General features: G+C 43.4%; 1 protein-coding gene across 1 annotated transcript; it reads left to right on the top strand.

Moving 5' to 3' along the window:
* The first annotated feature begins 4393 nt into the window (after positions 1-4393).
* LNX2 (ligand of numb-protein X 2) lies at positions 4394-31943 on the top strand. The gene is made up of 9 exons (XM_009867492.1): positions 4394-4794; positions 13963-14201; positions 15279-15478; positions 20340-20711; positions 22216-22362; positions 24559-24736; positions 26542-26773; positions 28560-28718; positions 31569-31943. The coding sequence occupies exons 1-9, from the start codon at positions 4394-4396 to the stop codon at positions 31702-31704; spliced, it is 2064 nt and encodes a 687-aa protein (XP_009865794.1). The 3' UTR covers positions 31705-31943.
* The last annotated feature ends 25635 nt before the right edge of the window (positions 31944-57578 follow it).

The raw sequence follows: 57578 nt of genomic DNA, 5'->3' as shown, positions 1-57578 counted from the left end.
ATATTATATATTATTATATATTATATATTGACCGATATATAGTCTTGCAAACACAAATCTGACTGACCAGGACAGGACTGCCTGAGTTTATGCTCATAAAACCTTCACCTTAGCTGTTATAACTTCTTTCCATACCTTGCCTTTGAATGAAACCTTGATTCTGTGGTTAGATGCATTTTGGTGAGATGTCCATTCGGTTGTAGAGAGTTCTTTGCCACAGAAACAAGATCTGCATCCCAGCTGTTTTGGGGTACAGGAACACCAGAATCCAGTAAAGGAACAGGGCTACCATTCATCAAAGGGTGTTCTTTTGACCTTTGCTTTTGGTTGACGAACTTGCATAGGGCAGTAAACAAAGTAGGAAAGTGTGGTGTATTAAAGATAATTTTTAGAGAGACTAGTTGGTAAGATGGATATTTTGCTTAGTTGTGTGCTTCTGGGTTCTGAATCTCCACGATTTTTGTAAGATAATTTAGAAATAGATTACTTAAATCTCTGAAAGCATTCATTGCAAAATATGTACTTTCATTAATGTCAAACTGAAACTAGTGTTAATTATTTGTGACTTACATAAAAGAGGACAACCACAGAAAAAAGGCTAAGTCATTGCTACAGTTCTGGTTTGCTTGTGGTTTGTTTGGGGTTTTGGGGAGTTTTTTTGTAGTGCCCATTCAGACAGAAGGAATAAACATCATGAAATCTGATGTAGTTATAAAGCCTGACATCTTATGCTTTTGTAAAAATGTGTCAGGCTTCTCCAAAGAATGTTAGTTGAATCAATAAGTCAGAATTAGAGGGGGCTTAAGGATAAGCTGTCTTTTTCAGTCTAAAAATTGTTCTCATGTGCACTCCACTTAAAAAAAGGAAAATAAAAATTTGCACAGTTGGATGTCCAGTCTTGCCCAGTTCCCAAGTGGATTGTGATTTAAAACTGAAAGCAGGGCACCACCTGCACCATTTGACTGTTGTAATGAAGTCCTAGGAGAATTATTTCCTAGGGAATTATATTACTTGAATATCGGGTCTGGCTGGCTCTTTTACCCTCTTTATATTTTTTATAATTCTGACTATTTTTCCTGTTTGCAGCTTTCCTGAGCTGATAGCATCCTGTGGAGCTGGTGATCTGCAGTGATAAGAGATACAACAAAGAATATAAGGGATGCATAAAGAGGGTTGAAGCAAGGTATTATAAATGGCACTGCTCCAGTATTGTGGATTTTGGGGTTGTAGTGCTTTACATCAGTGAAATTTAGACCCTGTCTGCCATTCAAATTGTTGCTAAGACCACAGATATTGCATCTGTAGACTTTGTAAATCAGTTGATATTTTGCACTAGGAATAGCTTGTAAAAAAATCTTGAAATAGCTAGTTAGGCAGCTGTGGTATATAATCAATACAAATCCTGGTGACTGATTTTCTCAGTCATGGATCAGGCTTGCCACATGTGCAGCACAGCGGTGAAGGAATCAGACAGTAGTGTGAAAGTGAAGAAATCTTGATTGGTTTTGGTTTGGTTTGGGTTTGAGTTTGTTGGGGGGATGCTGGTGGTAGTGGGGGGGAGTTGGGTTTTTTTGCTTTTTAATCTCAGTGTTGTAATCTGCTCTCTACTCCTGCAGCTCTGCCAGCAGAAGTGTAATGAAAAGGTTGGTCATGTCAGCTGCAGAAAAGGTGATGGGGTTCATTTATGGGTTATTTACTGGCACTTGTCCCTGCGCCAGAAGCAGGAACAGGTCTGTCTGCTCACCTCCTTCCCTGGTGGGTAGTAGAGAGTGGCTGCCTGTGGCTCACTGAGGACAAACTGTTGTGATTTCAGTAAACAGAGCTTGTGCCTGGATATGCTTTTTCCTAAGAAAGAAGGGTGGTTATGATAATTTAAAGTATGGCAGTGAAAGCCCGATCACTCAGTAACTTTTCTGACTTTAATTTTTGGTCAGAATTTATAGTGTGCAATTTTAAAAAGTTTTTAACACACAAAAGCATTTAATTGCAACCCTCGTAAAGAGGTGTGCAGATTTTTTTGGCCATAGCAAGTATACAATCAAAATATCTCAATGCATATATTTACTGTCTGGCGCTGCCTGGTGCCCTGTAGCAAACTGCCATGGGAGGCATATACACCCCGACGGATGGAAATGCCAGAAGCCTGCAAGAAGTGAATTCCAGATGCTCAGTGTCAGGGGTCCCTAGCAGAGCTCTGTAATTTCAGTGCGCAGAATAGTCCCTGTTTTTTCTTCCTGTAACCCTGCTGATGTAGGACTTGCGTCTTTCTCGGGACCTTGGAGAAGGAGGAAGAGTTCTGGTGAGTCAGTAGTAGAAGCGTGTCTGGCATTTGGGCAACACGCTTGTAAAATGGCTTTTTCTGCTGGTCCCATGTGTCCCTCTCCTCTGCCCGGCCTGTCCGTGTGGCAGATACCCTCAGGTACAGTACAACATGTGCCACGTGTGCCTCTCATGGTGCCCTAAGAGGCAAAACAATTTGGTAAAGTCACAAATCAGTGCAGTCTTTTTCTAGAAGGTTTATCTGGAGTATTTGGCGTTACATAAAAGACGGGCCATTAGATGGGTCTCATCCCTTCTGCGTTAATCCACGAGCATGAACACGGAGCGAGAGCTGCGGTTTGAGCACGCAGACCCCGTGCGCTGCTCTCCTTATCCGCTCTCCAATCTTTGAACTCTTACATAATATGTTTAAGACTGTTTTTTTGAGTAATCTCTTTTGGGGTCTCATTTTGTATTCGTAGTCTGTGGTAACAAAGAACCGCTGTGCTCCTCCCTCGTGAAATCCTTTCCAGAAGGTGCACATTATCTACTGCGAGGCAGGGCAATGATGAGCATCAATTTCCACGGCAGAATAGAAGCCTGGATTACAAATTACTATTTAATCCTTTTTGCGTCAAAGGATATAATAATCCTTGTGAAATGTGCTCTAAGTCTTGTACTTAGAGGTTAAGGGGCAAAAACCAAAACAGGGATTCTCAGCAAGTAAGACATGGTGAAATGCATGCGTTCCACATGAATTTCAGAATATATTTATGACTACGTTTCAACAGCTAAAAATAAAGATGATGGGCTGGTACCTACACTAGCAGTTTTCGTTTCTCTGTAGGCTTGTTACTACTTTGCTAGAATACAGTTAGTGTCTGTCATGAGTGTTGCTTGCTGAATTGCTAGATTTGATTTTTTTTTTTTCCCCCACCAATGAGAACATTTACCAAAACTAACACATGAAGGAGGTGCCTTAAGAATGTGATAACATTTGTTTTATTTTCTAAATCATCCTGTTATGGGTGCCAAGCAATGCGGTTTTGTAATGGAGAAGCGCAAATAAGGTTGGGAAGGGCAAGGATTTAGTGTTCGAATTACAGGCTGATGGCTGCACAGTCTCCTGACCAGGCAGCTATTTTAAGAGAGGCAAAGTTTAATAACTTACAAAGTTTAGAAAATAAATCCCATGGTGACAGACCTACAGCCCTTTGAATGATGCAATTATTGTCACATGGAGCATGCTGTGATTTTTTTTTTTAGATGAAAAGCAAAACAGGTTAGTTGTTGGGAGCCAATAGCTTCATGTGAGAAGTTTATTCCATCTTTTTCTTACTGTCCTCTGTACTAAATAAAATGTGGCGTATTGAATAGAATCAGTCTCTCTTTTTGTGCTGTGGGCTGGGCATCGGTTCCCCGTGGTGAGCAATTACATTGTACATCACTCGCTTTAAATGATATTTAGTTGTTATTATTGTTACCACTGTTGTTTCTTTCTGTTGTGCTGTGAAACTGTCCTCATCTCAACCTATGAGGTTTTACCTATTGTTCCTTTCCGATTCTTCCTGTCCCACCGCGGGGGGAGCGAGCGGCCGCGTGGTTCTTTGTTGCCAGCCAGGCAGCTGGCTCAAACCACAACAAACACATTGAATGACTTGGTCATAGAAAGCATTATTCCACAACGGCGTATTTATGTGCTGGATGTTAATTGCACGTTCCTAGTGTGACATTGCATAATGCGGTGTCCTTGCTGTCACAAGCTGGTCATCTTGCAGGTGAAAACTGTGCAGTGCTGCAGCTGTTATGAAGCCATAAAATTTTTGTGTCATACTTGCAGATTTTTCTTTTTTATCGTTGCTCTCTTCTGCGACGAATTTACAGAAAGCAGGGACATTCTTTTTATCCATCTAGCTGCTGTGTTTTGGTAAACCCAGAAGAAGTCAAAAGTTCTGACGAGAGCTTTTGCAATTCATGCCAAATGAGTAACTTTTATTTCTTTATTTGTTGCAGAAAATTATTCTTGACTGATGACCGTAGGTTACCCTGGAAGAAGTTGCTTCCCTTTGAGCTTTACATGAGCAACCCCATCCTATAAGGAGAAGGAGGATCCGCCAGCCTTCTTAGCTGTGCAATGGGGACTACGGGTGATGACATGGCTTTGGTAGAACAGAATGCCTCCTTGAACCCTCTGTGCTTCGAGTGTGGCCAGCAGCACTGGACAAGGGAGAACCACCTCTACAACTACCAGAACGAAGTGGACGATGACTTGGTCTGCCACATTTGCCTTCAGCCCTTGTTGCAGCCATTGGACACTCCCTGTGGACACACTTTCTGCTACAAGTGCCTAAGGAACTTTCTGCAGGAGAAGGATTTCTGCCCGCTGGATCGAAAAAGACTCCATTTTCAACTCTGCAAAAAATCCAGCATTCTCGTTCATAAACTATTAGACAAGCTATTTGTTTTGTGCCCCTTCTCTTCAGTGTGTCAGGAAGTCATGCAACGATGTGACCTGGCAGCACATCTCAAAAACAGGTGAGTGGTGCAGATGCCTGAGTTGCCTATTCCATGTTGGTCGGCCAGTTTGTGTAGCAGTAGAAATTAGGGGCTGGAGAGGGGAGAGGATTGGTGATGAGTTTTAAATTCACAGTAGAAGACCATAGGAAATGGTCACTCTAACTGTGCACGACTAGAGCACTGGATCCCCTTTTGGACTTTACAATAGTGAAGAATACTTGGGAGAGAGTCATGGGGAGAATGACATGATTCGTTAGATGTCTCAAAAATATGATTTAGCAGAAAAAGTTCAACAAAATGGGCGTTGTTTATGGTAGGGAAGAAGAGACCAAGGAAGGGGGAAAATGAGAAATATGCGAGCTCTGTCTGCAAAGAGAAGGGAAATAGTGCAGTAGACACAAAGGAGATTTTTAGGAATAAAAGCTTTATAATAGTCCGGCACTGGCATAGATCGCTTGGTTGGTGGTTGTATATTTCCCGCTTTCACAAGTGTTTATGAACATGCTTACCCAACCTCTGTCAGGAACAGTTAGGAAAGAACTGATTCTGCTGAGGTAGGCAGGTGGACAAGGAATCCCTCAAGACACCTGCAAGAACCATTTTTCTCTGCTTTAAAAAAAAAATAAAATCTGCTTACTGCAACGGTTGATGGTGTGTTGTGCAAGCATAATGTAGTTTCTAAGATTTGTTTGTTTATTTGTTTTGATTGCTTCGAGCTTCCAACACCCTCTTAGTTTGGTAGAAACTCATCACTTCACACCAGTGGGAAGTTTTGGTGAAGCTTTCGAGAGTTATCATGTATCAGAGAGATACGCCTCGATATTACCTGCACCTAAATGTTTAGGACTGTTTTTATTGTTCTGCTTTAGGCTGTCCTACCCTAAATACTTAAATACCCTAAATACTTAAATATTGAATGGAGGCCATGTTAGAGAGAAATAAGATTATTATAAGCATGGACCAGATGATCTTTGCAGTCCCTTCTAACCTGGTACTCTGTGATGGTATGATTATCAAATTCAGATAGAATGATACTTCATACTGGGCAAACTAGCACACTTTGTTCTTCCAGCAAATGAATTGTCTCTGTACTGTGTATGTGGAACCCTGCTACATGAAGATGCTTCATTCTTTTCTGTAAAGCAATAGCATTTTTCTAATGGAAAAAATGTTAAACTTGTTTTGAGGGGTGCATCTGACTTCTCTTCAAAGGTTGGACAATATTTTCAGTAAATAAACAGAAGGTTTTTTAATCATTAGCTATTTCATTATATGAGTCATAAACAAAAACTTGGGCATACCATTTATGTTAAAGCTAAAATGTAGTGGAATTAATGAGTCAGGGCTAAAAAAATATTAATCATATCTGTACCAACTAACTTTAGAGATTTAAGAAATTATTACAGGAATATAGCGAAGAATTACATAGAGAAGGATATTATGTATTCAAAGGAAATGCATCTGACTTCAAAGGATCCAGTTCAGGTGAATTCTATCTGCTACCAGAAAATATTCCTGTGTGCAGCTCGGTGCTATTTGAAAACCTACGTTCATTTTGCAGAGAGAGGTTTCAGAAAAGTATGTAACTGCCCCTGCAAAAAAAAGCATCAGACCTAGAAGAATTAAGCATTGTGCGTATCGATTGTACAGAGACAAAAGGCAGTAGGGAAATATAATTCAATAGGTACGAGTCCTAACTCTGCTGCTCTCAGTCACTGCATGAACTGAGATCTTTTCATTTCCATGACTTCATCATGGGCTTTGTTCTTGCTTGCTTTGGTTTCTGTCAGTTTGATACTTTTTTTTCCCCCTCTTTATATTTTAAACCAGCCTGCACAAACTCCAGCAGTTGCCCAGTTCATGAGGGTGTTTCACGCTTTGGTAGTCTTACCTGTGCTGGTTCTTTGGGCAAAGAGCCCTCCACATTGTTGTTGAAAACCTTGGGCCCGGAGGGAGAGGCAGTGGTGGCTGTGGCAGAATGCAGAGAAGTTTTCTTTCCTGTCTCCCTCCCCAAAAGGAGGGTGGTATTAGCTGTGTGCCTCCTCTGCCTGCCCTCAGTCTGGTCCAGAGACACTGATGGCCACCTGGATGGCAGAGTTTGTTTGAGAAGTGTGTGGATCTACCTCGTGAACTTGTTTTCAAGTCTCAGTCTTTGTCCATTTGGAGGCTTTTAGAGACCATCTTCGGGTGAAAGGTGTCTTATGAGGAGCAGCTGAGAGAACTGAGGTGGTTTCACCTGTAGAAAAGGAGGCTGAAGGGAAACCTTGTTGCTCTGTACAGCTACCTGACAGGAGGTTGTAGCAAGGTGGAGATTGGTCTGTTCAACAAGTGATAGGACAAGAGGAAATGGCCTCAAGTTAAGCCAAGGGAAATTTAAGTTGGATATTGGGAAGAATTTCTCTACTGAAAGGGTTATCAAGGGTTATCAACAGGTTGCCCAGGACAGTGGTGGAGTCCCCTTTCCTGGAGGTATTTAAGAGTTGTCAGTGTTAGGTTAAGGATGGGACTCAATGGTCTTAAGGATCTTTTCCAATCTGGGCAATTTTGTGATTTTGTGACGTTGCAGAGGAGATTGTTTGAGTCAGGCGCAGCGGTGTGGACGTGGGTCTTTGTTCATCTGGAGACTCTTGGAGTCCACCTTCAGGTGAAGGGTCAAGATGCAGAGCAGGTTGTTTAGGAGTCCAGCGTGGTGTGGATGTGCATGTAGACGGGTGCTCCACTGAGAAGGGGAAGAGGGCAGCCACCACCTGCCTTGGAAACAGCTTGTTCACGTGTGTGTTTCCAGCGTGCCTTCTTCCCCACATCCTGAAGGCTTCCAGGATTCAGAGCCTGGGAGGATACGCGCAGGACATGCAGGAACCCTACAGACTGGTGATCCTGGAGGTGCCAGGGCTTTGTTGGTTGTACCCACAGCGTGGGTGTACACATGTGCAGTGTCCATGTCAGGAAGGCAGGGGGAATAATGACAAACATTTCTCTCTTTTTTTCCTTTTTTTATTTCTCCATGTGGTTTTCATGTAGGCTTAGGCTCCTGCTTGTTCCTTCCAGGCCAGTAATTTCTGATCTATATGGTGACTTGGTGTTGGTGAGGAGATCTGAGTGTTTCTTCGATTTATAATCCTAATATTAAACTGATTTGACTTTAATGAAAGGCAAAATGCTAGCAAGGCTCCTGTGACAAATTTGATTCATCTTATGGTTTCCCACTGTCGTATCCATCACCTCTTTAGTCCATTTTCCATGGTTGACATCTCTTTGAATGATATTAGAGCTGTTTACAAAAAGGCCACGTAATTTGTTTGTACATGGAACACTATGTATGCTCTCTTTAGATATATATATATGAAATATTCATTTAGCTGATGCACAAGGTTATTATGAAATCCAAGTGAGCTGAGTCACTAGCTTTTCCTGTTTGTCGACTGCAAAAAAGCTTTCAGTTGCAGAAGGCTGCTCATTTTCAATTCCTTCTGTTGTCTTGGGATGCCGATACGCATTTTGAGTATGCGGTGATTTATAGTTTTCAATTAAGTTTATTTGCAAACATCTGAACACCAGTAAATTATCATTGCTGACATAAAAGGTGGCAGCAACTGCATAGTTTTATTTTATAAGGATTAGTGAGTCTGGTAAAACTCTACTACTGATCATTACATGTAGGAAAGAAATACAAAAATCAGTATTATAATTTTCAGCATAGATTAATATAAACCAGTCTCAAGAAGCCTTATATGAGCTAGTTTGTACTTCTAGGAAATGCCACATTGTTAGTTAGTTTTCACTGTCTTTAAAACACTCACACTCAGGTTTTCCAGTGTTGTTTTAATCGGCTCCATCTGAGCATAGAAGCTGGAAGAAAATGTCATCGTATCCACAAGACACCTCAGAGTTTAAGGTTTGTGCAAGCTGCTCCAGCAAGGAGATGAGAGGCACAAGGCACAGTTGTGATTACTTCGTGTCCACTAACTGCACTCTATGATATCTTGTTGCATAAAGAAAATATTCTTGGTTTATCTTTCGGTTTTATCACATTCACTTGGGAACTGTGGTTTTCAAAGTTAAATAGAATGCACATAATCTGATTTAAACAAAAGAATATATGAGCAATGTTGAATTTTACTGTTTTTCTCAGTCACTCGGTATAGAAAATTTGTTAACGTTTAGTAAAGTAGGTGTCAATTCCTCTTCTAAATATCAAAGCTAAATTTATCAGATGGAAATCTGTCAAAAAAGTACCAATCTTTTCTGTGTATGATTTTAATTCAGTGACTTCTTATCCAGACCAGGAAAAACTCCATTCTACAGAAACATACTCAGAAATTTGTGCAGCTTTTTAATAAGAGTGTTAGGTATTGTGTTTATGTATTGCTTCAGATTTGGGCTTCACTTTTCCCCTCATATATTCTCCTGTAGTAGTTGAAGTTATCATTTTAGATGGAAGTATTTTTCCAAATATTTTAATGCTGGGGCCAACATCCAAGCCAATTTTTTATCAAGTTAAGTTTGAATTTTATATAGGATTGTATTTTCTGGAATTGAACAAGTCATTGAACTATTCACTGTGTTTCAGTATATGGATTTAGAGTAACCAAAACTCTTGGAAAATCAGCTGTATAGATTCAGAATTTTGTCTTTCAAAGTCTTGGCAATCCAAGTTATTTTGGTGTTTGTGGTAGTGCTGCTGAGTCCTGTCCTTCCCACCTGGCCCCGTGTTAGCTGCAAGCACTGTCCCTCTCCTGCTTTTGGTAGCACCAGGAGAGGTGAAGAGGATATGTAGGATTTAACCCTCTTTTGGCAGATCGGTTCGTACACCTGAGAACGTGGATAGGCCACGGATTCAGAGCTTCTCCGTGCCTATCAGACTCTTTCCGTTGCTGGGAAGGTGAAGGGTCTTTATGGTTGGTTTTCTCTTCTGGAGCCACCTGGCTCCTTGTAGGTTGCTCAGATTGTTGAGTGTGGGACAGAAACGTGGAACATACCCACTCTTTTTTTCTTTTTCCTGAATCTTTCCTGATTCCCAAACCTAGATAACTCCTAATGCCTCCTTTTCTTTCTTTTTTTTTTTTTCTTTTTTCATCTTTATTTTGCTGGCAAAAGAATAAACAAGACCCAAACACTTAACTTTCCAAAGAAGCACCGTATTTTACTCTGAATTGCAGCTGTAAATCTTGCCAGAATTACTGCTTTAAGGTCGCTTTGCTGGCAAAGTTTTATGAGCAATAGCAAAGGCATTTGGGTTGCTTCCCTGCAGTCTTTGCTTAAATTCAGTTCCTGCTTGGAAAACGATTTAGTGCAACTGGTTTGAGGCTATTTGGCATGTTTGCTTTTATCGAATCCTCTAGACTGGGCAGAAGCTGATGGCGTAAGTTACAATGAAATCTTTCTTTTCAGTCGTCAGTGAGCAAATGTGTTTTTCGAGCCCCTACTGTTATTCCACAGAATATGCTGTAAACTACATCTTAATTTTGTATGAAAGCTCTTTTTATCTGCAGAGAAAAATTGCTGCTAGTGTTCCAAGAAGTCAGCTTTTAAATGAGAAACCCAGAAGACTTGGCTGTAAGAAACAAAACAAAACAGAAAACCAGAAAAACTCACTTTTCTTCTCTGTCTGGTATGGATTAAGAGAAGCTGAAGGTAAAAGCTGTGCTTTGTCACCATCCAGAATTCAGCAAAAGCTAGTGCTGAAGGGAGGAGAGGAGGGAGTTGATGATGATGAATATAACCAGAAGCTCATTTTACATCAACAGAACAACTTCCCCTTGAGTTTCCCAATGAAGAACATCACTCATTTGCTCTAGCTGGTTGTTTCAGTATCTCTACTCTTGAGCTTCTTGAAAGAAGAAGCTTGAGCTTGTTTCTTGAAACAAATTAAATTTCTGGAAATTCTAAACCACATTCCTGCCTTTCTTCTCATTCCTAGCTGACACATTCTGGCTTTGTAGATGCAAAATGCTGTTTCTGTAAGACACATTTCAGTCTCATTTCAGCCCTTATTTATGCAATTTGTTGTATGAGAATGTTTTAATGGGTACAGGAATCCAAGCTTCAATGCTTGTTTTGATCCCAGGATGCCCATTTATGTACCTAACTTGTTACAAGATTTAGTCCAAAATGCTCTTTATCCCAGGTATTTGACAAAAACAGTATTAGTGAAAGTGTGCACCTTCAGAGATTTATTGATGCTTGTTAACTGTTATAACTACTGTATGGTTTTGCTGTTTGTGAATGATACATTCCTACTGCCAATAAAAATCTCTTTATGTTCCAAGTGGAAATGAAAAATCTCCTTATGAATGTGCTTGAATACCAGTATTGGGCTTTGCTGCTTGGTAGGTAGCATGCTGTGTTTAAAGACCTAGGAGCTGGCATTCCATTAATTAATGCCTCCACCAGACAATGTGTCCTGGAAATACAGTTGCACTATACCAAGCTGAAAGTCATAGTCTGTTACAATTGCTGGTTAATTTGGGGACAATCTGGGGTTTTTCCTTTTTTTGCCTCGTAGAGTGCTGCACAAAGGGATTCTGCTGCGCTGAGTAGGTGTGCTCAGGAGGCTGTTTACATTTCTTGATATTAGCCTTTGAAATGATAATTAAATACCATTGGCAAAAATAAATCACAAATCTATTTATATTTGGCACGACGACTTTCATCAGCTGCCAGGTAACAGTGGGGGAATGTGCTCTGTGAAGGAGGATGGAGGAGAACCTGGCTGTGGTTTGAAAGGCTTTGACAGAAATAGGACACTTCAGGAATGATTTTTGTTCTGTCCTGGTTTGATACAGTAAAAAATAAAAAAATTTCCAAGGTGTGCGTTGCTATCTACACCAGGTCCTTTGGGACCACAGGCCTCATGAGATGGCTGAGTCCAAGTTAATAGCAGAGTGTTTTGGTAGAAGATGCCTATGGAATTTAGAAGATACCTTCTGTCTGGTTGACAGAAGTTGCCCAGTAAGGCTGGACCCTGCTGTCCAAGCTCAGTGGGGTTGTCCTCTGACAGTGCCAGCTTTGAGCTGTTCATGCACCTCTTTGCTGAAAAATCGATGCTTCCGCAGCAGAGCAGTTCAGGGACAGCAAGGACACCCCGGTTGGACTGGCTTTGTCCTTAACTCTTGCCAATCAGTGTGGGAGAGCTCCCAGTAGGCAAGAGGTTTCCTCTGCAAGAGCGTTTACCCCTTGCCATGTTGCTGCAAGGACTAAGTGATGTTGGAGATTGGTTCTCTGTTTGTTTTGTTTTCATTTGGGGGTTTTGGGGTTTTTTTTTGTTTGTTTATTTTGGTTTTCCCTATTGCCAGTGGTAAGATTTGGGGGAGTGTGAGGCTAACCCATCAAGTTATAAAATATTTTAGAAACATTGAGATAAAGGATTGCATCTCTCCTTTTCTTGGCCTCTTAGGATTTTTGGTTCGGGGTTTTCATTGAGAAATGGTCAATGATAAAAAATTCCTACTGAGTTTCACCTGTAACTGTATGTCTCTGGTCGCCAGAATAAGTTGAGACTGGCCTGATTTCTTAGCTGATCAGTCCCACTGTGCCAGTGATTTTTATGTAGTAAATGTTACCTGGGTGAATCCAAGAAGTAGGATTGTGTTCTGTCATTAAAATCAGAGAAATCTTTTCACAAAGCAAAACCTTTCAAGTCCTTTTCCTTTTCCTCTTTTATGCTTGCACTTTCTTAACTTTGAAGGACAAGATGACCAGCAAGTTGCCTTGGGGAAAGCCCCAAGAAATTATTTCTTAAATGTGTCATTTCATAATGTGAACTTTCTCTAAGTTATGTATTTATATGCATGTTTCACAGCACATTTGGGTTATCTTATGCTATTCTTCTACACATGTATATCATTAATATATATAATGATTGATATATATATCTTTATATATAACACTGCTAGGGATTGCAAAAGCTATAGAGATGTCTTTATCAACATTTTTTGGAGCTGAATAGCCATGTTAAAATTTCTTCAAAATCACTCACGCCGAAATAGTCTAACCAAGTAATTATCTAATTCACTTCACAGAATGTCAGAACAGAACTGTGATTCACAAAACATTCTGTTTTAACAAGTTAGGACATCATTAGACTTTTTCTGTCTTTTACTCTGTTAACACATTTCTTCTCCTGTTGCAAAAATAAATAACTACTTCTTTTGTTATAACAATCTGTCAAGTTCCCAAACAGGGAGTCCTTTAAAGAACGTGGTTCCTTTTTTCTGACACTGCTACAATACAAGCATCTTTAGATGGTCAGCAGCTCCAGAAACAGGAACTTTAAGAAGGACATCAAATACTGTAAGAAGTGACATGTCAGACACTGGCAAAATTGATGTCCATATCCAATTATCTACACATAAGACTGTTCAATAAATGAAGGCTTTTCGTGAATTTGCAGCATTGCAGCTCTTCATTGCACCAAGCTATTGTAGGATTTTAAGCACAAGCAAAAAAATATATTGCATTAAAAATAATGGGAACTCACAAAAATGAGTTTATAGTGAAAAGCACCAGAAGCTGATGGAGCATTGTTACATGAGAGAAAACAAAAAATGGCACCTCCTGTGGGAAGTCAGGAAGAAAAGGGAACACAGGGAGGAGGATGAAATGCCTTCTACTGATTCAAGAGGAGATGATGAGTAAATCTGTTACTTTTGCTAAACTTTTCATGCAAACTTAGGCAAACATAATTTTTTTTTTCAGTATTTTAACACTTAGATTGCAGTTTAGGTAAAATTTTCATCTCTTTCCTCCTCCAAATGACCCCAGGAAAATATGATGTTTCCTCCTTGTGGCTTACTGAGGAGAAAAGGAGATTGCTTCAGTGAGTCTTTGAATGGGACTTCTGTGGAATTTTATACCAGTCCTGCTTAATCTTTTCAGCAAGGTTGTGTTCCAGAAACTGCAATGTACATAACAGAGTAAGTCCATGTTCAGAAGATGTTACAGCATGTTTAGATCATGGCCAAAAAGCTACGTAGTAGAAGTTTAGTGTAGAAGGCAGTATTGTTTTGGGGTTCTTGCCACTAAAACATACTTTTGCCTTAAAATCCAATGTGCACAATAATTTTTATGATTAGTTTACTCCTCTGACTTTGAAGAAAACTGATTTAGTTTGATGGAGCGCTTGGTCATTTTGTGCCGCAAACTTTGCTGCAAGCTTGAAGCATGGTATAAACGTTGTCTTCTCAGGTGTCCTGGGGCTTCTCATCGAAGGGTTGCTCTGGAGAGAAGGAAAACAAGCAAGCTGCAAGCAGAAGCGGAGGGCGAGACCGTTCCCGGTGGGATGGAGCAGCCCAGCAGTTTATCTTCAGATGCAGATCAGGGAATAGCGCCAGCCGAGCAGAACTTCAGCTCACCCGCCCTCCCTGCATGGACAGACGAGCCCGGCATCGACAATCCGCCTTTCGAGGAGAACACAGTAGCAGACAGTATGTCATCACTTATCTTCTCAAGTCTCTTTTCTCAGATGTGGAAACATTTGTGGTGTCAGAGCTTGTCTCTTGCCAACTGTGAATGCACGTCTTCATTTTCTGCCTTTTTTTTTCCTGGAGAAGTACTAGTGGGTTTCGATTATGTGCAAGTATACAACTGGGATAAGGTCACAGTTAGGAAGGGAGGGAATATCTGGAGGAGGTACTAGATATCGTGGTGCTGTATCATCGTGTACCGTATCATGGTACAGTAGTTCATGTTAATCCACTAGCAGCACTGGCCTCAGTGAGATACAAGGAGTGTATTTTCTGTAAAATTACAAAAGTTGTTTTCTAAGGTGAGATTTCTTTTCCACTCTTCCTCCCTCCTCTCAACCCAGACCAGCAGCCCTTCCCACCCCCCGCAGAGTGCTGTCCTCCTCGAATGAAAAGGCAGCAGAGTAACTTCTGCATCCATCTGCGCCAAATGAGCAGTAGTGTCTCTAGAATCTGGGATTTTAGAGAAGAAGCGCTGAACCTTACCACAGAGGAAGGTGGTCCTGTCCCCTTTCTTCTCTGTATTTGCCATGCTTTAGCATCCCCCCATTTTCCTTTTTAGTTGTCTTCATGTTTGCTTCAGAAACAAGCTTCTTCTCTTGTCCTGGTAACTCAGTGGCAGCTCCTGGTGCATTTGTGAGACCAGCAGATGAAGAGGTGTGACCGCTGTGGGGCAAACCCCAAAATAACATTTTTACCTTCGTCACCAAATGTGAACACACGAGTGACCCAATTGGAAATGAAGTGTGTGGGATTTTATTACAAAGAACAGGATCCAAAGGATTCAGAATATCCTTTTCCAAGTCCAAATGACCCCATTTCAGGAAGCATGGATGCTACTAAGTCATCAGGGAGCTGTTTCTAACCAGCTAGGTGTTGTAAGGAGTACTGGAACTAATGCAATTGCAGTTGTTTCGTTTTCTTGTTAAACCGTTGTCCTGTGGTCTGTCTGTGTTGGCCTTGGGTGATTTGCTTTACTGCAAGTGAATGAGATATAAAGGATATTAACCATTTTTCTTTTTATAAAATAATTGGCAGCAAATCAACAGCCACCTACCTTGCCTGAAGGAGAGATCACTACTATTGAAATTCATCGGTCCAATCCTTATATCGAATTAGGAATTAGCATAGTGGGTGGCAATGAAACGCCTTTGATCAACATTGTCATTCAGGAGGTTTACCGAGATGGGATCATTGCCAGAGATGGAAGACTGCTTGCTGGAGACCAAATACTTCAAGTATGGAGCCTAATTATGTATTCTGTGTGCTTGCTTTCCATTCACTCCTCACAGAACTGCCTGTTAAACGAGATGGGAGATTTTCCTTGTCAGACTATATTGTGTAAATGTTAGCTTTGCAATTATCGGTTGGAAGGCAAATCAATATTCAGAGCTGAGCCTGTTGTTCTAGTGCTTTTGGCTATCATGCTTTATGTTGTTTGTCAGGCCAGTTCATGGAATTATATTTCCTCCTAAGCATCTCTTATTAGCATTTAAAATATGAGTTTATTTCTTCTGCTTTTCAATATTGTGGGACTTGGTCCTTATTTCAACTTTATGCCTGCTTTCTGAACCTAGGGTTACTTCTGGCTAGCAAGCTGGCATAATCTGTCCTATGTAAAAAGCAATTTATGGATTATAAAGCTGACTTCAACTAAACTGTTACTTTACTCTAGCTTCACTGTTACTTTCCTATAGCCTAGGCAGTTGATGTGCATCTTTTAGTATGTGTAAAAGTCGGTGATATTCTTTACTGGCATGATGTGAAGTAAGGTGCTCTAAACATGTTTTTTAAAAAGCAAACAAACATTTAAAATTTAAGATTATTATGATCAAGTGGGTTTTTGCTGTAGTTTTAAATAATTAGCCACAGACAGTGTAAAAAGATGAAGTTATATTAATTTGGGATTTTTAATTTTGTGTTGGAGAAGGGGTTGTTATAGAACTCTTAAAATGGCAGTAACTAGGTTGTACATAAACAGGACAGTCCTCCAGCTTTTTTCCATTTTTAATCATTCCACCTGAAGCAAGTATATCACGATCATTTCAAAATGACTTCAGTAACAATGTTTACTTTTGATCTTGGTGGCCTAAGATCAATCCAAAATTAGTATCAGCCTTTTTCATTTCACTTTTTTGAAATCCAGCTGACAGAAATAGCTTAAATACTGTAGTTACCCTTGGAATTAAATTAGTTTGCACATCAGAAAATAAAGGTGCCTTTTGAGAAACGTGCCTTTTTCCTCTCTTGGAGTGTTAGCATAGTGGCTAGCCTAGAAAGCAACCCAAGAGTTTTCTGAAATGTTGCCTTTTTAACAAGCAGTCACAGACACTGACTGAATGCTGCCTCATTTATTTCGATACTCAAGGGCTCTCCTTGGTTGCCAGAGCTTGAGCTCCAGTGAGGCTTTGAAAATCCGTGCTGGTTGGGCAGGTGTCTATTATAGTTACCAGAGCTGTAAGTGGCAATAAATTGACTATAAATAGGATTTATAAGCCGCAGAGACTCTTCCCGATCAGCATGCTGGTACGGGGGCTGTTGGATACTAGGAGGGTGTCTATGAGGGTCCTCCTGTTGCGCAGAGGGGGAAGTAGAGGAGGTAAAAGAAGATACAATATCTTTATTGCTTTGAATTCACCTGTGCAGGTGCTGAGCTGTTGTATGAAAATGACCAGGCTCAGTCTCTGCCAGCTGTAATTAAGTACAGGGTTAGGTGCAGCTCAGCGTGTACGCTTCGATCGGGTATTTCTGAAAATGCCTTCAAAGGCTTTTGTGAGGAGTAAAGGACTAAAAGGAACCAGGAAGGACTGCGAGGTGAAACTCAGCATTTTCTTGCCCAGTCAGACAAGAAGTATTACGCTTTTAAGATCTGAGGGAACAGTGTTTAGTAACAGCTACATAAAAGCAGATGTTGTCTGCAAGGTATAGATAGGTGCCTAACATTTTCAAAGCGCTCTGCAAAGTCCCTTTTTTGTGCTGGACTGTGAGTGTAATTCATGTAAAACATGTCCTAATGAGAATCTCTTTTCCCAAGAAACGCTAAGGCTGGTTTATTCTGAAATTGTCAACTGCCTTGTAGAAAGAAGAATTACATTTTATTGCATATATTCTCCTGTGCCCTTTAAATCCCTCCATATTTTATGTATTTACTTTAGCTCACGACAGCTAAAAATAAAACTAGATTTAATTTAAGGGCTCTGACGGATGAGCCCTAGAGGGTTTTGCTGGTGGCAGCTCTAAATGTTATTTCTCCTAGCTATGCCTCCTTTTCCCTCTGCCCAAGGTTATAGGCTGTCTCGAGGCAGCAGCAGACCAGGACGCGGCCGTGGTTCGGTGTCAGAGCTCCCAGTGCTGCCGGGAGCGACTGCGGCTTTGTCCTGGGTGTTGGGCTGGAGGCGACTCAGGGAGAGAGAATTCCCGCTTCGCTGACGGAGCAGCTGCCGTTGCAGCTACCCCTTGATATGGGGCAAGGGATAATGGTTTTAAACTCTTTTGGATTTGGACTAGATGTAAGGAATAAATATTTTACAATGAGGGTGGTGAAACACTGGCACAGGTTGCCCAGCAAGGTGGTAGAAGCCCCATCCGTGGAAACATTCTGTTTCAGGTTGGATGGGGCTCTGAGCAACCTGATCTAGGTGAAGATGTGCATGGCAGAGGACTGGACTAGATGACCTTTAAAGGTCCCTTCCACCCCAAAACATTCTGTGATTCACCGTACTGAAACCATCATGGCCAAATTGTTTGGCATTGACCGCTTGGAGACCCTCAGCTCAGATTTGTGATGTAAATGTGGCAGCCGTCATACATAGATTTCTCAGTCCTTTCTCTATACATTATGAGAAGCTGCAAGTTTATGTATTTGCTTACTTGGGCTTCAAAGGGGACCATTAAAAGGCTTAAGTAAGGCAGGTCACTATGGTCCATTTGATGTTAGTTTCTGTCTGCTGAAATTATGGGGCAGAGGTTCTGCCATCAGGGCACAGTAGTACACACTAAGGATGATGTTTTAGTGTTAACTTTGAACCCTTTCTTACAGCACAAGGCAAATACAGCTTTTGTGCTATTTTTCATGGTGCTTCTGTTTTCTGCCAAATCTCACTTGCACCGTCAATTTTGGTCTTAACTTTATAGTGCAAGAAGTGACTGAAGATTACTGATCTTTGTATCAGCGGGCCACATAACAAACACAATTCTTGTTTACAGAGATGGAAAGTTTAATCTGTTTTAAATTTACAACGAATTTTGAGTGATACGAGTTATAAGTTGGAACCTGTGACCTAGATGAAGTTAGTGGAACATCTCCTAAATTCACGTTAAGACTTGAGAACTAGTACAGCCACCTTTTTTTCTACTGTCTTGATGAACAAATCTAATTATTCTGGATTTCAAGGTTTTTTTTTAATTTTTCACATCACAGATATTTGGATATATTCTTTTTTTTACAGCTATTATTCTGTAGTTCTGAGTGATGCTAGACTTGATGCTGAAAGCACATGCAAAGTTCTTGTCCTGGAGAGCAAACAGTGTAAAGATCCAAGGAAGACAAGTGAGGAGGACCAGGCGAACAAGAACCCTGGACTCTGATGAAAGGGGGTTTTCATTGTTAAAGAGATGTGGTCACCTTTGGGGGAAAAAGCCTGCAGTTAACCAGGAGAGGTTTAGATCGTAGAATCATGGAACAATTCAGGTTGGAAAAGACCCTTGGGATCATCGAGTCCCAGAGAAAAATTTCCTCACCAAAAGGATGTTGGAGCAGGTTGCCCAGGGAAGTGGTGGAGTCCCCTTTCCTGAAGATATTTAAGAGCTGTCAGTATTAGGTTAATGATTGGACTCGATGATCTTAAAGGCCTTTTCCAATCTGGGCAATTCCGTGATTTTGTGACATCACAGAGGTTTGAGAGTCAGGCGTGGTGTTGTGGTTAAGCATTGGAACAGGCTGCCCAGGAAAGTGGTTGAGTCACCATCCTGGAGGTATTCAAAAGAGGTGCCTAGGGACATGGTTTAGTGGTGGACTTAGAATCATAGAATCATAGAATTGTCAGGGTTGGAAGGGACCTTAAAGATCACCTAGTTCCAACCCCCCTGCCATGGGCAGGGACATCCCCCACTAGATCAGGCTGCTCAGAGCCCCATCCAGCCTGGCCTTAAAAACTTCCAGGGATGGGGCTTCCACCCCCTCTCTGGGCAACCTGTGCCAGGGTCTCACCACCCTCATGGGGAAGAACTTCTTCCTAACGTCCAATCTAAACCGATCCATCTCTAGTTTTAATCCATTCCTTCTAGTCCTATCACTACCCGACATCCTAAAAAGTCCCTCCCCAGCTTTCTTGTAGCCCCCTTGAGATACTGGAAGGCCACAATAAGGTCTCCTTGGAGCCTTCTTTTCTGCAGACTGAACAACCCCAACTCTCTCAGTCTGTCTTCGTAGGAGGGGTGCTCCAGCCCTCTGATCATCCTCGTGCCCCTTCTCTGGACACGTTCCAGCACATCCATATCTTTCTTGTGCTGTGGGCTCCAGAACTGGACACAGTACTCCAGGTGGGGTCTCACGAGAGTGGAGTAGAGGGGGAGAAACCTCCCTCAACCTGCTGGCCAGACATCTCTTGATGCAGCTGAGGACACGATTGGCTTTCTGGGCTCCAAGTGCACACTGACGGCTCATGCTGAGCTTCTTGTCCACCAGTACCCCCAAGTCCTCTTCTTCAGGGCTGCTCTCAAGCCAATCACTGCCCAGCCTGTATCGGTGCTTGGGATTGCCCCGACCCAGCTGGAGGACCTTGCACTTGATCTTGTTGAACTTCATGAGGTTGGCCTGGGCCCACCTCTCCAGCCTGTCAAGGTCTCTGAGACTTGACATTGTTGGATTAATGGTTGGACTCGATGATCTTAAGGGTCTTTTCCAACTTAAAAATCGATGTGTAGATTGACAGCCAAAGTGGGTATGCAGGAGAGGGTGGAAGGATGAGAGAGAGGAAGCCTGGTAAGGTCAGATACATGGGTTGCTCCGAAGTTGGTTTTGCAGCGAGCTCTGAATTTAGTCTGGAACCAGCAACGACCAAAAACGTGAAAATACCATTCTGCTGTCATCTTTTGCAGGTCAATAGCTTCGACATAAGCAACGTGTCTCACAACCACGCTCGGGCGGTGCTTTCCCAGCCGTGCTCGGTGCTGCACCTCACTGTGCTGAGGGAGAGGCGTTTCGGCAGCCGCACGCGCAACCACCCGGAGCCCAGCGGCTCCCTGCGCGAGGACAGCTTCCAAGTCACGCTGCACAAACGTGACTCCAGTGAGCAGCTCGGCATTAAGCTCGTACGCAGAACGGACGAGCCAGGAGTTTTTATTCTCGACCTTTTGGAAGGGGGTTTGGCTGCTCAAGACGGCAGGCTCTGCAGCAACGACCGTGTACTCGCAATTAATGGACATGACCTGAAGCACGGGACACCCGAACTTGCTGCTCAGGTTATACAGGTAATTTGCATTCCCTCCATCAGTCCTTAGCTCAACTTTTATTTCTTGGGCAAAGCCTAGGGTAGAGTCTGTCCCGGACAGAAGCACTTGAGTAACACGTAAAAGCTTGCAGCAATGCAGTTTACTGTGATTTATGTCCTGGTAATAACAGTGCAAAACAGGGGCTTCTTTGACACCCAGCAGATGGACTGTACCTCCTCAGAAGTGAAAAGTCCATTAGTCTTCCTTGGTGATGGTTAGAAGACTGCTCATGTGTGCGAGGAGAGTACCATGTAGCCTATCAGTTAGTAGGAAAAAGAAGATTTTTACTGTATTTATGTATGTACTGTAGTAGTAATCTCTCAGCTCTATAAAAGTGAGCTTTGTTTTGTATTGATTTGCCTGCACGTGGAATCGGGGTTAAAGCAGGAAAGTGATTTGTTAGACTTTGTAGAGGCAACAGAGGCAGCAGCTGGGAAGGGAAAAACAGGTCTTCCGTGAGTCGGTGCTGCAAAACTCGTTTTCCAACTGTTTGAGAAAGGGCTATTCCCAAAGTCAGGCTCTGCTCTGGACACAAATATTACCCAAAGGTTGATGCAGTGTGACATATGACCCTTCCCTGTTCCAGCAGGAAAACCTTTGCTGCATGGCTTTCTCCCAGTCTGTACGGAAACAGCTGGAGCCCGTTGCTGTGTCCTGCTGTTGGGATGTTGGTGGAAATCGCTCTGTTTTTAGGAAAATTGGACCAGTAGTAGGTTCTTTCAGTCTATTGCAGTCAACTTTGCTTAACCCAGCACCACTCTGATGCAAATGAAAAGTAAATATTTGTTTCAGAAATCATTTCAGGAGCTTCCTTTGCAGTTAAAGGAAAACAACAATGATTCTGGAATTTGTGATTTCAATTTCCCAGGTTTTGGATACAGCGAAATGGTCAGAATTTTATGCTGGGTAACTTTTATCTATTGAAGTGTAGTTTTGTTGCAATAGAAAGGGCTGATATTTCATCTAACATCTGGTAACTGAGTCTCCCAATATTCCCCAAACTCTTGAAACTGATGGTCTGCTCATATATATGATATCTTTCTTGAAAGTCTGTTTGGGAATTACCAGAGGTGTTTAGAGCTTTTAACAAAAATCTGCAGACCCTGGAGCCATCACATTGGCATTTTTCTTTTATTGCTACACGTTGCAGAAGTTCACAGAGGCTGGAAATGGAACCAGGTGATTTTTAATGTTTGAAGCTTTGTACCACCAAGTGAGAAACAGTCCTTTTGGTGAAGGATTTCCAGCTGAAGTGTAACATCAGAGGCAGAGGAGGAGTGGCAATATCCCCTCCATTCTTGGGGAAATTGCAGCAAGAAGCAAGCAAGGGACCATGCAATCTAAGCAGTGTGTGGCACCTCCGGGAACTGGAAGGCAAATTCTGCCGTCATCTAATTTCATATTTCATCCTACGCTTTCCTCACCCCCTGTTAATAATCAATATCCTATCGACTTTGTGACTTTTTTGTTATATATTCCACAGGCTAGTGGAGAGAGAGTGAATTTGATCATCTCTAGACCCCTGAAGTCGCAGACGGTCAGTATTATCCGAGACACGGGGAATCACAACAGCAGCTCACACCAACATCAGACCCAGCAGCTCTTTCACAGCAGACCCAACTCACACAAGGTTGGTGTTTCTCTTTCTAAAAGGCATAAATACAATTTTAGTCTAATGATGGTCTAAGTGTGTAGTAAGGCAAGCTTGGAAAAAAGGGTTATATCTTCTTTGCAGTGCTCATTGGAAGACTGATGAGTTCTGCGGGGTCAAGCAGGCAGAGAAAGGCATAATGAAGAGACTTTCATAAAGCTAGTGTCGAATTATCTGGAAGATCTGCAGAAATAAAGTCTGTGCTTCAGATATTCTTGTAGTTAGAAAAATATGGCTTCTCACTGGTGAGAAGTTGATTTTGTGAAATAATTGTATGTTGACTCTGTCAACTAAACTACCTTTCCTGCTGTCTGCTCTGTTGGCGTCCCTGTTTAACATCACACTTCTGTTGGGAGGATTTACATGAGTTGATAATATTTTCTTCTAAAAGTTTGGGTAATTTAAGAAAAGAACAAGTGAGGCTTTAGGAAGCTTATTTTCAGCCTGGAGAAGAGAAGGGTGCAGGGAGACCTTATAGCAGCCTTCCAGTACCTGAAACGGGCCTACCAGAAAGCTAGGGAGGGGCTTTCTATAAGGGCATGTGGTGACAAGGGGCAATGTTTTTAAACTAGAGCAGGGTAGATTCAGATTAGACATTAGGAAGAAGTTCTTTACTATGAGGGTGGTGAGACCCTGGAATGGGTTGCCCAGAGAGGTGGTGGAGGCTCCTTCTCTGGAAGTGTTCAAGGCCAGGTTGGATGGGGCAACCTGGTCTAGCAGGACGTGTCTCTGCCCATGGCAGGGGGGTTGGAACTAGATGATCTTTAAGGTCTCTTCCAACTCAAGCCGTTCTATGAGTCTGTGAATCCTGAGGGACAAAGATGAGGCTCCTGAATGCAGTTAGTGGCTGTTGGTACTTGTCAACACATTAGACCATCTGCATCATTAGCTCATTAGCACGATTAGCTCATCTACATCAGACTTTGAACCCACTTTCCATCTGCCAACATGGTTGTGTTCATATCGCAGTTCCGAAGTTGATCTGTCACCTGAGCTGATTTCCCTCACGTATCAATACGATCCGTGAGCACCTTCAAAGTGGAAAGTTCCATGTAACTACAAGTGGACATTTCACATGGTTTATACCATTTATCTTTGCCTCTCTTTCACTAGCCTGCAGTTGTCTTAGAAGTCTTGTGACTTAGAAAATATCATTATAATTGCATAACACCAGCCAGTTAGTCCTATAACCTGAAGACTTAAGGAGCTGTCTTTATGAGGTATAGCATGTATAAGTATCACCACATCCGTGATTAACATGTATGTGCAAGGAGCAGAGCAAGTCAGAAGGAGCATGTGGCACTGGAAATCCAATTTTTCAAGAGAAGGCAGGAGAATAAATAAGTATTTGTAGTTGGAAAAATCATTTATTTGTTTATTTAAGTGCTGCTGCAGGCGTATGTGCAGTGGTTTGAATGTTTCATTAAAATATCCTGAAGAGGAAGGGCTTCAGCAAATAAAATATACTTTAATTCAGGTCTAGATCCTTTTGATGGGCCAAAACTAAATATGGACTAAAGTTTATAACTGATGTGTTAGAAAATGAAATACAGGATCTCTTCTTGCTTCAAGTTTGAGTCTCTTGTAATCACTGGGGCACAAGCCACCCCTTACCAGACTAGCATTGATCGGCCTTAATTCCTTTGTGCTCTGGGAAATTCTACATACCTGCTGCAAAAGAAAACATGAGGTGTAAGAGCTTTAAATAGTCTCTCTTTGTCACCATGAAAACACAGGTGTTTTAATTTCTTCGGAGCTTCTTTGTAGTTCTGGGCCTCATTCTACTGACAAGTGAAATAATGCTGATGTTCACAAAGACATCAAAAGATTTAGTTTGTGTCCACACTTTTGACCACCTGGTTTTGTGGTGCAGTCCTAAAATTTAGCCTGTTCCAATGTGGATGCTAAGAAAAACTGGAGTGAGATTTTCAAGACGGGCCTTTGTAAACTTTCTGTCTAGATTTAAGTATCTACATGAGTGGCTTTTTGCGGTGGTTTTTTGCAACCTGGAGGAAATCCAGTGAAAGCTGATTTACACTACTTAGTCCTTTTAAAATGTTCTGTTAAAGTGCCAAAGTATAGCTTTGAGGTGTATTTAGTTGTGTTTTGTTCTGGGGTTTGATGTTGGTTTTTTTTTTTCAAGTTTTAACAATGTTATTTATCCTTGTCAAACAGGATCTCTCCCAGTGTGTTACATGCCAAGAAAAGCACATTACTGTGAAAAAAGAGCCACATGAATCTCTGGGAATGACGGTGGCAGGAGGCAGAGGCAGCAAAAGTGGCGAACTGCCCATCTTCGTGACAAGTGTACAGCCCCACGGGTGTTTGGCAAGAGACGGCAGGATTAAACGAGGTGGGGCTTGGCTTTCCCGGTGGCACAGGTGGCCTCTGGGTGCTGTTTGATGAGTAGGTGCTCTGGAGGCAGGTGGTGCCAAAAAGTCTTTTCAGGGGGGGAAGCACTGGTGGATGCTTCTTTCTTCACCTTTAAATAATGGAAATAGAGTATTTAGTATTGCACTTTCACCTTTTCTAGGAAAGGGATGTTTAGAGGATGATAGCAGATGAAGCAGGTAGTACCAGGAAATGTCTGGTTAAATTCATGAAAGCTGATGGTAATCCCCTGAGCTGAGAGTCTGGTGCTTTGCTTTGTACTGTAGTGCATGATTTTATATTTAATTTGATGGGCTGGGCCCCATCTCTGCCTGAGGAATCTCTGCTGCTCGGTGTAATACATGAGAAGCAGAGATGCTATGATGACAGGCTGCGGCTCACCCGTGCTTGCACCCAAAGCTTTGTCAGTGTAGACCCTGGTTCCTGAGCTGTGTCTTATCCTTTGGGACTGTTTGGGTTTGTTGGTCTTTAGGGGTACCACAGCACCCATTCGTGTTCCTCAGCTTTGCAGAAGGGAACCAGGAGCTGGAGGTTAGGCTGGGTGTGGGTGAAGGGAGACCTGCCTAATCGACAGCAAAACATTTCATGATTAAAACATACTGTGCTGTATGTGAAACAAAGACTGCCTATGGGATCTCTGTGATTCAGAGTTCAGGGAAGAAATTTAGGGGAAAAAAAAACCAAAAAACTTCACAAATTGCAAATTTAAAAAGAACAGTGTGGGAGCATCCTCATACGCTTCTGAGAGAGGGAGATTTTACACCCACATGCCAACGGGTATGCTTTCTTTTTCTGTACTACTATGAAAAACATGCTTGGTAGAAGGATCACTATTGCTCTTTTATTGTGTAACATTAAAGTAGCCACAGCAGCAACAAAAGTAGTTTTGAGTTAAGCTGCACCTCAACTTTAGCTTTCCCTGGGAGGAAAAAGCTTTTGAAAAACGAGTCTTGCTCCAAATGTGATCCAGGTGTTTGCACTTTCGCTTTGTTTTTTCTGGCTTTCTTCAGTAAGTGAGTCATTGTGTAAAAGACAAGACATTCACTGCTTGGACAGTAAATAACATCCTTATTTTCATCCTGAGGCTTTTAAAAAATGTTCTGAAATAAAATAAAAATTCTGGCAGTTTTTTTTGTGGCTTTGACTCTTTCCAGATTATCTTTGTAGAGATGTTAGTTCATTCTTTCTCTCGTTCTCTCTCATTCTATCCGTCTTCTAATGGTCTTGTGTTTGTACCACACTTTCCAGTAATTTTTGAATTCCATTTCATTCTCCCTAGTAATAAGTTAGGAAAAGTAGAAGACTTAAAATACTTGATGGAGCCTCACTTATCTACAAGAGTTGTTTACTTTGTGGTGCCAGGGTTGTTATTTCCATCATTCTTGCTTCCCTTTTAAAGTTAGGCTGGACCCGAGATCCACCAGTGGAAACGGTTGTGTAGTGATATCTGCAGTAGCAGTTGCAGCTGAGACAGTGAGGTGCTTCGGTAATTGCTATCTTAGATTTTCAGGGCAATACACCGTGGAAGCCACAGCATTTGATATGTTATGTGGAAATAAAAGATACCGATCCAGCTCAGCAGTTCAGTATGTTAGTATTTCAAATCGGCAGTGTAAGGCTTCAGAGCTGTTCATGTTCCCAGGTTGTCACTTCAGCCTGTTTCAGCTCCAAAAAAATACAGGATTAAATGAAACCCTAGCACAGGAGGTGCTATCAGTAGGAACGACTCTGATGGGCTGGTGTGTTCTGACTTGTGCCTTTGAACAGGTGATGTGCTGCTGAACATCAATGGCATCGATTTGACAAACCTAAGTCACAGCGAGGCAGTGGCCATGCTGAAAGCTAGTGCGGCCTCTTCTGTAGTTGCCCTGAAAGCCCTCGAAGTCCAGATTGTAGAAGAACAGCCCCAGGTTAACGAAGACCAATTGAGTACCATCAGTGAAAATGAGTACGATGCCAGCTGGTCACCGTCGTGGGTCATGTGGCTGGGACTTCCAAGGTACGGAATTAATTGATAAAGTAATTTGTCACCTGTTTTAAGCTAAGTCCAAGAGAGATACGAAAGCAGAGACCTTATTAGTTGCAACAGGTCTGTTTTCTGCCTTGTTTCTGCCTGACTGACCATCTCAGATACACTAGGTGGGCAGTGTGCTTATAAAGCAAACTGTGAACACCAGCAGTGCTTCCTTAGGAAACTGAAAAATGAATGCACTTGGTTTATCTCTCCACAAACCATAGTAACTACCTTTGCAGATTCTTCTCACTGAACACATCATCTTTTCTATTGTTTACCTGTATGGTAACTTTCCATGGAATATCTGAAACCAGAGAAATTATTAATAAACCCACAAATTTTATACCCATGTGTGTCTCTGCTAATCTGCTGCCTAAATTTAGGTGACCAAATAGGTGATTTTACAATAATTGGATCAGACTTGCTGTTCTGACAGACTCTTGACACGGGTCTCTTGCACACGTATGAGCCTGTAGTTGCAAATCCCCATTTATTTATGTTTTTCAAGAACCCACTACCATCTCTGCCAGACACAAAAACTCTTGGAGATTTGCAGGAGGTGAGTTCCCCTCGACTAATCTGCAGCCTGCTGGACATCACCGCGTTTCATTTCTACTCGTCTGTTTTTTACTCTCTTGTGGCTACAGCTATAAGCTTGTTCCAGCATTGCTTGCTATCAAGAAGAGCTCCCACTGCAGTGAAGAGTGTTATTAATTTCACTGAGGGATGCGCAGGTTAAATCGTCTCCTTCTGGTAGAGTTACCAGTCTCAGGTCTGTAGTTAAAGCAAAAATCCCTGACAAGAACTGGGCCTATTGGTAGCAGAATTGCAGTTGAAGATAACGGAACTGTGCATTACCCCTTCAAGGTTTTCATGCTTTTTCTGATTTCTGGTTTCCGATTTCTTTTACCTTCAAGTATTAATGGGTCACCTAATCTCAATAAACTGCTCTCAGTTTTGGTAAATGTGCTTCCTTTCCATGCTTTGGCAGTGCTTTATGGCTTATATACTAGAGATGCCCATCTGTGGCTCCTAAAGTGATGCTATGCATTGTGCTGTTATTTGTGAAAGGAATGTTGTACACCAGTATAAAACTTGGCATTTTTTTAACCCAAAAGTTAATTTCTGTGTTGTGGGTTGTTTATTGTTTTGGGGTTTTTTTAATTACAGTCATCGCTAACTTCATTTTCACTGGAAGTGATAACATATACCAGTACAGTTAGTGAATCATTATTTGAATTATTTACATTCTGTGTAATAAAATGGTTAATCATTTATATTTTCGCTACTGATGATGCATCAGTTCAGAGGTAGCGAAGAAGATGCATGGCTTTTTAGATCTCTCAGTAAAGTAGAAGAAGCCTAAACTGACTGGGGGTGGAAGAAAAAGGCACCGAATTTTTGATTTGCAAACCAAACACATCAGGTATCCATTTTCCACCCACATTCTTGCCACCTGTGAAATCCCTAAAATGCCGTTCTGTTACTGTCAGTTTACTGAGTTAAGTGTGTTTAAGTAATTATTCTCGTACCGCATTATTTCTTTTGAAACACTTCCCTGTCTCAGGATTGTGGGGTGATTTTTTTGATAATTGGTTTGAATATGGCAAAATTACTCTGGGAGCAGGAGTCTAATCACCATCCTTCGCCTTCTCATCTGTGGTTGGCACAGTGGTAATGATGAGAGAGCAGGTGGTGTGCCTGGTATAGAAATATCTATATGTGGTGTACAGAGCTTTTTCTCTTGCTGTTTTGTGCTTCCATTCCACAGCTGCCTACATAGCTGCCATGACGTAGTCCTGCGGCGGAGCAATTTAGGGAGCTGGGGCTTCAGCATTGTCGGTGGCTACGAGGAGAACCACACGAACCAGCCTTTCTTCATTAAAACAATTGTTCTTGGAACTCCTGCGTACTTTGATGGGAGATTAAAGTAAGTGAAAACAATAGCAGTAGTAATAATTGTCACCGTCATCACTTTTAAATAGTTACATGCTGGTGCAATTAATTGCTTCAGGAAATACACTGTGGCATCTTGTGCTGGGGGGGATCATGCAGCCCAGTAGTGTTTTGCCTCCCTGATGAACGTGATGCAGGGAAGTGAGGGGGGTTTTTGCCAGGGAAAAGGTGTCTGTCCGAGGTGGTGCTTGTGCTGCACCTTTGCCATCTCTCATCCTTCTCCCCTGCCGCAGTGCTGATGTCACCTGTTGTCTACATCTCCCTGTTGGACGCTTCTTTAGGCCAAGAGACCTTGCAAAATGTATATGTGCAGAACTGGCTAGTGCCTAACGTTTTTTGTCTTCCTAGAGAACAACTGAAAAATCAGAACTTACTTCCATAAAGTGGGGAAAACTGCTTTATCCTTTCATGTAGCCGTTGCTTTCATATTGTTGTTTCTGCAGACTCTGATACTGAAGATAGGTGCTGCTGCTTTAATAGAAAGGAAAAAAAAAGTAGATAAAAAAGTCAGTACCTCTGGAAAGGCTGCTAAGGAACCAAGTCCCCGTGTCGGTGGGCTGAAAGTCATTAGCTGGCAGGAAAAACACTGATAAATGAGGCAAGTTCAGCAGAGGCCACTGAGATGGAGAGACTTGGAGTGCCTGCCCTAAAAGGAGAGGCTCGGGGAGCTGGGCTTGCTCAGCCTGGAGCTGAGATATCTTTGGGGACACCCAACAGCCTCTTCCAGTGCCTGCAAAGAGATTATTGAGGAAACGGAGCCCAGGCTCTTCACAGTGGTGCAGGGCAAGAGGAAGAGGGACAGCAGGCACACGTTGAACAAAAGAGATTGAGACTGGTTGTGAGGAGAAACACTTTCCCCACGAGGATGGTCAGGAGTGGCGCGAGGTTGCTTATTCCCTGTCCTTGGCGGTTTCTGAGACCCAACTGGATAAAGCCCCAGGCACCTTGGTCAGCTCTTACGGCTGACCATGCTTTCAGCAGAATGTGGGGCTAGAGACCTCCTGAGTACCCCTCTGACCTTAAAGATTATGCAATTCTACTTACATGTTACGTTTGGATGCAACCCTGAGGTTTAATATGTGTATATGCATCTTAGCCTTGTGTAGGATTAGTTCAGAACAAGGAGTTACAATTCCTATTAAAGGTTCTCTTATTCATAAACTGATTTTTGTGAAGGTGGCAGTAATGAATACACAACTTGAAGTTTTATGGCATGATTTTTACATGTAGATTTACTTACACGTAATTTAAGAAAAAATGCACTTATGCCTAGACTCTTGCCAGTAATTGATTTTTCAGTTCAATGACTAAATAAATAAATGAAAAAATAGCTTGGCTGAACATAAAATTAGATTTATTTTTTTTTGGCCAGCTATGAAACAGTTTGGATTCAATGAAAGATTTCATTTCAACCCAAAGTAAATAATTTCAGATTGGGGGATTAATAACTACAAGCCTTCACACAAATGGAAATTCAAGCATCATTCCTAAGAAGAGGGGAAGAGTGATTGTGGTCACACTTATCCCTTGTAAGGAATGGAAAAGATGCTTTCATGTGATACTGTGATACAGTACCCTCTGCTCAAATGTACTGTCTCACTGAGAATATGGACTTAAAAATGGGCCATGAACAAGGGATCCCTAGACCCTGCACCATGAGTTATCCTGAGGCAGACATTTTTGAAGCTATTTTGTTTAAATTATTTAAAAATTTTGTTTGGCTAGAGAGGAAGGAAGACAATCCCAGTTCAACAGTTAGGACAGTACTGCCTGTATAATCTGCCTGGTGTGATTTTATAGGAGGTGACATGACTTCAGCAGAAAGGCCGAGTGAGTGAGACCCCGCTGAGTGACCTGTAACGTTGTGGTTTGGGTGATGGGGTTCAGGCAGAGAAGTGCTTTTCAACACACTTTTGACTGAGGTTGGTCACACTGCCTCTTCTTCTTCTGCTCCACCCTAATGGAGGGCACAGGAGAGCTCAAGAGAGCGTCCTTTTGCCATCCCTTTTGGTGCTTCCAGTAGTTGGGAGGTTCACTTTAAGGAAAAGTCCTGTTTGGTCTTGAGAATCATGTTCGACTGCTCGGGGGGATGCCAAACACACACTCAAGTCGCAGGGAAGAGATGCCTGGAGATGAGTTGTGCACAACATAGGAAGAACTTAGGTGTTTTTTTGAAGTTTCTCTCAAGCTCCTAAAAACTGAAACTTAACCCTTCAAGGTCAGTTTTCTCAAGGCTGGCAAACAGCACCTTCCCAAATTTCTGTTCGCTGCTTCGAAACACAGAGATGCTGCAGCTTCTCAGATGAACCGTCTGCTGAGGGAGACTTCAAGCCAAATGGTTGCATCTGACAAAATCATAAGCCATTTAATATAGAGTTCTGGGTTGGAGCGTGGTTAGTAACCATAAGTATCTTTACTTACACCTCCTACAGTAAAGGCATGTTTGGGTAAATGTGTTATAATCCACACAAACAAAGAGAAGTGTTTCTGTCATGCACATGCTATCTCATTGTCTTCTCTTGAGTCCATTAGATCTTCCCAACTCTCTCTTTTCACATTTCCTTACAGACCAGCTCTTAATGTGGAACTATCCTTGTACTAGAATTGAAATCCAGTGATTTGGAAATTTCCAAGATGAGTTTCAGCAGTAAAGCAGACTTAAAATTGAACCCCTTTGGTTTTTTTAGCTGCACTTCCAACCTGATGAGAATCTGTCACCTCAGCAATGAAGTGCTGTTTGTTGGGGGGGAGGGGGTGTACTCGTTACTGCAGAGCTGTAGTCATAGTTTGGTTTTGGTTTTTTTTTCTTCTTGTGTTTCTTTAGGTGCGGTGATATGATTGTTGCTGTAAACGGACTGTCCACGGTTGGAATGAGCCATTCTGCACTCGTTCCCATGCTGAAGGAGCAGAGGAACAAAGTAACTTTAACCGTGATTTGCTGGCCTGGAAGCCTCATATAGATTTGTGAATCTTTTCGGTTCAAGCAGCGTCTTTTTCTAGAGAGCTAGCACAAAAATCACCTCTGTCTTCTTTTTCCTATTGATACAGCTGGTTATAAGCAGGGCCAAAACTGCTGTATTTTCTTTTTTTTTCCTTACGGGCCTCTCAGACTTACTCTATATATCTTTCCATCCTGAAATAGCCATTTCTGTCTGTTATATCCATCGCTGACACAAATGCAAATATACACGAGCTCACAAAGAAACTCCCACGGCTGTCGTTGAGCTTTCCCCGTCAGGCTTTGAGACTCGGCAGAGGAACTTAGTGGTTCTTTGGGTTTCTCTGCACAGCCCTCAAGTGATATGTGATATATAAACGTAATAGCCATGTGCCCCTTCCTTCTTCCCTGCAAAGAGAACGTGCGTCAGTACCGCAAGGGCACATCTGTCTGCTGCTATGAATCAAAATCCGTTTCCAAAGGTACGTCTCTTCATTTTGTAAGCCTTTCTATTTTTGATTCAGTATTTCAGACTGATTCAAGCAATCCGTCTCACGTGGCAGAAGTTACTCGGTCCCCCCCAATTTTTCTTGCAGGGCATCGGTGTTCACAGAAAAGTAGGACAAAAGCCTGATATTACTGGAATTTTTATAAAGTGCAATAATTGGACTCTTTATTAGGAAACTTTAATATATTATAGAGTTTGTATCCTATAATGACAAGACATATGGAAGCAATTGCTGTTGCAATGCTGGCAAGAATACACGTGCCCGAGGTCGCCTTTGAGTGAATGGCTTGCAGTATTAGACTTGACTTTACAAATGAATGTTTTGCTATGTCGGAGAATTTTGATGAACATTTTTACTAAGATCATTTTTACCGTTTCTATTGTAGTTGTCAGCTCTCTCTATTTATGTGTGTAAACCATACTTTGACTTATAGTTTCTAAGTGAGGGAATTATTTCCAGGAGAAAAAAGCAAGCTATTGAGAAACCGTATGTTATGGCTTACAGGTGGGCAGGCTAGAAGGAAGACTCTTTGAATTCAAGTCCAACTGCAAAGTAAGCTGCGAAGTTCACTCTTATTCTGTCACCTCCTGACAAATGTGCAAACGCCTTGATATCAAAATGCTGAAACGATCTCTCTTGCATTTCAGGATATTATTTTAATTTTTCTTTTCCTTTAGGGAGCACCTGCTATTAAGTTGTCAAAGTAGTACTATTTATCTTGGATTGTGTTAGTATTATTACATACCAACCTGTAACTTCTAGACTTTGCCTTTCCATGATATTTGCAGGCTAAGAACTCATTTGTTTAAGAAACGAAGGGTGGCGTGCGGAAAGAAATGTGCTGACCTGGAGCTAACCCTGTGTGTTGTCAGTGTTCTGCATATTTGAAAAAGAGCTTAATTTATAAACCAGGTTCCCAGCCAGAACTGATTTGATGGATGACCTCTGTATTGTATTATTAATTACAAGAGAATGTATCAGAGAATCGCAGCATATTTCAATTGTGAAGCATGAACTTTATTTTCAAACTTAGCCGGTATAATATCAGCGCATATTATCGCATGTCATTAATACCAGTACATTTGTTTTCAAAAGAAATAAAGTTACTGTTTTGCAAAAAAAAAATAATAATGTAAACATCTCGTATGAATGAAATGGTTTTATTCCTCTCTGTAACATATGCTATTGGTTTAATTTCATAATATTAAATTACAAAGGAATGTCCTCTACAGTATATTACTGTATTGAGAGTCTTTGTTTCTGAAGCCAACACCAAACTTATCCAATGCTCTTTCTGATTTGAGAACAAGTTTCCTGCCATCCCCAGATGCTGTTTAACTGTATGCTTTGCCCTTCATGCAGATGTTTTTGTAAAGTACATCTTAGTGTAGGCTTTAGCCAAGACTTTGGCATATGTACTAGATTGAATGTTTTTTATTTTAAAAATTACACTTTTCATTCAAAACCCTGCAAACGCCCAGATTTTTAGGAGGTTTTTTTCTTTTTTTTTATGTGTATGTAACAAAAGCATGGGTTAGCTTAAACTGTGCAGGTCTGTTTCTTTGTGCTGTAGCTTTTGATCAGAATGTCTAACGATAAAAAAAACCTTTCTCGATTAATTCCCATCCTGAATAATTTTTCCCCTTTCTCTTGTAGCTGCATAGTCGGGTTTGGTTTTCTGTGCCTTCTGTTTTAAGTTATTTCAAGATTATTATTTTTTTCCAGATATTGCTATCTAATCGTGTGGTATTAATGAAGGATGAATGAAAATAAAAGTTCCTTCTACTCATTGTAATAACTCAAGGTATTGTCTCACTCTTTGCAACAGACATGGATAGCTCAGTGCAGACTCAATTTAAAGGGGTTTTTTTTCTGATGTGATTTATCATAAATTACAGTTAGTGAAAGCACCAGGAGAATCCGAGGGTGTGCTCGTCCCACCAAGGTAACATTCCAGCTTTTTAACCAGTAATTCCAGCACTGAGAAGTGTTTCTAAAGCAGAGGTAAGATCTGTGCCTTGTGGTACTTTGCCGCAAGCAGCTTTTCCTTTTTCCCCCTGAACGCCAGCTGGTCCCAATCAGCTGGAGCATGTTTTCACAGCATAGATTTGATGCAAGGAGACAGTCTTGCTGGAAACACAGTTTTACAGCTGAAACTTGAGCCTCCTGGTAATCAGTTCCCATCTCCGTCTCCTGCAGGCAAGTTTGCTCTATCTTTAGACGTCTGCGAGGCCAGAATGAATCTAAAAGCAATTCCTTTATGATTTGCAGTAAGGTTGCCCAGAACCTGGATCCTTATTCCTTGCCGTAGTTAGTGGGTTATGATTAGATGAGGTCCTTTAAAACAAATCCCTGCCTACGTACAGAAATGCAGAGGAAGGAGGGCAAGAGCAAAACTATCAGAGGTTTGATTCACAGACAGATAGGTGAATTCATTGTTGCAGCTGAAGGTGCACAGAGGTGTTATGTGAGGTGTTGGACCTAGTCATCTCTGTGCTTGAACTTCTTGGGAGGAACACCTTCCCCAAACAAACCCTAGGGTTCTCCAGTGAAGAGTGTAAAACAGTTTATTCTGCTTCACGGCATGCCAATGAAGCGAAATCTGAAGATGTTTCACTTGCTGCTCTAAACTTTCTATTTAGAGACAAGAACAACTGAGGGAAAAATTCAACATCACAAATTAAGAATTTATTTATCTGCAAATTCCCTAATAGGTCTAGGGCAGGTGTAGTGAAACTCGCTAAGCCTGGTTCTCAGCTGTAGTGTGACTGAGATAATGCCAGAAGCAAGGCAAGTTCCTTTTTATTAAGAAACTTCACCATTTACTTCTGAGGTAATTTTAATGGATCATAAAAATTTGTTAATGAGCTAAGGTAGGAAATCCTGATGAGTTTAAAACAATGAATATGCCAAGCAGGGCAGCAGTGATGACAAACTTGGAGTTAAGGCCACACGTGTCTGATGCCACACAGCCCAAAAAGATGTTATAAGACTAAGGCAGGTCAATGAACATCCTCATCCCAGTTGTCTCAGGCAACTTCTAGGCAAGCATACTTAAAAAGTGGATCTCCCCTGACACATAATAAGAGACTGAAAATGATTTGTGATGGCCTCATCACACCTGACATAAATCTGTCCAGCTAGTGAAGAACAATTCTTAGATTTCATGTTGCCCAGAGGGTGGAGAAAGCCTTAGACTTCATGCTTCTGAGGCAATTCAAATGATGTTCCATGGGTAAGAAACCTTCATTCTGGCTAAATGTTGATGTTGTCCTTGTGTTGCTGCTGTATCATGTGGATGTGTGCCCTGAATGTTGGGAGTGCAATGTGGATGCAGTGCCCATGGCAGCGGTGCATTGAAATGGATGTGATGGTGATGAGCTCCCTTCTGCAGAGCAACACAGGAAACTTCAGACAACTCGGAAATCAAAGAGGCCCCAGAGTCCGGTCAAAGATGCGGAGCCTGCTTGGCATCAGCCACGTGGCATTCACTGTGCCTGAAGATGTTGAAGAATGAGAAGGAATTTTTCTGGGTTTGGGGATTGTTTTTGTTGTTAAAGTCTGCTGGTAAAGGCTGGCAGGAGGAATCTGTGGGTTGCACGCACAGCCAAGCAGAAACAGCACGCTCCTCAGTGGAGAAAGCCAAGTTTGTTTTGCCAAAGGAGGAACGAGAGCCAATCCCTCCCGTCACACAAGGGGGGAGAACTGGGCTAGAGGTGGATGGGGAGAGCCTCTTCTATGACTCTTAGGAGTAAATACTCCATCTAGGAGGGGCTACCCCTCTTCTCCTTCCTTCCTAAGTAGTAGTAGCTACCTTTAACATCTTAAATCCTCTCCTGGACTTTTCCTACCTTACCTTAGCTGCAGCAGCCAGCTGTATAGAGTCCTTGGCTCAGGTTTAGAGAGAAGTGGCAGTGACATCGAAGCTGCTTTGCATCTGGCAGCAGGCTGCCACGGTGGCGCACACCAGCTCCGGCTCTGCCAGAGGCAGCGATCGTGGTCTTGGTGGTGACTCTTGGGCATCTTGCAGGGAGGTGGGCAAAAAATAACCCACTACCTCTGCCTTCTAAGATGCAGTTGCAAGGGTTCATGTAAGCACATCAGGAGCACTCTGAACTCAGGTTTCAGAGTTAGGTTTGCCTAATGCTACAGATCCATAGCTCACAGAATAACCTCTGCGGTGGGGAGGGGTTCATCAGGCAGCTCTGCTTTAACCTCGGAGCATCATGTCCAGTGGTACAAAACCACCACTTTCAGCAGCTGTGTTTGGTTTTCTACAGCTCTTCTGCCATGCCGGTGTTGGTAATCATTAGAGGAACAGTTGAAGGAGAGGAGGTAAGTGTTACTAAAACAGAGCTCTTTCTTCATGCTTTTACCTGTTAATGGATTATCGCATTCTCTGCAGTGCATTTTCTGTACTGTGCCTTCAGGGCAGTGGTAAGTCGTGGTTTGTGAGCACTGAATGGCAATGGAAATTAGAGGTGGATGTGTTCTCTTGCATTAACTAGTTTACCACTAGGCTGGGCAAGATACATCACGTAACGGAGATAGTATCATAGCCAGTGAGAGAATTTAATTAGAATGATGAATTTAATGCTGCAGAAGAGTTTAGATGTAGCTGTGATGTTAGTTACTTGTAGTGACTTCACTGCTTAGCAAACCCAGCACCAGGCAGCAAGACCCCAAACACCTTTTTTGTGCAGGCGGGGGCTGAACCTTAACCAGCCTCAGGACAAGCCCAGGCTTCCCACTGGTTCCACAAGCCCTTTCTGAGCGAGGAGCTCCACTAAAGCCAAATGAGCCAGGTTTGCAATTTGGACCCAGCTTTGAATGGTAACAAATGAAATACACAATTAAGGAACCCATTTGGTATTTCTTCTCATCTGGGACAAACCAAAGTGCTGGTGGCTTTGCTCCCAGGTTTTGTTATAAAGCGATTGTGGAAAGCTACTGAAGAGAAGCATTTTAATCAGATTAGAATAGATAAAGAGTATAACCCCATGGTTATACAATTGAGCTTTCTAATCATATTAAACTTTAATACTGGCATCAATGCCATATTGGAACAACAATCACAAAAAGCTACAAGCATAAAATGTTACAGATCCTTAAACATATTACAAAATGTCATCCACTAAAGTTAAAAAATGTTATCGTGTTTGGGGAAATGTGCCAGCTAAAAAAAAAACAAAACAAAACAGGAGCCTGAAGTCTTGCGTACATGCAGATTAAATGCAGCACAGCAGAGGCAAGGCTTGACCTTTTTTGTTTCTTGCTTTTTTATTAATCGAATTGCTTCCCAAACAGCTACTTCTACCACCACTATTAGCCACCTTAGTCCTCAACCACCAAGGTGCTAAGCACACTTAGTTCTTTTTGCAATCAGTTCAAGGGTCCCTTGCTGCGGGATGCAGCAAGAGATGACTCCTTTTTATGAGTAAAAGAGCCCTGGAAAGAAACAGCTCCAGCTCTGTCACACCTCTGCCATGTCAGGCACGGCTCAGCATCCATCAATGCTTTAAAGTGGGAAAAGACTGCAGCCAAGACTCGAAGGAAAGGGGCTGTTAATGCACATCAAACGCCTGCTTTCAGTGGGATGGTCTTCTGGCATCTGTGTGTTTCCACTGATCTGAGTTTCCTCCGTGAGTCAGGGTTGTGAGGACTAAGGACTCAGCTTGGAAACAGTGTGCCCGCACTGAAGCTCTGCCTGGGATGGTGAGTCCTGTCCCTGTACCTCCAGGCTGCAGCAGCCTCGAGCGACAGCAGGCGATTATGGCTGTTCCCTCTTGAGCGAGATGGCCAAGCAATAATTCAAACCCAAAGGTTTTCCTTTTTCCTTCCCTCCAGCCAGTTTCCTCTTCCCACAGGCAGGCTGGAGGAGCTATGCGATTTGGTTTGGTTGGATAAAGTCAAAGTAGCAAAAGACTTCCAATTTAGACCATGCAGTCCCTTCTGGCTGCAGTGTGAGCGCGGCTGGCAGCTTGGCGTGGTGCGGTGGCCCTGAGGGCAGCCGGTATGGGAGCCACCATCGGCTGCAGCCCTCATCCAGGGGCCCTGGGACAGCTGCCCAGCTGTGGTGGGGTCTCCTGTGCCTTTGGGGTGAAATTTTATCCTTCTGAATATTGTGCACCTCACAGAGTCTTTCTCATCCTTAAACTAAATAGCATTTACCCTCAGATTTTTCTACCCAAGCTTTCTGGTGGTTTTTTTCTGACCTTTTTACGCATTCCCTGTCCCCATCCCACTGCTATGATGCTCAGCGTCTCCCCTACGACCTTTTAAGTGCTTTCTTCTCCAAGGTGTCTTCCAGCCCGCTAACACTTCCTCCAGGCCCAGGATTTCTCAATCTCACCCCGTGACAGCGCATAGGCTGTGGCATGGGGAGGCTGAATGGGTATTTTGAGCTTTCCATCGCTGTCGGCACCGTTGGTGCTGGGGGTGCAGCCTGGTACTGGGACAGCTGGGACACCATGGGGGAAGCATCACAGCTTGGTTCTGGGGAGGTTCCCCCACCTCCAGCACCCACCTCAGCACCCCACACTTCCATGCCCCGAGGGCAGTGGGAAAGTTTGGCTCTTTGTGTTTCTTTGTGACTGACGCCCTGGTAATTATGCACCTTATGAAGATATGCATTGTAATCATACCCTTCTAAAAATGCCTTGGATTAAAAGCTTTTCCTGGGTCTTTAGGTGATGGGCCTGCAATTACAGAAAATGAACTGCATTTTAGCTTTCCATTGAAATTAATAACAGTGGTTCTCCAGTTGACTCTGTGAGTAGTTAATGGAACAAACTGGATGCTTCACTACAATATGGGTTTTAAAGCTATTTGAGAGAGATTCTGTGTTTCAAATAGGAAAATAATTCACACGATGCAAAACCATTTTGTTCGCATCTTTGTGAAATAATGGCTCTGTGTAGCTTCGAGATGTAACTGTTTATTGATAATGATTTCAGTGTGCTCTTCCATCTCTCACTGTGCTTGGGGGGAATGACCTGCAGAGAACTTTGGAAAAAGAAAAACAAGCCAAGGAAATTAATGAGGTAGAGAAGAGCTCCAGCCTGGCCTGAGCTACACAACTGGGTTTTACCGTAAACCTTGAAAAATAGATTTATGTGAGTTCATGGAAGGCCAGAACAGCAAATATTCAGACACTTGTTGAATTTGAGTTACCCCATCTCCAACTCAGCTCAGTTAAACCCAGGCTGTCATAACTGGCAAATTTTGGCATGTTGCTGGTGGGTTACAGCTGATCTCAGGCAGAGAGCAGCCAGCCCCTCTCCTACATCCCAGTTAAACTGACCCTTAAGAAGGGCCACAAATAGCTCACACGTCTTCTGCTGTATCTGCCTCCTCTCATAGCTTCTTGCCAGCAAGGAGGAGCACATCAAAGGCATCACTCTCTAGGGGAGTGGAAAAGCAAGTGATCCCTCTTTCCCCAGTGCCTTTTGCATGTGAACTGGGTTGAGGATGGACCAGGATCCACAACGCAACCAGTCCCAGTGCTCCTCTACACTGGGGATACCAGTGGGCCAGAGCAGTGGGAATAACCACCAGGAGCAACCACAGGGCTTTTGGAGTGGGTGTACCCCAGGGCCACCCTCTCTCCCTCTGCCACCAGCCCTGCCTGCTCTTTCAGTGCCACAGCTCACCTGAGAGACATTTCAACACCTTCGGCCCCTAGTCAGTAAGCCCACTCTCGCAGCAGCCATGAGAAGCTGCTCAGCCTTTTCAGTCCATGTTCAACTCCCACAACTGAGAAGCTTTTCCTGGCCCTGGCTCTTGCACAGGCAGATGCCTAACGGGGTGATCCCGTCACACTGTGCTTTCCAGTTTGTGGAAACCTGTGGCCCTGTATCTTATTCCCCTATGGACACTGTTTCAATGTCCTCATTTTTATCTCCCATCCAGTGAACACCTTTGCACTGCAAAGCTAAAGTAGAACGGGCACTGAGTAACCACTAGCAGATCCCAAGGGCTGGCTCTCTGGTCCTGGTTCATTTAGGAAGGCAGGAATAGCCCCAAGCACACCCACGTACCGCCCAAGAAGTCCTCTCCTTGGGCTGTCCCCTTGGGGTGCAGGGTCTTCAGTTCCACACGCTGTGTCCTGCCAGGGGCTCTTCATGTGTCAGTGTTGCAGGTTTTACCGCCCTTCCCCTGGGCGATAGCATCATCTATGCCATTCTATGATTTTATGGTCTAGTCGAGAGGTGGCGTCCCTGCCCACAACAGGGAGATTGGACTAGATGATCTCTAAGGTCCCTTCCAGCCTAGGCCATTCCATGATTCTATGATCATCTACGCAAGTTTCAGTACTTTGTCTGACATCAAAAATAGTTGTATTTTCAGATCATATCTCTCAGCTGTCTGGAGCAACCTGAACTGCAATCTGAAGAAACTGTATTTTGCAAGGAGCTTATTCAATAAAACACTTACTTCCCTTTTTTCTCTCCAAATACATCTGCCAGAAATCTAGTGAGACTTCAACCACAGAAAAATATTTTTCATCAGCTGGGATATTTTTCACCTCTTGGGACTCACACACTCACAGAAAAATATTCCCTCAGTCGATGGCCTTGTACATGAACCTGTGCTGTAGTGGCATCCTCAGGTACCTTCTTGGGGGTTGGTTGCCACCAGTTTCCAACAACATGCTCTGAAACCCCTGCTCTGAGCTCAGGAATGCTTGCAACAGCAGTGCTTGCACAGGCACGGGTTTTGGTGGCATCCTGCTGCTTATATTTCCTTTGCTTCCTTCTCTCCTAATTCACCTTCCCCTCATTATCTATATAGTCTAGTTTCCCAAAGTAGCAAGGAGCAGGAAGGACTGACCCCACCAGCCTGGACCAGAAGTGTTGCTGCAAGCTGCAGCCAGGGCAGGAGGTTCAACCCCAGGGCAGGCTTTGAAGGCATCCAGCAGCTCTGCTTCTGTCTACACTAACTTAATTTTAGTTCTATGTCTTGTTATTGTTGTTGGCAGGGAAAGGAGGGGCAGAGATTTTTTATCAGGAGTGGAGTTTTTAATCAGGAGACACCACAGAAATGTCTTTTGGAAGATGGCTGCTGCTGCTCACCCATCCTGCACAAGGCAGAGGAAAACTTGCCCCAGTCTAATGAATTCTAATGCATTCATCTGCTTTTAGAAAATCCTTTGTTTATTGCTAGAATTGATTAATTCTATCAGCAAATAAATGAGCTACGTCCAGGTCTTTGTTAGTGTTCTGGTCTCATGGGCTCCATCACTATGCTGCAAGAGATCTCTGTAACGGCTTGACTTTGCCTTAACTCGTGCTCTGTTAGCACAAGAAGCCACAGCTCCTCAGCTATTGCTGTTGGTCATGGCATTCTATTACTTGTTCTTTGAAATGTCTTCCTTGGTTTAGGATAAATGTTTTATCAGCCGTATCCTTCAGACACTGCATTGCTCTCCCACTGTCTCCCATTTGCAGCGAAGAATAAGGAACTGCTCACCTGGGCTTGAGAGTGGGGTGGTTTTCTACCAGTTGTATGGGTTGTGACGCTGGAATGAAAAACTGATTGACTTCATCACGAGGGTGGAAGGCTGAGAACAGAGACGTGTTTTCGCGGTGCAAGTTTCTCCTTCGTTTAGAAGATTTTTCATTTTCAAACAGATAAAAGCTAACCAGGGGGCAAGGAGCAAACCTGGCATGTTATAACAGACATTTGCAAACAACAGATAAAATGTGCTGTTTCCAGCTTCAGCGAGGTGTGTCTGACTGTCACTTGGTGAGTCTTTGGAAGCTTTGAATATCAGTTATTTTAGTTAAAAATGTTCACTCAAGTCAATATATTTCTCAGTACAAGAGCAGTGACAGAACCAAAGGATTTTCTTCAAATTCAGAGTGCACAGCAACAGCCACAGAATTTAAAAATAAGACAAACACATCTTTAAAAAAATAAAAGTTTAAACCTTATATATACAGAACAGGAACAGCAAAATAGACCTTTGGGGTGTCTATAGGTAAGCTTCAGCCCAAATTTGGAAAGAAATATAAGCTTTGGAAGTCTGGAGAGACTCGACAATGTGTAATTACATTGCACTTTCATACCCTGAAGTAAAACAGTAGCTGTACAGTCTTTGAGCTACCTGGGACCTTCGCAGGAATTACACCAGACAGGCGTTTCTCAAACTGACGGCCTGGATGTGAGACATGAGGATAGAGATGCTCTGCCCAGGCTCTGATATCTGTCATGTTGATACCCAATGTTTATACCAGGGAGCCAGGGCTTCATTTCTCCTTAATGGAGAGAAATTGGCACTTTTAGGTGCTGTTCATCTCATCCTAATGTAGTTGTCTAAAATAAATCAGATGACTCACACTGTGGGCATAGCTTTTTTATTTTCCTTGTCTTGAAAGGGAGTGGGGAAGAGCAGCTGAGGTACCAGCTTTCACAAAATCGTGTCAAAAGGTAGGTAAGATAAATCCTACCATAGACATGAGGAGGGGCTTTCCAAATAAGTCAGATGTAAAGCCCCTGAGAGAGGCTGGTCTTGAGAGCAGTCAAGAAAATTTAAGCAATGAAGAAGACTTCACCTTCCCTCCTGGGATGCCGGTGGCATCAGACAATGTTAAGCACACATGGTAAAACATAAAAATGGGGCACCCAAGGGAGTCGCAAGAGATGGGGTACTTGGGGAGGTTCACATTGGAGAAGCCATGGCCTCAAGCCATCTCCCATAAGGTGCTCCTGGGTTGGAAATGATGCATCCCAGACAAAAACCAGCTCAAAGCTTGTGGTCTGGAGGCTATCAGGGAAACGTGACCTCTTTAGAGGTAACACCAGGTAACTCAGGAATGAGCCACCCCCCCGCAAGCACCTGCACTCTTGCTGGCTGCTGCTGTCAGCTGCAGGGAGCTGGGTGGCAATGCTAACTGGTGTTAGGGCACCCACCCTTGGTGTCCCCAGTTTTGTGGAGATAAAATGACCATCCGTCTCACTGACAGCTGTGGGGAGGTTCCCGTCTCAGCCAGCTTCACGCACCTGGAAGCTGAGCATCTCCTCTAATTGTGCCTCCATGAGCAGAGGGAAGGCCACGAAGGTGATCCCTCCATGTACTTAAATGTTTGCCTGGGCAAGGGCTGGGCCAGGCCTGGAGGCGTCTGACCAACAAGGGGGTTAGCTGAGGGTCCCCCTACATGGCTAAATCTGGTCCCATCAGCAGACTGTCGCAACCAAGTGGCAGTGCTGGGATGTGGACTTAAAGGGTGGACATTTACATCAGGCATAAGCAGTGGCTGATTTTGAAGACAAGTTTAAACTAATGCATTGTTTTGACTCTCACAGAATAGAATCATAGAAGGATTTAGGAGTGTTGATAGACGAGAAGCTCAACATGAGCTGGCAGTGCACTCATGCAGCCCAGAACGCCAACAGTATCCTGGGATGTATCAAGAGAAGCGTGGTCAGCAGGTCAAGAGAGGTGATTCTCCCCCTTTACTCTGCTCCTGTGGGACCCCACCTCGAATACTGTGTCCAGTTCTGGTGTCCCCACCATAAGAGGGACGTGGATCTGTTGGAGCGTGTTCAGAGGAGGGCCACAAAGATGATCCAGAGGCTGAAGCACCTCGGTTATGAGGACAGGCTGCGGGAGCTGAGACTGTTCAGTGTGGAAAAGAGAAGACTTCGGGGGCACCTAATAGCTGCCTTCCAATACCTGAAGGGAACCTACAGGAAGGCTGGGGAGAGACTTTTTACAAAAGTGGCCACTGATAGGACAAGGAGAAACGGGGTTAAGTTAAAGGAGAATAGATTTAGATTGGACCTTAGGAAGAAATTCTTCAGTACGAGGGTGGCAAGACTTTGGAATAAATTGCCAATAGATGTTGTGGCTGCCCCTTCCCTGGAGGTGTTCAAGGCCAAGTTGGACAGAGCCTTGAGTAGCCTGATCTAGTTGAGAGGCGTCCCTGCCCATGACAGGGAGGTTGGACTAGATGACCTCTAAGGTCCGTTCCAGTCTAGGCCATTCTATGATTCTACGATTCTATGATTTAAGTTGGAAAAAACCTTTAAGATCATCAAGTACAACCATTGACCCAGCAATTCCAGGTCCACCACTAAACCATGTCCCTAAGCATCACATCTACGTGTCTTCTAAATACCTCCAGGGATGGTGACTCAACCACTTTCCTGGGCAGCCTGTCCCGGTGCTTAACACCTCTTTCAGAGAGGAAATATTTCTTAATATCCAATCTAAACCGCCCCTGACGCGACTTGAGGCCATTTCCTCCCATCCTATTACTTGTTAGATGGGAGAAGAGACCGACTTACACCTCACTACAACCTTCTTTCAGGTAGTTGTAGAGAGCAATGAGGTCTCATTCCCCTCAGCCTCCTTTTCTCTAGGCTAAACAACACCAGTTCCCTCAGCTGCTCCTCATAAGACTTTCTCTCTAGACACTTGGCCAGCTTTATGGTCTCTCAGAGGCACCCATTGCCTGATAGACCTGAACTGAAGCAATATCAGCTCCCACTCTGGAGATACCCAGAAGCTATGTGGACACAGTCCTGGGCAACTAGCTTGAGGTGGCCTTGCTTGATCTTCAGAGGTCCCCTCCCACTTCAACCCCTCTGTGATTCTGTGAAATCTAAAAATAATGTGAAAATAATACAGAAATTAAGAATGTTCTCACTTAAGCTTTTCCTGAAAGATGGCTCTGAGATTTTATGAAATGGCAATTTTAAAAAATAATTTCATCACTCAGGAACGCTTTCTCTTTGAAGCTTCCGCAAAACAACATGCTTTGATGGAAGCATTCACATTCGCCTGCCAAGATCTACAGCTCACCGAGTGCTTGCCAGCAGAAAGGGAGTGCCCCCTCCCACCTGGCGCAACAGAGGCTCACCACCACCACCGTGGTCCACCAGCAAAGCACCACTGGGATATCCTTTCCCAGATCAAAGCCCCTCTCCCCTCTTGGCCTGCCCCTTCTTGGCTTTTCATATATATGTCGGGAAACCCACTGCTTCTGTTTAGGTTTTCATATACGCTACGTACATGGTGGTGAGACACGGACAGGAAAACCTCATCCCCTTCCATTGCTCTATGTCTCTGCACCTGGAAGGGAAGGGGATGCCAATGTTGGTTACATACAAATTAAAAAGAAAGAAAAGGAGAAGAAGGCAAAATAATTCTTCCCTAGTGGAAACCTCTCCTGTTTGTTCAGATCGTTACCATATCAGCAAACCCACATGAAAGTACCATTAATTTTTATACTTTCCCAAGACTAATTAGGTTTAAATTGGGCAGAAAATATTGTGCAAATAACTAGCCGTGCATAAAATCCTTGGTGAAGTTTAAACAGGAGTGGTAGAAAACAGGGAAAATAGTTTTTATTAATGCATTTACACCTTCTTAGAATTTCCCTGAATCGTGTTTTATCTTGGCTATAAAAATGAAAACATTTAAATTTCTTTAAAATTACATTTGACTTAATTACAGCCAATCCCTAATACCAGCAAACAACCCATTTTGCCTACTTTGCAGCATAAATAGCCACCAGCCTCATCATTTCATAAAGAGTTGTTTTTCTACATGATGTTCTCTATGTGCAGAATGTTAATAGCTACTATAGCTGAATATGAATAGGCTTTGTAGCTCCACTTGAAATATAGAAAAATGGCCCAGACATTAAAAAAGATAAAAGGGAAAAGGGCAGTAATGAATTTAGAGGAAAATGAACATTAATGGTACTAGCATTACCTCATGTTCCACATAACAAATTATTGGAAATCTGTCAAGCACACCAAATTATCTACTCATCTGCTGTTGTGGGGCCCTTTGGAGCCATCCAAAACCAGCAAAAGCAAGACAATTTAAGCTAATTTTACTATTTATAACAATAGAACAGACCATTAAGATAAATTAATGTCATTATCAAGTTTCTATGAAAATGACAAATACCGCTATTTCAAGCAGCTTTAGAAGCTGTTGACTATAATGAAATCTGCTGTACAGGTACTAAAAAGAAACACTCCAAGTAATTATTTTCTAGTAGCTTGTTTGTTTCCTTCACATTCATTTACTTTCACCACAATTAGTTCTGTACACAATATATGGTAACTAAACAGTCAACACTACGCAGCATTAGGACTAATTGGGCAATTACGATGCAGTTTTCAGCCTTTTAGGTCCTAAAGAGAGCCAGGAGTAAACATTTTAGAGGCAACAATAGCGGCACCGCATCGATTTGTGGGGTTGGAGTTTGAAGGAATACAAAGCAATGCCAGAAATAAAGGCAGGTAAAATGCTTTACATAAAACAGCCCAAAATGAGACAGTTTATTAAATGATCTAATCACTGAGGCTCCAACTGTGAGGCTGGACACAGACAGCAGAAACCGGACGGGGTTAGGATGTAGTGCTCGGGGTGAGAGTGGTGCCGGGTCAGGGCTCCAGCCTGGGATCTAACCCACAGCCGGTGTGACACCAGGTGGGGCTGGGAAATATGTGTGCCGGAAAGATTTATGAACCTTCTGTCAAAACTTCCTCGGAGTTATAACTCCTGGTGCTTCACGTGTCCCATCCCTTCCTGACCACCAGCACTGCTGTGTTAGACAACAAATTATGAAAAAAAAAATCCTCTTCTTTCTGCCAGTCTTGATTTTTTGCTTTGGAGAATAAAGAGAACACGAACTCCTGGTCGCTCCTTCTCTCTACCACTTAGGATTTACTAGACAAGGCCAGGAAGAATACACATGTACAGCACAGATGCGGCTCGATACGTGAATAAATTCCAGCCAAGGCACTAATGTTCAGCTGCATTATGCAAGCACAATGGAGGTAGCCATGGAAAGCTCGGTGGAGATGTCATGCTTTCCCAGGCCAGCCTGGAAGATTTTTCCCTGCCGCAGCTTGCTCACGGGGAGGGCAAGAGAAGGACGAGTGAACTTAGAGTCCCTCTTTGAACTCCTTTTTGCTTTCCCCATTTCTGTAGCTGCCAAGCTTTTAGCCGCTCTGTGTGTGCCATTTCATGCCAGCAACATAATGAAATAATTTGCACTTTTGCACATAATCTCCACGCAGCCATCTCCAGCTTTAAAGCCCCTGTACAGCTGGGGCGTGGGGGCGAGTGTTGAGCTCACTGGCGTGATGCTGGGGGACCAGCAAAGCAAAGCTCTGCCTTGCACCCCTGCCCAGGAGCGAGTGAGTGCAGTCGGCTGGGAGACTCCTCCCTGCATTGAACACAGCTGAGGTGAGCACTTCCCAAATTTGTGAGGTCAAAGCCACAATCCTCATGCTCAGCTCCCTGCCTCAAGGGTAACGCTCCTCAGGGCAGAGGGCAGAGCACGCACGGGGACAACCCATGTCAGGGAACTCCCAAGGGTCTGGGGATGGGGTTCCCTTCTCCTGGGGCCACAAGGTGGTCTTCAGCCTAGGGACAGGTGAAGAAGGTACCAAACTCAGGTGTCAGGCTCTGACACAAAAATCCCTCCTTTCTCCTCTTTCTCCTGGCTGGGCTCTGCCCTGCATCCGCAGCACAGCAGTATCTTAGCCTGGGTGCTGATCAGTTCGGTGCTAATGATAATGAAAGACAATTAGCTTCTAAAAGCATTATCACAACATTCATTGCATTTATAACATTTTATTAGTAGCATCAGTCAGAGATTTTATGAAGCAGAGGTTTTCTTCTTCCTTAATTAGACATTTATCAGAGAATATCAAATTTGACAATCCATTTAGGAATTTATTACAGAATAAAGAGACTCCAGCTGAAATTCAGGTTTGGTTTATACACCTGGTTTTGCACTGAATTTATCAGGAGATGCATCTGTTTGCACCAGTGCAAATTTGGCTCAATGTCCTTGCGACGGAAGCACTCACTTAAGAGGTTACTCTAAAAACGCATTAAAACTCACAGGACTGTTGCTCTTCTTGCCTGTGCATCTCCATGTAGCCTGAGCACCTCCAGCCTTTGGAAGCAGCTGTGAGCAAGGTGGACAGTTCAGTCTCCCCTAAATTGATAGGACAGTCCCAGGAGCAGCTGGAGCCCAGCAGCCAGCAGGGCCTTGGTGAGCTTGGTCACTCAGATGTATGCCCAAGCCCTTAGGACCTTCACTTTCGTTTCTGCCTCATTACTATCTTTGGCCTTTGTGTTTTGTCCTGCTTTTTCTGTTATCTGGCCAGAATCTTGTATCATTCCATCTCTAAAAGATGCTAAAAGGAATTTCTTAGAAACTATTTTTAAAATTTTCACACCTGAAAGGAGCGATGAGGCAGATGCTGACCCTTCATCCAGCATGTCCATGCAGGATGGGGTGGCTTTGCTGGAAGTCAGCAGGGTCTGGCAATCTCCTTGGTGGCCAGGAGAGCAGCACCCTTCCCAGTGGCCCAGGGACCAGTGGAAGGCACAGGACAGCCATGCACCGTAAGTTGGACTTCTCAGTCTGCTGAGCCCTTCAAAGAAAAGGCTTTTGAATCCCGGAGTCAGACGCAGAGCAGAAGGGAAGGAAGGGAGCAGGACAGCAGGGCTGTGCCCAAGGAGGGATGAGAAATTCAGCAGAAAAGTGGGAAAACATAGCCCCTTTGTGCCTAAAGGGCTCTTGTGGTCCCTGCATACCCCACCAGGACTGAAAAAAGATATTTTAACCGTGCACACTGATGACCCAAACACTATATCCACTTCTCTGCAGTTTTGGAAGATTTTCAATATTTAAGAAGTTACAAAAATAACCTCATTTCAAGGCTTGGAGAAAACACTGCTGTGAAAAACTCAAAGGGCTTATAAGCGATATTGAGAGCTGACCTTGCTACCATTTGCATGAACATGTTCAGAAAGAAAACAGGGGTTGCAGAAGGACTGTATGATATAGAGGAGAAAGTCATAGCAAAAAACGAAGGAATGAAGCTGCAGCCACACAAATTCAGCTTGGAAGTGGAGTGCAGCCCTTCACCAGCCAGGGTGCTCAACCATTAACTCTCAGTGCCAAAAGCAATAGCTGTCGCCAGCCCGAGGCCAGCTGCCTGTATTCCCACACAAGTAATGGGGCTCCAGACAGAGGTAAGCAAATGAAATGCAATAGCCTGTGATAGACAGGCAGTCTGCCTAGGTGATTTGAGGTTCCCTTCTGCCCTTAAATACTGTGAATTTATGAGAAGGAACTGCAGGCTGAAGAGCTAGGTCATCAGGGAGCTCACCTTGGCACGCACCAAGGTACACGCCAAAAAGGACTGTGATGGAGAAAACACTTAAAAACCACAACTGTAGTGCGATTGTTGATTTTTTTCCAGACTTTTAGCTCTGTAAATAAAATAAACCTTAGGAAATTTCTGAGAAACTGGGATTTTTTGTGAAGTCTTATGCATGCACAGGAGTGTGGTGGAGGCAGGAAGGGAGAGATTTATCACGGGAGCCAGTTACATCCTTAAATACCAACTGTTCTTGTTCCACTATAAACAGATGAAACCCCGCAGATATCTGCACTCCTCCTTGTCTCTGATAAAGGCAGCTTGAGGTCAGCTCCAGCTTTGGCAGTCAGGGACGCTGTGCCCACCCTCGGTGCAGAACAGCAGATCCAGCCAGAAAGCGTCAGCCTCTCGCCAGGCGACCAGCCCCACGTCTAGCACCTCAGCTGTTGTGCCACAGGCCTGGCTTCTGGTGTTTCCTTAATGGATTCTGGTTAGCATTTACTTTATGTAATAGTGGTAAAAATTCATTATTGCAAGAAGAGAAGGAATGTGCTTTTTAGATCTTTCATCCTGCCTCTTGCCAAAACTGCTTTTATCTGCGTGTGTGTGTGTGTGTGTGCGCGTGTGTGTTAAGGAAAAAAGACACACACTGGAAAAGCTGTAGGCACGGTTGTGAGGGTGCAGAGAAAGACAGAACAGAGTTTTTTCCCACTTCATTCTTTAGGAGGAGATGCAGGGCAGCAACATTGCCCAGGCTGGCTTGTCCCTCCTGCCTTTGCCTGTGCAGTCCACAAAAAAACTTAGTTCACCTGGAGGGTTCCTCTGCCATGGCCTAAAACACAGAAAATCATGATCAGATTTCCTGTCCGTCAAGCTGATGCTCTGCAACAGATTCCAGCCTGAATAACCCAGAAAACCACATGAGCACTAGTTTAGGTTGTTTGGGCCTAGGAGTTTAGGTTTAATTTTTCCTCTGCACCCCTGAAGCATAACCTGGTTAGTGATGAAGAAATCCCCTCCTCCCACCCCCAAGAACTATTATTCCTTTCCCCCTGCTTACAGAGAGAATGTTAAGCCCTGATATAAGCGTGCTAAGATTGGGCAATGTCTTAAAAGTCTGCAAGCAGCCTGGCAGGAGCCCCTCCAAGGTGTGGGTTAGCACAGTACTTTGAGCAGCAGCAAACCAAAATTCAAAGTGATCAGTATGAAGCTTACTGAAAATGGAACTTTGTGAGCACAGAGACAATACATTAGCGTACTAGCAAACCAAACATCACCAAACTCATTCTATTACATTGTTATTGTCAGGTGAATTTCATCAAATCTCTCCATTTTAAAAACCCGATGGATTTTGAAGGACTTTTCCGCTCAAAGAGCATAAATGGCAGGAACCTGGTGCAGAGCTGACATGCAGCTCAGTGACCTGCAGACACGATGCTAAAAGCTGCTTATTATATCCTTCTTCAGGCTGGATGCAGAGACACAGCCTCTTTCCCAGGAAAATGATCCACAACACATGGCACAGCCTCCTTAGTTCTCTCTAAGCATCTCTCCTTCTCCCAGGAGAAATCCACCATCATTCCCATCTGAAGATGGACAAAAGTGTGTTCCCTTCCATAGCAGCAACTAAAAATAACAACTAGAGAACATGGTTGCCCCCTCCACAGATGAACGAATTACCTGCCTGTAATTACTGTCCCTGCACTGACAGAGATTTTTAAGCCAGAAATCCTTCCTGCTCTCTGCTTCACCTTGTCCAGAGAAGCCTCCCAAGAGGGCTGCAGAGCGGGGTGCAGAGGCTGCAGTCCACATTTGGTGCCCCTGTGAGTAAGTGTGCTTAGAAAGGCTTTGCCATGGAGCATAATTCGTGCCTGATGGATGACAGTGGGCTGCCTTTTCCTTTTAACCCCTTGTGTAGAGGCAGCCATGGGCTGTCTGAGCCTCCCTCCAGTGTCCTGCTATCATGTAGAGCTTCTGTGCCCTTGGTGGCCAAGCCATGCCCAAGACATCCTAGCACTTCACCCACATTAGATGCCACCATGACTCTGCTGGGCTGAGGACTCTCTCTGAAGGTTCATGCTTTGACCATCTGGGTGTTGTTGACGTGTGACAGATCTAGGGGAGGACACACTCAACCTGCATGATTTAGAGCCAGCTTGGAGCAAACCACTCCAAAAAGAGAAAATATTCAGTCAAAGAGAGTCTTGAGGCAGTGCTGGGTGATGTGGGGATGGAGCAATAATTGTCTAGAGATCCAGATTTCTGATTTACCGGCATGTGGGGACACAAGCAACCCCTGCCACACCAGAAAGGATCCTGAACTCCCTGCTCCAGAGGTGCAGGATCGACCTGCTGGTCCCTACCCCTGCAGAGCCCCAGTGACATGCACACAGGGGACAGTCACTTCAGCAAGACTCAGAGGTAGTCACATGTGCCCTGAGCTCATGGGCTCAGAGCTGGAGCATCAATTCATTTTGGCCTACAGCGGGATGAGGAAAGGCACATGCACATGGAGACCTGACAGGGAAACCTGCTAAGCAACACTGACCCGGAGCCCAGAAGGAAGGCTGTTAATATGAACACACCAGTGTGCCACTGCAGTATTTGAACTGTGGATTTTAGTACACAACAGCCACGGAGTCTACATGAGGGACACAACTACATGTACATGGAGAGTTCCAGATGTCAGGAGCAGCCCCTGATTCTTCTACTTGTGTGTTTGGGCTCTTTCTTGGGCTCCAGGGTAGTGATGGAGAAACACCAACACCTCAGCAATATCAGGAGTCCAAATGTTCGTGATACCAAATGATTGTGCCCTCAGGCTGTGGCAGCCTCAGCAACACCTACCCAGGACATGTGTGTCTCTCTGAAGAGACAGGCTCTGCCCAGTGCTGCTGCCTCCAGGTTGGGTTCTAGGTTACTCACGGAGAGAAAGCAAGCTCTCTGCCCTCACCTACAGCCACCCCAAACACTTCTGCAGTACCTGGGTGACACTGCCGTGGTACCAAAGCATGTTTCTGGGTATTGCTAGAGTTTGGCAGTGTCATCTGTCCCACCACTGCAAAGTCAATGCCAGCTGATCATGAATACCAGCTCATGCATAGCATTTTCAGAGTGACGGTGGGGCAGTGCTGCATGAGGGATCTCGGTGTCTGGATGCGGGATATGTGGTACGACCAGTGGGGGACATGGAAGGTGTAAACCCTGGTTCTTAGGCTGTGTACATTTCAAAAGTATTTTTGTGTACATTTCCACAGTGCCACTAACAATCCGTATTTCCTCCCAACTCCACATTCAGCATTTGCTTCTGCTTCTAGCCTGCCCACCAGCTGTGCCAGCACAGACTTTTTTGCAACATAGGGTGACCAGGACCGCTGTAATTACTTAGATGAAAAATAACCTGCCTTTCTGCAAAGTCATTTTTCAGCTGTCTGCCTCAGCAGTCACCAAACTGCTTGTGCCAGTATAGTACAGGTGGTAGCATGGTGGGTGGGAACGAAAGGGCAGGGAAAGGAGATGAGAGCAGTGGCTGATGGAGAACGGTCTCCACGTAAGGCTGTGGCTTTGTCGTGAGCAGCAATGCATCTCCACCCCCTCACTCCTGCAGCACATTCCTTTGCCCACCTGGTACCATGTTACATACTGGTTTTGAAGCAACTGTTTTGCAGCCACATCTTGAACCAAGTCAGGGCTCTTGGCCTGGTCTCTGAAAAAAACCCTGCAAAATATTTATTTTTAAGACAAATCAGTTTTTCATTCACGATTCACAGCACAGGTGTAGTCCCTGCACAATTCAATGAGTGGTATGACACTGCATGGGCTGGCACAGGAGAAATGCAATTTACAGCAGCTGCTGAGAGTGCTTCATACAGTAACACCAGTGAGCAGTGTAAGTCAGGGCCAAAGCCAGATGTATGTGTCCACAAAACACAATAATAACTATATATTTCAACATACACACCCCCCCGCCTTTAAATTCAACCAGCGCAATCTGTTAAACTGTTGATTATATAAACTTCTTAAAGGAGATTCTATTTTTTTTTTTTAAGATTGGTACAATAAAGACAAAGGAAGTATGCAATGTACTTCAACACACTTTGCTCTGAATACTGAGGAGACAGACATGGAATATAAACTGCTCTGTGACATTGTGGCTCATGACCTTTATCTCCAAAATTAAACTCTATAAATACATAATATACCAAGCACTGTAAATAAAATTCTGAAAACAATCACTTTAGTTACTTGGAGAACACAGGGAATACTTATATAGCTATTTTTAACCCCTGAAACTACAGATCTTTGAAGCTTGAGCAAAACTTTGAGTTTGGAGGGCAGTGATGGAACCCCAGCGAGGAGTAAGATGGGGGTGAACACAGTGTGCAGCTGCTTGAGTTTGGCTCAGGGTCTTGCACCGAGCTTTGGGGAGTTATTGCCAAGGTGGGTCTGTCGGAAGCAGTGACAGAATCAGAGAAGAGCTGATGCTCTTTCCTCAGTGGATCTGTTCACACTGCTGTGCCCTTTCAGCTGAGAAATAAATCAGTTTTCCCATTACCAGGTGTACCAGGGTGATGAACTGCACCCCAGAGTCCCAGTTCCACCTGGGGAGCTGACTGCACTCTCCAGACAGAGCAGTTTGTACATCACTTTTGCTGCTGGCCTGAAGGACACAGACAAGTCACGACTAAATCATGAAATGGCAGCTTGAATTAAACAGTGATTCACTTTTTTACTGCCCGATAATAGCAAACCATCTCTAATTACAATAATTTGTGGTAATAAATGGTAAGTAGTATCAGATTTGTGTGGGAGAAAGATAATTTGCTGTCTAAAATGAGGGATATGAAATGATTTAGTGCGTAGGTGCTGCTCAAAGACATGATTTGGTTAGCACATGGGGACATCACAGAAGGTTACACCAACACTATCTTTGGCCAGGACAGATACAGGACAACTTCACAAATAAAATACCCAGAGTTGCAACTACTGCGGGTGGAGGACATCACAGAAGGTTACACCAACACTATCTTTGGCCAGGACAGATACAGGACAACTTCACAAATAAAATAGAGAGTTGCAACTACTGTGGGTGGAGGTTTGGGGATTTTTGCTGACTATTGGAAAGTATGATTTAAAACCTGGATCAAGTTTCTTAGGGCCTTCTCAAGTCAGGGTCTGAAGCTCTGCAAGGACTGAGATTTCCTGGCTGGCTGGGAGAACACCCTGGTTCTGTGGAGCATCTTTTCACCCAAAGAGTTGTCTCAGTTATTTAATTTCCCACTTGTTTGCATCTTATTGCCAGGTACACTGAGGTCAGCAGGAGCTTTGCCTCAAAAAGTACTTCCTCCTCTGTGCGCTAGGAACTTCATGCTGTTATATTTTATTCTTTTTTTTCCAAAAAGCTCTCACTCAAGTCCCTCAGGAAGGCTTTTACAGAAATTAAGTTGTCATGAAAGATCCTCCTATGAGGATTAATAACTAATCTGAAGTGGTTAAAAGATGTGAAACAAAAGGTGAAAAAGACGATGCAGTTTTTCACAATGAAGAAGGTAACCACTGGGGAGCTGTGCTGGCTAACATTTTCATAAGTGATTTGGACAAGGGGTGAATAGTGAGGTGACGAAGTTTGCTGATATCGCAAAATTGTCAGGGAGTAACAATGACAACTGGCTATGAAGTGCTGCAGACAGATTTTATGCTGTGGAGTGACTTTGAGGATGAAACAGAAGATGAAATTCAACATTGATAAATGCTAAGTAATGTGCGTGAGGGAAAACAATCCTTGCTATGTATACTCAGCGACAGGCTCTAAAATAGCTATTATCACCAGAGAAAAGATCTTTGAATAGCTCTCTGAAATATCAGCTCATTACTCAGTGGTGGTCAAGAAGGTAAATATGATGTCAGGAGTTATTAGGAAAAGAACAGAGAGCAAACCAGAAAACACCATTATGCCATAGTATGATGTACTCGAATACTTGAATACTGCATAGAAAATTCTGGTCTCCTTACCTTAAAAGCATGTGCTAGGACTGCCGAGCGATGAGGTAAGGATACGAAAGGTATGGAATGACTTCTATGGGAAGTGACCGCAAATATGAGGACACTTAAGTTTACAAAAGGAATGAAGACAGCAATACATTAAATTATGAATGATACTGGAAAAACAAAACAAAACAAAATTATTATTTGCTATTTCTCATGTAATAAGTTTTAAAAGGAACATAAAAGTATTCTTTCCTTAAATTTTGGAAATTGTTGTGACAAGGTATGAGATACATAAAGGTATGGATGAGGTTTAAAAGGGGTTAGATACAAACAGCACTAGAAAAAAACACAGGTGCCATTATAAACAAAGACAGTAAGGCAACCTGTATCTTGAGAAAATGGAAATATGTAAATCAGGAGTGGATATGTAAGTATAAACACATACATGAATGCACACATAAACACAACTCTGTTTCAAAGCCAGAAGAGTACACCAAGGAAGAATCTCTGTTTATTCTGTACCTCCTTCTGTAAGCATCCACCACTAGTCACGGTCAGGGGCCAGTCCCTCCCTTCCTCTTCAGGTCCCTGTCACAGATGTCCAGTACCGTTCTCTGCCCTCAGGTCTCTGACTGGAATTGATTCCTCATGTACAACTGGTAAGTGGCACCAGGACACTGGCAGCTGGCTTGAGCATTCAGGAGGAGAAGGTGCATTTGCATGTGACCCTCTCTGTTCAAAGAGCAGCACCTGTGTGTAAATAAGAAAGGCCCGGTAAAAAAGCAACCCACAGTTTACATTGCTAATTACTCCGCCAGAAAAAATTTAAACTGCAAAATCCTGAAATCTACTGGGATCTGACAGGTAAGAACGTTGCTTTTCCTTCCTCATATTAACACTGGGAATGTTGTTCAGACAAAAATAAGTTAATAAATACCACATTTACAGAGAAGCTTGAGCCATAAGAAACAGAAAATGTCGGGAGGGTCCAGGTTTCCTTGGACATGCAAGGGCAGGACTGGTGCTTGCAATCAAATGTTTTAATGTCACACTCCTTCCTGCTGCAACAAAAACTGAGAGTCCTGCTGCTATCTTTTCCTTTTATGATACAAAATAAACCTCGTGACCTATGGGAGGCACAGGCTGCTAGGAAAAACACGTGAGACTGCTCTAATGACACTGTGTGTTCATTCCTTTCTCATGATTCAATGGACAGGTCTGGAAAAGGTGAACATATAAAAGGATGTCACATTTTCAGACATGAATAATGAGAAATGAATAATGCATTGGGAAGCCAACATAAGCATTCTCTTCTAATCAGTATCAGGGTGGGCTGACCCTGGCTGGATGCCAGGTATCCACCAAATCTGCTCTATCCTTCCCCTCTCCTCAGCTGGACACAGGGAGAGAAAATATAATGAAAGGCTCATGGGCCAAGGAAAGGACACGGAGATCAGTCAGTAGTTACCATCATGGGCAAAACAGATTTGATCCGGGGAAAAATTAATTTATTACCAATCAAATCAGAGTAGGATAATGAGAAATAAAATCAAAACACCTTCTTTCCACCCCTGCCTTTTTCCCAGGATTAACTTCACTTGTGTTTTCTCCATCCTCTTCCCCTGAGTGGTGCAGGAGGACTGGAATGGGGGTTGAGGTCAGTTCATTAGATGTTGTCTCTGCTGTTCCTTCCTCCTCAGGGGGAGGATGCTTCACACTCTTCCCTTGCTCCAGCATAGGGTCCTTCCCAGGGAGACAGTCCTCCACAAAATTTTCCAATGTGAGTCCTTCCCATGGGCTACAGGTCCTCATGAACTGGTTCAGTGTGGGTCCCTCCCATGGGTGCAGTCCTTCAGGAGTAGATTGCTCCAGAGTGGGGCCTCCATGGGGTCACAAGCCCTGTCAGCAAACCTGCTCTACCATGGGCTCCTGTCTCCATGGATCCACAGGTCTTATCAGGAGCCTGCTCCGGCATGGGCTTCCCACAGGGTCACAGCCTCTGTCAGACACCCACCCGCTCTGGCATGGGGTCCTCCATGGGCTACAGGTGGACATCTACCTCCCTGTCACCTCCATGGGGTGCAGGGGCGCAGCCTGCCTCACCACGGTCTCCACCTCAGGCTGTAGGGCCTGGAGCACCTCCACTCACTCCTCCTTCACTGGCTTCGGTGTCTGCAGAGCTGTTTCTCTCATGCATTCTCACTCCTCTCTCTGCCTGCAATTGCACAGGTCGTGTCCCAATTCCTGCTCC

The sequence above is a fragment of the Apaloderma vittatum genome, unplaced genomic scaffold (genome assembly GCF_000703405.1).
Source record: "Apaloderma vittatum isolate BGI_N311 unplaced genomic scaffold, ASM70340v1 scaffold11124, whole genome shotgun sequence".
Taxonomy (NCBI): Eukaryota; Metazoa; Chordata; class Aves; order Trogoniformes; family Trogonidae; genus Apaloderma; species Apaloderma vittatum.
The sequence above is the reverse complement of the archived record's forward strand: the minus strand, read 5'-3'. Positions and strand labels throughout refer to the sequence as shown.

Coding starts and splice junctions, on each gene's coding strand:
- LNX2 (XM_009867492.1), top strand. CDS start 4,394: ATGGGGACTACGGGTGATGACATGGCTTTGGTAGAACAGAATGCCTCC. Junction 4,795..13,962: donor GCAGCACATCTCAAAAACAG/GTGAGTGGTGCA, acceptor TTGTCTTCTCAG/GTGTCCTGGGGCTTCTCATC. Junction 24,737..26,541: donor AGACGGCAGGATTAAACGAG/GTGGGGCTTGGC, acceptor GCCTTTGAACAG/GTGATGTGCTGCTGAACATC.